Source organism: Barbatula barbatula (genome assembly GCF_947034865.1).
Source record: "Barbatula barbatula genome assembly, chromosome: 20".
Lineage (NCBI taxonomy): Eukaryota > Metazoa > Chordata > Actinopteri > Cypriniformes > Nemacheilidae > Barbatula > Barbatula barbatula.
The window spans coordinates 20,659,446-20,731,534 of NC_136783.1; the positions used below are offsets into that span (position 1 = coordinate 20,659,446).

A 72,089-nucleotide genomic window follows, 5' to 3' on the forward strand; every position below is an offset into this window, starting at 1 on the left:
GGGTTGTAACAAAGTTTATTGAGAGCTCAAAATAATGTATTTTGGTCATGTTTGTGTGGGTTGGCTTTAGAAGTCACTTCATACTGAAGGTCTGGGAACTGTCGCTGATTTCTTTGGCCAAGGCCCTGTGACTGACAGGTAACGCAACCAATCACGTTTCTTTGGTGACGAGGCGTAGAAATGTCACCGCAGTTACGGTTTGTGAGCGTGACATCTGAGGCTGAGACTCACAAAGCACAAACTTGGAGATTTATCAGAAAAACTAAGTCAGTTTAATTACCATTGTGATGACAAAGTGTTATATAGGCTTCCTAAAGTCACATTTAAAGTACTAAAAAAATCCATGTCTCCTAGTTTACATTAACAAATGCTCATCTCATGTTTATTATTTTATGCATAATTATTAGCACAACGAAACACATTTAATAAGGTTTTGTATAAGAGAATAGGAATGTCAAAGAAATGAGAATATTTCTTATATATGCAAAGGCGGCTTGTCACCAGGTCGTATTCTTAACATAACGGGTTATAAGTCAACATTCATTCATTTTTATTCACAATTTTAATTCTTACGATCAACATCTTAACAATTCAAAATGTTATTATAGGCGAATCAATTATGTGATCATTGATCCTTTCATAACATGAAATGTGTGTCAATAGCTGTGTTTTGGTTTATACGCAAGTAATGTTTGTCACATGTTGTTTGTTGTTAAGTTTTTATCTGTTTAGATAGTATTGTCTACATTGTTTTTGCCCAGGGACCACAGATGTAAATCAGCTGTACAGCTAACTCTGGTTCAGGACTTGAACTGTGCACGGTCCCTGTCAAATAAACTAATAAAATAAATAAATAAAATAAGTTGAAAAGTCCTTTTCGTGCTTGTAAATGCAGTATTACGGTTACAAGAGCCACCGTGTGTCAAGACATTCATGTCTGCTATTACAATCATTTCTAAAAGCATCTAACAAGAGGTTGAAATGCTCATATAAAATAAAAACGTTGTAGTGAGGCATAAATCAAGGCCACAGATTCTTGATGTGAATGAAATCTTCACATATTTCATGCAATAAAACACTGCTTTCCGCATTTCATTGTGACATTGATGAGTGACGTAGTAAATGAAAAGAAACATAACACGGGAATCAGACACGACACTCCTCGACCCTGATGCACTTCTACAGCATTTCAGAGCCAATGCCACAGTAGAACCCTTTCATGTGCCCCGTCACTACATCACAACCTCCTTTAGTCGGTCTCAAGACAATCACAGGAGCTCTTATTACATTATATCATTCAGAAGAACTGAGCTACAAAACTGTCCAGCCGATCGTTCAAAACAACTACAGGGAGAATCTGTGCAGTATTTATTATAATCCTGATCACTTTCGTTAACAAATTACAACTGTATTCATTTAGTTCTATGCATGAAATCCATGTTCTAGGCCACACACCTGATTTTGGACAGCTGTTTAAACTCAAGGCCGGCACAGGTGACTTGTCCGTCCGTCATCTGCACGCGAAGCAATCTCGGTGCCGCCTGAGACTCCTCGTGATCTTTAGGAGCTGAAACATTACGAATCTTCTGCACCTGAAGAACACAGGGACCCTCCACCTGGGACAGAGAGACAGTTACCAGTCCGTCTGACTCCAAGGAGCAATATTTTGCTTTATGGACGAATAAAAGTGATGAAACTGCTTTCTTGGCACATATATGAGCAGAAGAATGTGGACAGACCCTTCTTACGAGTGGTTTGGCTATTCTTATCTCACATTGAATGTGGGATTTGTGCAGAACACATGGGTGTGCACATGGACATTCTCATGGTTAAACAGACATGAGTTCCTCCCCATACCGTTAAATAAAAAGCACGCAGCGCTCTTAAATGTCACTGTTGGGCGTAGCATTCAGATTTGTTCTGACTGACAAGACGCAATAGCCAAACCTGTTCAATAGAGAATATTAGGCAAGGTTTGGTAAATAACACAGATTACTGGTTCATGAACTCGGTGAATAGAATCTCTTTAATACTAGCGTCATCTTGTGGCCGTTAACAGCATGTGCATTCACTGGGTGTATTTATGACCTGCAGTTTGAAGTCTATGTGGTGATGGATTTGTGATAAATACCTTCTCTACCCGACCGCTGTTGATTTCCGCAGGCAGGAAACTCTTTCCTATGGGTCTCAGATCACTCTGTGGATTATATAAAGCGTTATTATCAACACTGTGTTTATCAAGGTGTGTCAGCTTCTGTGTAGAGCCAACACCCATGACACAAAAACGAAAGGTTGACATGAAACTGGGAACGTTCTGGGTTCTGATAAACAAACATGGTTACACAGCATGAATTTAATGTGATGGGGTGTAAACACAAAAAGTCTAAAATATCATGAGATATAACATGTGTGATTAAAATATTTATTTTGTGTGATGTGAATAAGTAAAGAGACATCAACTACCATAGACTTTAGTGCCTAAACAAACAACAGACCCAGTGCAGATGAATGAACTTGTGTTTTTACATTTCTGCTTTTAAAGTCTCCAGAATGCAAATGTTGTACGACAGACCCCTGAACATTCAAAGACAAACTTACATTAAGTGCTACTTGAATGATACGAGCGGGTGATGCTTTCTCACTGTCTGAAGAACTTTTACACTCCTCGATTCCTTCATCTGTCAGGTACCTGAGAAAACATTTGACCGGCGCTTTAATGCAAAGTGATTTACAAACAAATCGTCATATTTAATCCCATCATTTCTGAGTCACGTGCCACTGCCAGACCAGAGTTTGTCCACATGGCAAAATATCATACAGGTTCCATTCATTGTACATTGCTATTTAATGCAACCAAACACTTTTTATCAACATTAAGTCTTTTGGGTTTAAGGCTTATGAAGAAAAGTGTATATTTGAGCAAGGGGTTATTGTACTGTAAATATTTCAGCACACATTGTACGTTTGACAAATGTCATTCATCGTTTTTCATGCTATTTATCTGACATCAAATAACCCACAATAATAGAACAAATGATGTATAAAAGTTTAAAAGAAGAGATCAGCTTTCATAGCTAAAATACTTCATCAAACTACATGACATTACTAACTTTATAACTCTAAACAACACTTCATCACAAACTCATTTCAGATGAATTCAGCATGTGCTTTTGTAAACATGGACCCGCTAAACTGCGAGAAACTTGAACAGCTGATGTAGAAAAAAGAATTATAACACAAACAACAACACTACAATAAACTTTATTACTATTATTATTATTATTATTATTAATAATAAAGTGTGTGCGTTTCATTTAGCCGCTAACAGCAACCAACACGTTAAAATCCACAACAAGCACAAACTTTTAAAATGACACAAAATAAGCGCGGTTGCTCAAACTGGGGGAATTAATTTAACAAAACTCCACATTTGATTACGTGATGAAGTAAACTGATGTAAACATTAGCTAGCATGACTAGCATGCTAACTGCAGACAGTGCGCGTGAATGACTCACCAGCCCTCATGAACGAGCGCTGAGCGCAGGTCGCACATCTTCACGTGTACTGATGGAGGATCATATAAATCACCGTGTCAGATATCGCATCGTGTATCGTTCACGCTTTATTCCCGCACGGTTAGCCGATACCGCTTCTGCTACCGCTGACACAAAGATCGATGACGTGACGCGCAAACTTCTGACACGTCATCGGTCTGACGTAAATCACAATTCACTTCTTTCTAGCGAGTTTTTGCCAAATTAATTCTTCTACATAATACACAATGAACCATAATGTGTCTATAAGGACACACAGCACGTGGGTGTCATCTTAGTAAGAATTCCCCTGAACATTTGCCAGCTTTCCTTCAAAACACAGACCAAAATACCCTTAATCCACACAAATTTAACATTGTGCCACGGCCACAAATGGGCATTTACATGAAGACACTCTCAACAGTGAGCAGAATATCTTTAAAGCCTCAAATATATGTTATGATCTGTTCTACTGCTTGTAATATGTCATATAAAGCTTCATTGTTAAATACATCTTCATTATATATCATGAATTTCTTTGAATTTGACTTCCTGCAACTTCCTGTTGGTAATTTTGTTTATTTTGTTTATTTTGTTTATTTAAAAGGATCCCCATTAGCTGACGCCGAAACGACAGCTAGTCTTCCTGGGGTCCAAACAATACATACAAAACCCAGTAATTACAGTCACAATTACTGATAAAAATATCATGTATAATTACACATAAAAAAACAAAATGAAGTAACAATACAAGAAGTACTGATTAAAATAAAAATAATGCAAAACAACATAGCACATAATACAGCCTCATATAACCAATCCAGACGATGTTATTTTGTTAAAACAAATACGTTCTTAGTCTTTTTTTGAAAGCAGTTTTTCCCTTAATTTCCCGAACCCCAACTGGAAGATTGTTCCAAAACACAATTGACCTATAAAACACGGTCCTCTTCATAGAGTCAGATTTTGGTAGGGGTAAAGAAATCTGTCGACTATTCGCCCCTCTTGTGTAATGAGAATGCATATCTGAATAGTAAATTAAATTGTCATAAAAAAAATTAGGAATCCGAGTGTTAATAATTCTATGAAAATATACTAACATATTAGCGGATAGTCTGTGCTTGACCAGCGGCCAAGCCAGACTTTCATGCATCTCAGCGACACTAGTTCTCGGAGAACAACCAAGAACCAGTCTTGCAGCCTTATTTTGAGCCACTTGTAATTTTTTTAAATGACTGCTTGATGCAGCAGACCATACAACAGAACAGTAATCTAAATGACACAAAACCAATGTACCAACAACACGACTAAACAACCGTGAATTTAGAAATTGTGCACATTTCCGAGTTACTGCAACCGCTCTGCCCATTTTAGCAACAACTTTGTTGATGTGGTCAGACCATGACCATGTAGAATCAAGCCAAAGTCCAAGACGCTTCACCTTTTTTACTTGCTGTACATTTTGACCATTTACTTGTATATTCATTTTAGGATTATCAGATAATCTATACTTAGAACCAAATATTATACTAGTAGTTTTTAAAATATTAAGGACAAGTTTATTTGTTTTAATCCAGTTATGCAATTTGCTAATCTCACAAGACAGAACCTGATTAAGCTCTGAACATGTAGAGGCTGCATAATAAAGAGTAGTATCATCCGCAAACATAGTCAATTTAGCCTTACTGAGTAAATACGGCATATCATTAGTGAAAATTGAAAATAACAAAGGTCCGAGGCAACTTCCTTGAAAAACGCCACAATCCAGGGACTTGCTAGAAGATAATGCACCGTTAAAATAAACTCTTTGCGACCTCTCCGACAAATAGCTCTTAAACCACTTGATAGATGAGGAAGTAAAACCATAACTAATAAGTTTGGAAATCAAAATTTCATGGTCAATCACATCAAAGGCAGCGCTGAAGTCTAGTAGTAGTGTACCCACTAGCATTGAGTTATCAATCGATGTTAGCCAGCTATCCGACATTTGTGTCATTGCAGTGCAGGTGGAATGACCATTCCTATAAGCATGCTGAGAATTTGTAGTCAAATCATTGTTAGCAAAGTAACCTTGTACTTGCTCAGATACCATCTTTTCTAGTAATTTACTTAGAATAGGTAAAATGCTAATAGGCCTACTATTTGGACCACAGAAAGTTGATTTTGTGTCTTTGGGTAAGGGGATTATCTTACTCTCCTTCCAAAGTTTTGGACACACACCACTAATCAGACATCTGTTAAAAATGTGACAAATTGGTTTAGAAATATGTCCAGCTGATAACTTCAACAGCCGACTATCCAAGTTGTCTGTACCAGCAGACCCACCAACAGTCAAAGATCTCAGCAACTTTTCCACCTGCACAACATTAACCTGATGAAATACAAAACTACACAGTTTATCTTTCATAATACATCGTTCAATTAGCTCATTTGAGTTGGAATCAACAGTGCATTTGATTGTCTCTCTAAGTTTAGAAACCTTATTAACAAAATAGTCATTAAAATAATTTGCAATCTGTATTGGCTTAGTCAAATAAACTCCATTCAATTCAACAAAAGAAGTACAAGTAGATTTTTTCCCCATGATTTCATTGAGTACGTTCCACATTCTCTTGCTATCTGTACCACTGTCGTCAATTCTCTTCTGAAAATATTTTTTCTTTTTCGCTCTGTTCTCCAATAAAATTTTCTGTCCTCAAAGGAGTCAGAAAGAACCGCAACCTTTTTAGCCTCTTCCCTTTGAGCCATTAAGCTCCTTAACTCAGTATCAACCCAAGGAGCACTTTTGGCTTTAACTGTGAATTTCTTTAGTGGGGCATGATAGTTAACAACTCGCATAAAACAATCCATAAATAAATTAAGGGATACATCCACATCATCAATGTCACTTATCAAATTCCATTTAATCTTATCCAAGTCATTTAGAAAACACTCCTCATTAAATACCCTATAAGATCTATTCATAATAATTTTAGGACAGGCTCTAGGTAGCTTAGTTCTCCTGGAGACAGCAATACAGTTGTGATCACTAAAGCCAACTGTTACAGAAATAGGCGTTGAGCACATATCAGGATTATTAGTGTAAATGTGATCAATACATTTTGATGTTAAAGATCCTGTATTATTACTAGAAACTCTTGTTGGTTGATCTATTAATTGAGATAAACCACAGGTGTCTGTCATGGTTTTAATCTTATTCTTCAGAGGACAAGTATCAGACAGCCAATCAATATTTAGATCACCCAGCCAGTATAACTCTCTGTTTTCTTCAGTCACCTTATCTAGCATATTACATAAACCATTTACATACTCTATCCTGGCACTAGGTGGCCTATAACAACACCCAAGAATAATTGGTTTTAGATGTGGAAGATGTACCTGTAACCATAACACTTCAACATCAACAACCATTAAGTCATTTTAACAGGGAAATGATCCCGTATATAAATGGCAACACCACCTCCAAACCTGTTTCGATCATTTCTATAAATAGAAAACCCCCCTATATCAACATCTGAATTGTCTATGAAGTGATCCAGATGAGTTTCGGAAATCATTAGTATGTCTATTTTGTTTAGTTGCAAAAATAAAGACAAGTCTTGAATTTTGTTCCTTAGACTACATATATTAATATGTGCGAGTATTAAACCTTTAGGTAGTTTATTTATACTGGTCATCTTAGTTGAAAGTAAATAAGTCCTATATTATAATCTGGTTGAATATCTTGTACCCTAGGTTAGTTTATCTACATCAAATAGGCTACGTACATATACGTCCTGCACACAAACACACACACATGTAAACAACCATATTTAAAATTGAGCTTTAAGCTCATTAGGCCGATAACTGACTTTGTCCGTTCCTTGGGGTAATGATCAGTTTATCATACTTCAAACTCGCTTTATCCCCTCTCTCTCTGGCAGCTTTCACCTTCGGCCACAACTCTTTCCTCCTCAGTTGCACAGCTTCCGAGAAATCTTCGTTAATGTATATCTTAGTGCCCTTTAATTTCTTGGCAGAAGAAAGAATCAGCTCTCTATCTTTAATGCGAAGAAGTTTAACAACGATTTTCCTTGGCCATTCCCTCTCCTGAAACTGACCAAGTCTCTGGGCACGCTCAATGTCCATATTTATTCCATCTAAGCCCAAGTTTTTTGAAAACATTTCTCGCACCTTTTTCTCTGATTCACACCAATTCTCTCCTTTCTCGTCAGCAATGCCATCGATTACAATATTTGTTCTCCTGCTCTGGTTTTCAATGTACTCAAGCTTGTTAAACATTGCATCCAATTCCTGCTTGGAGGTAGTGATGTTTGTCTCAAACGCCCTTATCTTTGACTCGATCTCCTTGCATCCCATCTTCTCTTCTTCAAACTTTGATTGGGTAAATTCCAAGCTGGTCTTCAGCTCCTGTACTTCTCTGATAACACCATCCAATCTTTTGTTAGTTCCATCCATGATCAGCTGAATGAAACATTTGAAGTTCTCTTGCTGCTGCAATAACATATCTTTACAGATCCCTCTCTGCTGCTCCATTAACTGAGAGAGTACACTCATTGTGACAACAGCATCCTCCTCACTAGGAGATGTTTTAGCATTTTTAGGAGGCATGATGTGTCTTACCAGGATGTACCGGGAGTTGATGAAAGTTGCAAATATTGATGGTGACAGATCTGTTTGTCCAGTCCTGGTAGGCCCAAAAGCCCAACCACTTGGGCTACAGCACAAGCTCAGCAGATAGTGGAAATATTGTCCCCAATTCTGAGACGCAATTTAAATAAAATGCCACTTGTGTCAATTAACCACTGAATTTGAGAATATCAGAAAGGATTCAGTAGATTTTTGTTAGATTCTAAGAGACCAGGTTCTCAGAGAAAACTCATGGCAGCCATCTTGTGAATGCAAATAATCTCAATTCAAATTCAAGAACTGAATTGTAATTTAGCGGTCATTCTCAATTCAATTCTGTACAACAATTTTTAAATTGATGATGATGATGAAAGAAATGCTCAAATCTATATGGAGATGTGTTTCTCAGTGTTTCTCTGTGATCAGAATACAGAAGAGCGTGCATAAATAAAACTTGATTGACCTTGTTCAGTTTCACAGTGGTTATGAAATCACGTTGTGTTTATACAGATATTTTTTTGACTCTCAACGTGACACTACACGGGCATCTGATCAGAAAACGCCTTCAGCTAAAGATGCTCATCGCTGTTGTGTCTCTCTGAAAGCTCTGGAGACAGAGATGAGCCACAGATCCTGAGGTTAAACACTAATGGATGAAACTAATAACAAGATGATGATGCACGGAAATGTACAAACACACAAACCATATGAGTAGTTTTCACAACACTAATAGAGGAGACGGTTTATAGTTCCAGTATCTGCTTTATGATTCTTCATGTTCAGTTGATTGTTTTTTATCAGATTTGATATGATCTTAGGTCAGACGGCTTGGAAATGCTGTGAGTTTAGACGGTGATGAGAGAACACAGTTACTCATTTATCAGTGTTACATTCATTACATTTACATATTGAAAGTAATATTGAAACTTTTTTTCTGTAGAATGTTTGTGACATTATCAAAAGTGTCGTTATCAAAGTGCTTCATAATAAAATACGTCCAATTCCTTGAGACGAGTCGACATCAGTTCAGTATCAGTCTATGATATTCTACAGTATATGATTCAACATCATTCTTTAAGAGCAACGAAACAGAAAGACTATAGAAATAAACGTCTAGTGAAGTAGAAATCTAGAGAAGAGATCGTGTGAAAGTCGAAATACAGATGATAAGATTTTATTAAACACACAAACGTCACAACAGGACAATAGTGTACAATGACATGAATCTGATCACCGCACAATATTTCTTAAAGCCTAAAGTAGAAGAAACAGTTTTGTTCTGCACATGTTGTTGGTTGTTTGTGAAACATGTTGTGATAGATTTTTCAGATTCATCAAACATCTTTGTTGATGTCTTAATGCGTTTTGTTTGATAATTGCTGTTACATGTGCGGTTTCATCTGCACTACACAGATGATGATGTTTAATGCAGATTTGAGGTTTCGTGTCATTAAGTGACTCAATCGCTCTCCATCTGATGTGACGTATGAGTTCATTCAGACTATAAAAGACCCACCAACAGCCCATAAACAACATCTGCATCACAATCTGACTCCGGGTAACATCATCATCACATCTGAACAACATCTGCATCACAATCTGACTCCAGGTAACATCATCACATCTGAACAACATCTGCATCACAATCTGACTCCGGGTAACATCATCATCACATCTGAACAACATCTGCATCACAATCTGACTCCAGGTAACATCATCACATCTGAACAACATCTGAGCAACAATCTGACTCCGGGTAACATCATCACATCTGAACAACATCTGCATCACAATCTGACTCCAGGTAACATCATCACATATGAACAACATCTGTATCACAATCTGACTCCAGGTAACATCATCACATCTGAACAACATCTGCATCACAATCTGACTCCAGGTAACATCATCACATATGAACAACATCTGCATCACAATCTGACTCCAGGTAACATCATCATCTGAACAACATCTGCATCACAATCTGACTCCAGGTAACATCATCATCTGAACAACATCTGCATCACAATCTGACTCCGGGTAACATCATCACATATGAACAACATCTGCATCACAATCTGACTCCAGGTAACATCATCACATATGAACAACATCTGCATCACAATCTGACTCCAGGTAACATCATCATCTGAACAACATCTGTATCACAATCTGACTCCAGGTAACATCATCACATATGAACAACATCTGCATCACAATCTGACTCCAGGTAACATCATCACATCTGAACAACATCTGCATCACAATCTGACTCCGGGTAACATCATCACATCTGAACAACATCTGCATCACAATCTGACTCCAGGTAACATCATCATCTGAACAACATCTGTATCACAATCTGACTCCAGGTAACATCATCACATATGAACAACATCTGTATCACAATCTGACTCCAGGTAACATCATCACATATGAACAACATCTGTATCACAATCTGACTCCAGGTAACATCATCACATCTGAACAACATCTGTATCACAATCTGACTCCAGGTAACATCATCACATATGAACAACATCTGTATCACAATCTGACTCCAGGTAACATCATCACATCTGAACAACATCTGCATCACAATCTGACTCCAGGTAACATCATCACATATGAACAACATCTGCATCACAATCTGACTCCAGGTAACATCATCATCTGAACAACATCTGCATCACAATCTGACTCCAGGTAACATCATCATCTGAACAACATCTGCATCACAATCTGACTCCGGGTAACATCATCACATATGAACAACATCTGCATCACAATCTGACTCCAGGTAACATCATCACATATGAACAACATCTGCATCACAATCTGACTCCAGGTAACATCATCACATATGAACAACATCTGCATCACAATCTGACTCCAGGTAACATCATCACATCTGAACAACATCTGCATCACAATCTGACTCCGGGTAACATCATCACATCTGAACAACATCTGCATCACAATCTGACTCCAGGTAACATCATCATCTGAACAACATCTGCATCACAATCTGACTCCAGGTAACATCATCACATCTGAACAACATCTGCATCACAATCTGACTCCAGGTAACATCATCACATATGAACAACATCTGTATCACAATCTGACTCCAGGTAACATCATCACATATGAACAACATCTGTATCACAATCTGACTCCAGGTAACATCATCATCTGAACAACATCTGCATCACAATCTGACTCCGGGTAACATCATCACATATGAACAACATCTGCATCACAATCTGACTCCAGGTAACATCATCATCTGAACAACATCTGCATCACAATCTGACTCCAGGTAACATCATCATCTGAACAACATCTGCATCACAATCTGACTCCAGGTAACATCATCATCTGAACAACATCTGCATCACAATCTGACTCCAGGTAACATCATCATCTGAACAACATCTGCATCACAATCTGACTCCAGGTAACATCATCATCTGAACAACATCTGCATCACAATCTGACTCCAGGTAACATCATCATCATCATCACATCTGTCTGTCTGTGTTTTAATCTCTAGTGTTTGTCTCTGATAGTTTGTGAATGAAATGCATGTGAAACACGTGATTATAAGTGTTTATAAATGACATGACTGGTGATAATAGTAATCTGATGAAATGTGCAGATGATATGATATTGGTGGGATGTGTGAAGAATGTTCAATGACTAGAAATTAGTTTTAATTTTCTCTTTTTTATTGTTTGGACAAAGGACAACTCCCTGAAAACTTGAACATTTGATCAAAACAGGAAACAGAGCAGGTGAGATCTTTTCAATATTTTGCGTTCATTCTCAATTCATCTTTGATAAATATTCAGATGGGACTCATCAACGCTTTTGTTTAATTGCTGAAATTGAGGAGGTCTGATGTTTACGCAAAGAAAGAAGCTTTGATGAAAAACACCATACAGAAAAAAGACTTTTATCCCAACTGCAGTTACCATCTTACAAAGATTTAATGGGGAATCTTTTTTACAGTTTTTGTATATTATATTGTTGTGTTGTTGAACCTCATCCCAAATCTGTAATCAACTACATGATATTGGGCCTCATTCATGAAGCATTCGTAAATATAAGAGTAAACTCTGAGTAATTTGCGAGTAAAACAGACCTTCCTGAACACTTGACCCCAGATTCACAAATACTTCGTAAACGTCAGATGTCGTAGTAAAATGTGTGTATGTTAATGAATTCCAATCATTCGTAAACATTCGTAAAATCACTCGACTGTTGTGTATGATGGTGGTCAATGTAGTGTTTGTCCACTACTCTTCTCCACTGTGATTGGACGGTTTTGTAAAAAAGGACAGTGACGAGTAGCTCTGTGTTTTACCCAAAGTTAAAAAGTAAACAATGATAAAGAACAGGGCAAAAGAACGGGTGAAATATTATTATGATACATAGTGCATCAGAATTCAGTGTCATCAGTTTGTCTAAAAGACAGAACGTTACGTGTGGTTTTACACACAGTTTACACGTGGCATCCCAGATAGCACAATCCATCTATCTTATGTCTATTTGACGTCTGCATTTACATCTGGAAGACATCTGCAATACATAGTTTGCTCGTCTGCAATACGTCTGCTAAAGATCTGGAGATCTGGAAACATCTGCTGCATAAAAACTTCTGCTAAACATGTTAGAAAGAGCTCTTGTTCAACCATTCTACATCATAAACATCTTACAGACATCTTCTGGAGGTCTATATGACGGCAGACAGCATCTCCAAGAAGCTTTGCAGACGAGCAAACTATGTACTGTAGATGTCTTGCAGATGTAAATGTAGACGTCAAATCGACATAAGCCAGATGTATGTGTTCTATCATTTTTTTTCATGAATACGAAAATTTACGTCAAAACGACTTTACAAGCGATTTAAACAAAAAATCCTGTTTCATGAATAAGGTCCATTGATTCATGTGCAACTGATGTTTCTTCTCAGAGTCAAACTCACAACAGGTTTGTTATTATTTCAGTGTCGACTCCCAACAGTTTACAGCATGACAGACTACAACATCACCAACAACCAATCAGAACGGTCATATGTTTCACCTTTGTCAAAGTATGTTAGAGATTTTGAATTATATATGGATTTTCTGGAAAAACAGCCATCCGCTCGTTCAGTGTTTATCTGGACTCTTTCAGTGGTTGAGATTCCGATCATGCTCTTAACTCTGTGTGCGTTGTGTTTTCTCATCAAGTCTCGTCGAGCTGCTTCAGTTTTTGTGATTCATTTGATTCTTTCAGATCTCATACAGTTGATTTGTCTCATATTATTTACATGGAAACATAACTTTATGTTGTGGGATGCACATAAATATTCTCTGATTGTGGGTGTGTATTTTATGACATGTATCGCGGTTGACAGATATCTTTTGGTTGCTCATCCTATCTGGCACAAAACTCACCAGACACTGAAATCCTCCTGTTTGATTTCTCTCATCATCTGGTTTGTGCCTCTGATCTTTACAGAAATAATCCCACATCGTCTGTATATTCCTCCTTTGAAAGAATCTATAGCTTATTTTCTCCCCTATCCAGTGATCATTCTGTGTTTTGTTGGTACATGGAGGGGTCTTTCTCACTCAATATCACTGACGTCTCAGAAACGCAGAATGATTTTAGGCACTTTGTTCCTCGTGCTGTTGAGTTACACGTTTATCATCCTCCCGCACTCAATTATGCGTTTTTATCATTTATTCACTAAACATGTGTTTTGGGAGAATTTGTCATATGACAAATTCTCAAGATTTTTTGAATGTCTGCTGTTTCTGAATCCTCTCGCTGACTGTTTACTGTATTTGTTCATGAGGACTGATGCTGCTGATTTATTGTCGTCTCTTCACTGCTGTCGTAGATCAGACACACCTCAGATCGCAGTACATTACACAACCAGAACAACACAACCGTCATCATAATGTACAGTAGACTCACAGCTGTGTGACTCTCAGACACTTGTGTGTATCTTCATGTCTATTTGTGTATACTTGACTGACTTTTGTGTATTTATCTGTAGTAGTAAGTGTAGATGCATGATTAAAATACTGTATTCAGCATCTCTATAAGAACACATCATGAGATTAGTAGTTTGATGGGTTCAACTGTGAACACACAGTTATTTAACACAGATACACTGAAGGATTTCTACATGACTGTCTTTAATCTAAACACATGTACAATAAAACACAATAGTCTTCATGTCATGTCGTGTATGTGTTGTTAACCACTGATGTGACCCTGTCAGGAGCTCCAGGACTTTGTCAATGTTTGGACTTTAACAGCTTTGTGATGACGTAACTGAATGTCTCATTGGCGGCTACCAGATGAGTTCTGATGTGTTGTGCCGGTGAATTGTGATGACTGTAACTATCAAAGATCTTGATATATCAGAGAGATGGACACACAGTCTGAGGGCATTTGCAGAGGCTCTTTTCATTAGTTCTTTCTCTCAGAAACATTTGAATAGGACTTTTTCACATTTCCTGGGTTTTGACTTCTGCATCGTTCAACGCAGGCTAAACAATCTTCCCTTTACTGAAGTCTAACAAGAGTGAATGGATTAAATGGCTTTGAAAAAATGATGTAAGCAGCTTGAATACCTTATTACCACCCTTCATTTAAAAACACCCCTCTAGTGCTGCTGTTTTTGTCAAGTCAAGTCAAGCTTTATTTCTATAGCGCTTTTTACAATTTTCATTGTTACAAAGCAGCTGTACAAGTAAACATTGACTATAAGCAAAACATAGAAGGTTATGGAAGTCAAAACACAGGTCAAATATCAGACAGACTATTAATTCCTATATGCAGTGTTCATTAAATTAAACTATTAAATTCTAGCAGCCCCTCCGGCCAGGCAAACAGTGCAGAACAGTATGTAAACGGTGGCGAGGAACCCAAAACTCCATTGGAGGAGAAAAAAACCTCAGAGGGAAACCAGGCCTGACCAGGGGATTCCAGATCCTCTCTAACAAAAGCTGCAGCCTCTGCACAAGCTCGACAGTGCTTACACAACAAGACAAAATAAAGAAAGCCTTAAACCTAATTTAAGGTTTATACTGTTTACGGGACAGCAACCTGAGGCAGGTACTTGCTGATTTGAACTATTGAACTACATATAATAAATCCAGTGATTGGTTTGGATGTTCTCTGTCTAATTTTATTCTTTATGTCTCTCTGGTTGTGTCCTGCATTATATTGAAAAAATAAGTTACAGTAAAAAAGTTACCAGTCTTAAAGAAACAAACAGATGATTAACTTCTAAGACTAGTCCAAGCAGTTTATGACTTCTGTACAATACACAAACAGAACAACACAACCATCATCATGATTTAAATGTAAAGGCAGCGCGTTGTGCTGGAACAACATCACCCAAACCTTCCCGTTCTTCTGTTGTCTGTTCTCGCTAGTGCTCCTGATATTATCAAAAATGTTTAATAATGTAAAATATATTATATCAGACGTTTTCCTCGCAGGTGCATTGGTTCACTGCCATGCATTAGCCTATGTATGCGTGTTTTATTAGGTCGACTCTGTGTTACTGTGATAGGGAAGTGAATAATTGTTTAAGTTTACAGTATATTAAAATAAACCGAAGATTATGATTATTCAGGAACATTAGCATCTTATTGAAAGTGACCCATTAAAAGATTGGAGAAGGACAACACAGCTGTTAATGGTAAGCATTTCAGAATAAGCTCTCATTTATTGACATTAGTTAGAGCGCAATATAATGTGTATTCTTATCCGTGGTTGATTTGAAAGTTCTACATTTATTACATTTTCCCAAATTTAAGTTTTAACATTTTATATTTAGTATTAATGAACAAAGAATCTTATTTTATTAACAATAAAAACGAACCTTACCTTAACAGGTCATCTTATTTACTAACACATTTTAATAAGTTACACTCTATGTTAACAGTGTACCAATATTTTAAAGACATTTGTGACGCGACAACGTCTGAATAACACGCAAGCTAGAGCGTATAAACTCAAAACACTTTATATTAGCGGCCTGAGTGCATAAAACAGATAAATGCACAGATATACATTTTTATATTTAATATATATTAAACTCGCAAAAAAAAGATAATACAGAAAAACGAAAGTAGCTTTAAATTACTCGAACACATTCTATTACAATAACTGTATGGGAAGTTGCTTTACCCTGCCGTGACGTAGTTTCAGAAATCTGTGAAAAAGGCCTATTGATGCACTGAAAAATGTGGCCATAAGTTTCTGTATAGGTACTCAAGATTAATAGAGATTGTGTTTCCTCATCTTTAAAGTGTCTAAATGACTCAATTCATAGTGTGCTTTCTGATATTTGGCCACCTTAAGCAAAACTCCAATAGCCCAAATGTATTCAATGACAGCTTTTTTTGTAATTAACAATCTTAATTGATTTGATATAAATGTCTGTTTTCTTGATTTGACCCTGCTTTCTAAAAAAGTTCATGTTTAGGCCCCAGCGAGAATTGAACTCGCGACCCCTGGTTTACAAGACCAGTGCTCTAACCACTGAGCTATGGAGCCTAACCCAACAGATACCGATAAGTCAGTCATATAAAGGATTATGAACACACCTACATGATTGACAGATGGTGTCATAGCTGGTTCAGTGGTGTGACACAGTGAGGAGGAATGTCCCAGCTTCACAAACATAGATATTTAAACAACCTTATGGGACAGTGGTTTTATTATGAAAAATACATCAAAATGTGTTGATTCGAGAGTTTTATAATTGAATAAATGAATACTATCTTTCACTTTTTCATTTAACTTTTCCATGAAACCACTGTGCACTTCAACATCACACAACAGTTATAATCTAAAGATCATTTTAGTGTAAAAATAACCTTATTCTACCACAATATATGAATAGTGATATATGTCAACATCCTTAATATAACAGTATTAAGCAGGCTCTGAAAATATCCCTCTGCCATCAGACACACACTGATCTGACAGCAGGCGTTTAGGGATCGTGTTGTTTCCTGGCACAGCAAAAACAATAAAGGAGCAGATCATGGTCTGAAAAACAAAACACAAAACATCTCAAATGCTTTCATCCTGCACTTATTCATTATTTATCAGAAAATTCAGTAAAAAATGTAAAAGAAATATTTCAAATACACTTACAGGACAGGACAAGGTTATTTTAGTTTTACTCAAATTAAAACTTTGAAAGCGTTTCTATTTATTAAAATCAAATCGAAAATTGGCCCTATTTTGGGGGGGAAGTAAACTAAACTAAACATGTAGATGTTGCCTCAGAAATAAACTGAAATAAGTTTAAAGCGTTATAATAATAATAGTAAACTAATTATTTTAGTTATTTTAGTTTTCATTAGAATGTTCCAGAATGTTGTTTCCATACAGACTTTTATTGTAAAATGCAAATGTCGTACGACAGACCCCTGAACATTCAAAGACAAACTTACATTAAGTGCTACTTGAATGATACGAGCGGGTGATGCTTTCTCACTGTCTGAAGAACTTTTACACTCCTCGATTCCTTCATCTGTCAGGTACCTGAGAAAACATTTGACCGGCGCTTTAATGCAAAGTGATTTACAAACAAATCGTCATATTTAATCCCATCATTTCTGAGTCACGTGCCACTGCCAGACCAGAGTTTGTCCACATGGCAAAATATCATACAGGTTCCATTCATTGTACATTGCTATTTAATGCAACCAAACACTTTTTATCAGCATTAAGCCTTTTGGGTTTAAGGCTTATGAAGAAAAGTGTATATTTGAGCCAGGGGTTATTGTACTGTAAATATTTCAGCACACATTGTACGTTTGACAAATGTCATTCATCGTTTTTCATGCTATTTATCTGACATCAAATAACCCACAATAATAGAAATAATAGAACAAATGATGTATAAAAGTTTAAAGGAAGAGATCAGCTTTCCAAGCTAAAATACTTCATCAAAACACATGACATTACTAACTTTATAACTCTAAACAACACTTCATCACAAACTCATTTCAGTTGAATTCAGCATGTGCTTTTGTAAACATGGACCGGTCTTGAACAGCTGATGTAGAAAAAAGGAATTATAACACAAACAACAACACTACAATAAACTTTATTATTATTATTATTATTATTATTAAAGTGTGTGCGTTTCATTTAGCCGCTAACAGCAACCAACACGTTAAAATCCACAACAAGCACAAACTTTTAAAATGACACAAAATGTGCGCGGTTGCTTAAACTGGGGGAATTAATTTAACAAAACTCCACATTTGATTACGTGATGAAGTAAACTGATGTAAACATTAGCTAGCATGACTAGCATGCTAACTGCAGACAGTGCGCGTGAATGACTCACCAGCCCTCATGAACGAGCGCTGAGCGCAGGTCGCACATCTTCACGTGTACTGATGGAGGATCATATAAATCACCGTGTCAGATATCGCATCGTGTATCGTTCACGCTTTATTCCCGCACGGTTAGCCGATACCGCTTCTGCTACCGCTGACACAAAGACCGATGACGTGACGCGCAAACTTCTGACACGTCATCGGTCTGACGTAAATCACAATTCACTTCTTTCTAGCGAGTTTTTGCCAAATTAATTCTTCTACATAATACACAATGAACCATAATGGTCTATAAGGACACACAGCACGTGGGTGTCATCTTAGTAAGAATTCCCCTGAACATTTGCCAGCTTTCCTTCAAAACACAGACCAAAATACCCTTAATCCACACAAATTTAACATTGTGCCACGGCCACAAATGGGCATTTACATGAAGACACTCTCAACAGTGAGCAGAATATCTTTAAAGCCTCAAATCTATGTTATGATCTGTTCTACTGCTTGTAATATGTCATATAAAGCTTCATTGTTAAATACATCTTAATTATATATCATGAATTTATTTGAATTTTACTTCCTGCAACTTCCTGTTGGTAATCTCAATTCAAATTCAAGAACTGAATTGTAATTTATCGGTCATTCTCAATTCAATTCTGTACAACTCTGACGTCTTCACATGTCACATGTCAGTTATTTTTAAATTGATGATGATGATGAAATAAATGCTCAAATCTATATGGAGATGTGTTTCTCAGTGTTTCTCTGTGATCAGAATACAGAAGAGCGTGCATAAATAAAACTTGATTCACCTTGTTCAGTTTCACAGTGGTTATGAAATCGTGTTGTGTTTATACAGTAGCTTTTTTACTTTAAATGATTATAACGTCATGTGTTTTAAAGACCTCAGTATATCTTCAGACGCTTCTCTCAACGTGACACTACACGGGCATCTGATCAGAAAACGCCTTCAGCTAAAGATGCTCATTGCTGTTGTGTCTCTCTGAAAGCTCTGGAGACAGAGATGAGCCACAGATCCTGAGGTTAAACACTAATGGATGAAACTAATAACAAGATGATGATGCACGGAAATGTACAAACACACAAACCATACGAGTAGTTTTCACAACACTAATAGAGGAGACGGTTTATAGTTCCAGTATCTGCTTTATGATTCTTCATCTTCAGTTGATTGTTTTTTATCAGATTTGATATGTTCTTAGGTCAGACGGCTTGGAAATGCTGTGAGTTTAGACGGTGATGAGAGAACACAGTTACTCATTTATCAGTGTTACATTCATTACATTTACATATTGAAAGTAATATTGAAACTTTTTTTCTGTAGAATGTTTGTGACTTATAAAAGTGTCGTTATCAAAGTGCTTCATAATAAAACACGTCCAATTCCTTGAGACGAGTCGACATCAGTTCAGGATCAGTCTATGATATTCTACAGTATATGATTCAACATCATTCTTTAAGAGCAACGAAACAGAAAGACTATAGAAATAAACGTCTAGTGAAGTAGAAATGTAGAGAAGAGATCGTGTGAAAGTCGAAATACAGATGATATGATTTTATTAAACACACAATAGTGTACAATGACATGAATCTGATCACCGCACAATATTTCTTAAAGCCTAAAGTAGAAGAAACAGTTTTGTTCTGCACATGTTGTTAGTTGTTTGTGAAACATGTTGTGATAGATTTTTCAGATTCATCAAACATCTTTGTTGATGTCTTGATGCGTTTTGTTTGATAATTGCTGTTACACGTGCGGTTTCATCTGCACTACACAGATGATGATGTTTAATGCAGATTTGAGGTTTCGTGTCATTAAGTGACTCAATCGCTCTCCATCTGATGTGACGTTTGAGTTCATTCAGACTATAAAAGACCCACCAACAGCCCATAAACAACATCTGCATCACAATCTGACTCCGGGTAACATCATCATCACATCTGAACAACATCTGCATCACAATCTGACTCCAGGTAACATCATCATCATCATCATCATCATCATCATCAACAACATCTAGATCACAATCTGACTCCAGGTAACATCATCATCATCATCACATCTGAACAACATCTGCATCACAATCTGACTCCGGGTAACATCATCATCATCATCACATCTGAACAACATCTGCATCACAATCTGACTCCAGGTAACATCATCATCATCATCACATCTGAACAACATCTGCATCACAATCTGACTCCGGGTAACATCATCATCATCATCACATCTGAACAACATCTGCATCACAATCTGACTCCAGGTAACATCATCATCATCATCACATCTAAACAACATCTGCATCACAATCTGACTCCGGGTAACATCATCACATCTGAACAACATCTGCATCACAATCTGACTCCAGGTAACATCATCACATCTGAACAACATCTGCATCACAATCTGACTCCAGGTAACATCATCATCATCATCACATCTGAACAACATCTGCATCACAATCTGACTCCAGGTAACATCATCATCATCATCACATCTGAACAACATCTGCATCACAATCTGACTCCGGGTAACATCATCACATCTGAACAACATCTGAGCAACAATCTGACTCCAGGTAACATCATCACATCTGAACAACATCTGCATCACAATCTGACTCCAGGTAACATCATCACATCTGAACAACATCTGAGCAACAATCTGACTCCAGGTAACATCATCACATCTGAACAACATCTGCATCACAATCTGACTCCAGGTAACATCATCATCATCACATCTGTCTGTCTGTGTTTTAATCTCTAGTGTTTGTCTCTGATAGTTTGTGAATGAAATGCATGTGAAACACGTGATTATAAGTGTTTATAAATGACATGACTGGTGATAATAGTAATCTGATGAAATGTGCAGATGATATGATATTGGTGGGATGTGTGAAGAATGTTCAATGACTAGAAATTATTTTAATTTTCTCTTTTTTATTGTTTGGACAAAGGAAAACTCCCTGAAAACTTGAACATTTGATCAAAACAGGAGACAGAGCAGGTGAGATCTTTTCAATATTTTGCGTTCATTCTCAATTCATCTTTGATAAATATTCAGATGGGACTCATCAACGCTTTTGTTTAATTGCTGAAATTGAGGAGGTCTGATGTTTACGCAAAGAAAGAAGCTTTGATGAAAAACACCATACAGAAAAAAGACTTTTATCCCAACTGCAGTTACTATCTTACAAAGATTTAATGGGGAATCTTTTTTACAGTTTTTGTATATTATATTGTTGTGTTGTTGAACCTCATCCCAAATCTGTAATCAACTACATGATATTGGGCCTCATTCATGAAGCATTCGTAAATATAAGAGTAAACTCTGAGTAATTTGCGAGTAAAACAGACCTTCCTGAACACTTGACCCCAGATTCACAAATACTTCGTAAACGTCAGATGTCGTAGTAAAATGTGTGTATGTTAATGAATTCCAATCATTCGTAAACATTCGTAAAATCACTCGACTGTTGTGTATGATGGTGGTCAATGTAGTGTTTGTCCACTACTCTTCTCCACTGTGATTGGACGCTTTTGTAAAAAAGGACAGTGAAGAGTAGCTCTGTGTTTTACCCAAAGTTAAAAAGTAAACAATGATAAAGAACAGGGCAAAAGAACGGGTGAAATATTATTATGATACATAGTGCATCAGAATTCAGTGTCATCAGTTTGTCTAAAAGACAGAACGTTACATGTGGTTTTACACACAATTTACACGTGATATCCCGGATAGCACAATCCATCTGGCTTATGTCTATTTGACGTCTGCATTTACATCTGCAAGACATCTGCAATACATAGTTTGCTCGTCTGCAATACGTCTGCTAAAGTTCTGGAGATCTGGAAACATCTGCTGCATGAAAACTTCTGCTAAACATGTTAGAAAGAGCTCTTGTTCAACCATTCTACATCATAAACATCTTACAGACATCTTCTGGAGGTCTATATGACGGCAGACAGCATCTCCAAGAAGCTTTGCAGACGAGCAAACTATGTACTGTAGATGTCTTGCAGATGTAAATGTAGACGTCAAATCGACATAAGCCAGATGTATGTGTTCTATCATTTTTTTTCATGAATACGAAAATTTACGTCAAAACGACTTTACAAGCGATTTAAACAAAAAATCCTGTTTCATGAATAAGGTCCATTGATTCATGTGCAACTGATGTTTCTTCACAGAGTCAAACTCACAACAGGTTTGTTATTATTTCAGTGTCGACTCCCAACAGTTTTACAGCATGACAGACTACAACATCACCAACAACCAATCAGAACGGTCATATGGTTCACCTTTGTCAAAGAAACCATATTGGTTAAATAGAGATAAAGAGTTAAAATTACATTATCGTTTTCTGGAAAAACAGCCATTCGCTCATTCAGTGTTTATCGGGATTCTTTCAGTGGTTGAGATTCCGATCATGCTCTTAACTCTGTGTGCGTTGTGTTTTCTCATCAAGTCTCATCGAGCTGCTTCAGTTTTTGTGATTCATTTGATTCTTTCAGATCTCATACAGTTGATTTGTCTCATATTAATGACATGGAAACCAGCGTATATGTTGTGGGCTGCACATAAATATTCTCTGATTGTGGGTGTGTATTTTATGACATGTATCGCGGTTGAAAGATATCTTTTGGTTGCTCATCCTATCTGGCACAAAACTCACCAGACACTGAAATCCTCCTGTTTGATTTCTCTCATCATCTGGTTTGTGCCTCTGATCTTTTCAAAAATATACCCACCTCGTCTGTATTTTCCTCTTTTGAAAGTATCTATAGCTTATTTTCTCCCCTATCCAGTGATCATTCTGTGTTTTGTTGGTACATGGAGGGGTCTTTCTCACTCAATATCACTGACGTCTCAGAAACGCAGAATGATTTTAGGCACTTTGTTCCTCGTGCTGTTGAGTTACACGTTTATCATCCTCCCGTACCCAGTGTTTAATCTTTATTATCATTTCACTGATCGTTGGTCTTTTTCATTTGTAAAATTCTCAAGATTTTTTGAATGTCTGATGTATCTGAATCCTCTTGCTGACTGTTTATTGTATTTGTTCATGAGGACTGATGCTGCTGATTTATTGTCGTCTCTTCACTGCTGTCGTAGATCAGACACACATCAGATCGCAGTACATTACACAACCAGAACAACACAACCGTCATCATAATGTACAGTAGACTCACAGCTGTGTGACTCTCATACACTTGTGTGTATCTTCATGTCTATTTGTGTATGCTTGACTGACTTTTGTGTATTTATCTGTAGTAGTAAGTGTAGATGCATGATTAAAATGCTGTATTCAGCATCTCTATAAGAACACATCATGAGATTAGTAGTTTGATGGGTTCAACTGTGAACACACAGTTATTTAACACAGATACACTGAAGGATTTCTACATGACTGTCTTTAATCTAAACACATGTACAATAAAACACAATAGTCTTCATGTCATGTCGTGTATGTGTTGTTAGCCACTGATGTGATCCTGTCAGGAGCTCCAGGACTTTGTCAGTGTTTGGACTTTAACAGCTTTGTGATGACGTAACTGAATGTCTCATTGGCGGCTATCAGATGAGTTCTGATGTGTTGTGCCGGTGACTGTAACTATCAAAGATCTTGATATATCAGAGAGATGGACACACAGTCTGAGGTCATTTGCAGAGGCTCTTTTCATTAGTTCTTTCTCTCAGAAACATTTGAAAAGGACTTTTTCACATTTCCTAGGTTTTGACTTCTGCATCGTTCAACGCAGGGTAAACAATCTTTTCCCTTTACAGAAGTCTAACAAGAGTGAATGGATTAAATGGCTTTGAAAAAATGATGTAAGCGAGTTGAATACCTTATTACCACCTGTTTATAGTTAAGATCTTCATTTAAAAATACCCCTCTAGTGCTGCTGTTTTTGTCTTAATTTAAGTCAAGTCAAGTCAGCTTTATTTATATAGTGCTTTTGACAATTTTCATTGTTACAAAGCAGCTGTACGAGAAAACATATTGACTATAAGCAAAACATAGAAGGTTATGGAAGTCAAAACACAGGGCAAATATCAGACAGACTTTTAATTCCTATGCGCAGTGTTCATTAAATTAAACTATTAAATTCTAGCGGCCCCTCCGGCCAGGCAAACAGTGCAGAACAGTATGTAAACGGTGGCGAGGAACCCAAAACTCCATTGGAGGAGAAAAAAACCTCAGAGGGAAATCAGGCCTGACCAGGAGATTCCAGATCCTCTCTGACAAAAACTGCAGCCTCTGCACAAGCTCGACAGTGCTTAGACACAAAAAAAACTAAATAAAAGAAGCCTTAAACCTAATTTAAGGTTTGTACTGTTTACGGGACAGCAACCTGAGGCAGGTACTTGCTGATTTGCTGATTTGAACTATTGAACTACATATAATAAATCCAGTGATTGGTTTGGATGTTCTCGGTCTAATTTTATTCTTTATGTCTCTCTGGTTGTGTCCTGCATTATATTGAAAAAATAAGTTACAGTAAAAAAGTTACCAGTCTTAAAGAAACAAACAGATGATTAACTTCTAAGACTAGTCTAAGCAGTTTATGCAACCAGCCCCAGACTTCTGTACAATACACAAACAGAACAACACAACCATCATCATGATTTAAATGTAAAGGCAGCACGTTGTGCTGGAACAACATCACCCAAACCTTCCCGTTCTTCTGTTGTCTGTTCTCGCTAGTGCTCCTGATATCATCAAAAATGTTTAATAATGTAAAATATATTATATCAGACGTTTTCCTCGCCGGTGCATTGGTTCACTGCCATGCATTAGCCTATGTATGCGTGTTTTATTAGGTCGACTCTGTGTTACTGTGATAGGGAAGTGAATAATTGTTTAAGTTTACAGTATATTAAAATAAACCGAAGATTATGATTATTCAGGAACATTAGCATCTTATTGAAAGTGACCCATTAAAAGATTGGAGAAGGACAACACAGCTGTTAATGGTAAGCATTTCAGAATAAGCTCTCATTTATTGACATTAGTTAGAGCGCAATATAATGTGTATTCTTATCCGTGGTTGATTTGAAAGTTCTACATTTATTACATTTTCCCAAATTTAAGTTTTAACATTTTATATTTAGTATTAATGAACAAAGAATCTTATTTTATTAACAATAAAAACGAACCTTACCTTAACAGGTCATCTTATTTACTAACACATTTTAATAAGTTACACTCTATGTTAACAGTGTACCAATATTTTAAAGACATTTGTGACGCGACAACGCCTGAATAACACGCAAGCTAGAGCGTATAAACTCAAAACACTTTATATTAGCGGCCTGAGTGCATAAAACAGATAAATGCACAGATATACATTTTTATATTTAATATATATTAAACTCGCAAAAAAAAGATAATACAGAAAAACGAAAGTAGCTTTAAATTACTCGAACACATTCTATTACAATAACTGTATGGGAAGTTGCTTTACCCTGCCGTGACGTAGTTTCAGAAATCTGTGAAAAAGGCCTATTGATGCACTGAAAAATGTGGCCATAAGTTTCTGTATAGGTACTCAAGATTAATAGAGATTGTGTTTCCTCATCTTTAAAGTGTCTAAATGACTCTATTCACAGTGTGCTTTCTGATATTTGGCCACCTTAAGCAAAACTCCAATAGCCCAAATGTATTCAATGACAGCTTTTTTTGTAATTAACAATCTTAATTGATTTGATATAAATGTCTGTTTTCTTGATTTGACTCTGCTTTCTAAAAAAAGTTCATTTTTAGGCCCCAGCGAGAATTGAACTCGCGACCCCTGGTTTACAAGACCAGTGCTCTAACCACTGAGCTATGGAGCCTAACCCAACAGACACCTGATAAATTAGTCAAATAAAGGACACAAGTCACACCTACATGATTGACAGATGGTGTCATAGCTGGTTCAGTGGTGTGACACAGTGAGGAGGAATGTACCAGCTTCACAAACATAGATATTTAAACAACCTGATGGGACAGTGGTTTTATTATGAAAATACATCAAAATGTGTTGATTCGAGAGTTTTATAATTGAATAAATGAATACTATCTTTCACTTTTTCATTTCACTTTTCCATGAAACCACTGTGCACTTCAACATCACACAACACTTATAATCTAAAGATCATTTTAGTGTAAAAATAACCTTATTCTACCACAATATATGAATAGTGATATATGTCAACATCCTTAATATAACAGTATTAAGCAGGCTCTGAAAATATCCCTCTGCCATCAGACACACACTGATCTGACAGCAGGCGTTTAGGGATCGTGTTGTTTCCTGGCACAGCAAAAACAACAAAGGAGCAGATCATGGTCTGAAAAACAAAACACAAAACATCAGAAATGCCTTCAACCTGCACTTATTCATTATTTATCAGAAAATTCAGTAAAAAATGGTAAAAATGTCAAAGAAATATTTCAAATACACTTACAGGACAGGACAAGGTTATTTTAGTTTTACTCAATTTAAAACTTTGAAAGCGTTTCTATTTATTAAAATCAAATCAAAAATTGGCCCTATTTTGGGGGGGAAGTAAACTAAACTAAACATGTAGATGTTGCCTCAGAAATAAACTGAAATAAGTTTAAAGCGTTATAATAATAATAGTAAACTAATTATTTTAGTTATTTTAGTTTTTATTAACAAAAATAAAAATGCAGTAACCTTGTATAGCAACATAAAAAATTAACAAATACATAATAAAATGAGAAATGCATATAATAAAGTTGCTAAATATGTAACAACAAATGTTAAACTATTAATAAAAACTAAATTAAATCACAACTATAATAACTCTGGACACATATTTTCTACATTCATATAAACATTTTATATTGGAAAAAAGAAATTAGGGGCGTACCTTGCATTCTTACATTCAAATAGATTTTAGATTTTAACTAAATGAAATTACAGCAACTCTTGAATATATTTAGCTTGAGCCGACTATAAATATAATAGATGTTGAATTGTACACGTCATGTCTCACCTGAGCATCAGACCGCAGAGGACAATCCTGCAGATTCACATCCGCCTGATTCCTGCAGACCGTCTGAGCCGTTTCCACCTCTAGTGTGTACTTCACTCGTGCCGGAGGGAAGATCTGACGTTAACACACACACATTGTTAGATGGTGAATATATCAGAGATGTCTTACATCACACTGTCTACACTTCACTTACCTGAGCTGAATCTGAGATGATCTTCACCACTTTAAAGGCATACGGGTAGTTATTCATGCGGTTATGAAAGTCGATGGCAAAGTTGGCCACACTGACAACATTTGGGTTCTGTGTGGATCTGTCTCCCATCACAAAACAAGCAGCTGCGAGGAGGCTCAGAATGCAGAGCATCTTGGCAGGACGAAGGTCTGTGAGAATGAAAGCAAAGTCATGATGTGACCTTTAAGTGTCAAGAATGTGATAATGGAAACGTGCTCACCTGCAGAAACCTGAAGAAACATTTCAGACACACGTCTGGTCCTGTGGATGGATGTGATTCTGATGCACCATCAGGTTTCAAACGGCGTCAGTGTTGAGTTTCCAATGATCTTATTTCAGCATTTTGCTGATGGAGGTCATTCATACACTCGCTGATTCATGTTTAACACGTGTCTGCATTCACAAACACAAACCTGAGACTCTACGGCTGAACCTCCGTCATGTGTTTGTTTACAATCCTGATCACATGACCAGACTACTGTAGGCTTCAGGACCCCGGACTGTGCAGTCCCAAATATCTCCTGTTTAAAATGAGATGTTTACGAACACAAATGTGCCACATGAACAGCTTCCATAATCTGACAATGTTTGGACACAAATGCTTGAATGCTTTTACTTTATTTGATATTTTATTGTATTGTAACAGCAGGGAAGTGTTCATAATATTTTACAAGAATGAACTCGTGACCCTGTGATCTTTGGACAGAAGTCTTCATTTTATGCCAAGTTAAAGGTGCATAAGATTATAACCAAACAACAGCAGTGTTCCTGGATTGTATTGTGAACGTCTGCTACGCCCCTCATGACAACTTCCTTGTTTTCTTTCCTCTTGACTTCTGGAGCTTCATGTTTTCTTCTGTGCGAGACAGAATGGTCATTCTAGGGAGAGAGGAACTCAAAGAAGCGGAGAGCGTTTTAAAACAGCTTTTCCCTGAATCCATCAAGGTGTGCAAGAAAGGTTTCAGAAAGGATTTATTTTCTGTGTCCCGCTACAGGTTTATTTTGTCTAATGCGCTTGTGTTTTACAGGTGTATGGTTGCATATTCAACATTAACCGAGGAAAACCTCACAATCTGGAGATCATTGCAGACAAATGGCCAGATTTCAGTGTCATTATTTGCAAACCAAAGGTTAAGGTAACATGACAGCAAGACATCAGCGTTTCTCATCTTACTTGGGTTTTACTACACATTTTACAGGAGGGGTAAATCAGACTATGACGGAAAATGTTTTATCTTTTTAAGGGCGATAAAGATCGAGAGGGAGAATATAACATTTACAGCATCTATTCCAAGAGGAAAGACGCTTTGAAAGACCTGCTGAAAACACCTGGTGTGGTCGACACGGATGCATTCACGTTGTTAGCAGGTAGAAAACACAAGTTTATTTCATTTCCATATCAATTTTAAACTAAAATGCACCTGTTGAATGTACAGGTGTGGACATCAGACATTTAGCAGCGGTTCAGGAGTTTGCGGACGAACGTGGAATTCCCTGGAAAGTACAATGTGTGATGAATGCGTTAATGCTGCAGGACACCAGCCGACTGTATTTTAAAGAGAGGTATGCACATTTAAAGGCATATTTCTGTCCAAAATGTCAATTCTGTCATCATTTGCTTGCCCTCAGATAGATAGTCTGAAGATATTTGGAAGAATGTCAGTAACCAAACCGATTTCTCTCGGCTTACTGCCATAGGAAAAATAAATACCATCGGAGACAATGGGGAGGAGATCTGTTTGCTTACTGACATTCTTCCAAATATCTTCCATTGTGTTCCTTCAACGATTTCATGGTTTAAGATTTAAAGAGACAGATCACACGAAAACTCATTCATCCTCATGTCACGTCAAACCACAAGAAGATATTTTGAAGAACGCTGATAACCAACCAACACTGAACCCCATTGAATTATATTGTATGAACACAATTTCTCAAAATATCTTCTTTCTGTTTTACGTTTAACCATTTCTTCTTCAATAGCCTTATTAGAAATGCATCTCTATATCTAATTCAAGAGATTGTGTAAATTGTTCAAAGTGTTTTTCTTTGTCAGTTATGCCGGACTGAGGTTTCCAGCGGTCAGTACAGCTCATGCTCACCTGGTGAACAGCACATGGAAATACGGAAGAGACGCCAACAGCTACAACTCTGTGCTGAACTACATTACCCACAATCCCTCTCTGTGCATCGTTGAGGAGGGCGGATGTGAGCCAGTCTCGTGGCTGCTTCTTTATCAACACTGTGCTCTTGGGTTACTCTATACTCAACCACAGCACAGACGGAAAGGTTACGCCAAATTACTGGTGTCCATCTTGTCTCAAAACCTCCTGGAGTGGGGATACCCCGTGTACTGTTTCGTGGAGGAGGAGAACAAGCCTTCCTACAAACTTTTCACATCACTGGGGTTTAATCATTCATCAGACTACAGGTCTGTGTGGTTTGAGCTGAATAAACGACAGTAAATATGATTCAAACTGTCACTTGATTTCAGAGAACACTGCACATTCAGTACTAAACTAATGTAATGTTTATAATAACCTATTCCCTTGTGAATATTAATATATGATCACACTTATATTTGTTGATGTTATTGTTTAAACATGATTTGATATAGAGACCTACATATTATTATAAAAACTTGAAATTGTGCATTAGAAATGAAAATATCTTGAAAATAAAGAAAAACTAAATTAAAAAGAAATTGAATCTATATAGCGATATAAAAAATACAAACACAACATTTAAGTCAATGAACATGTAAACTAAAGTCTATTTAAAGGTTTCAATTATTAATAAATATAATTTGCCCTAAAATATAAATATAAAATTTATACTGTTTTTAATGAACTATTTATTAATTGTAATTTTTTTCTATAACATTCATTCTGACTGTACTTAAAGGCACGTCGATGGCATAAAATAAAGCTGATCTATTTACTTTAATACAATTAATAAATGACAGCAAATTAAAGATGAACAAATACTGTATAGCTTCATTTGTAATAGCTGCTTAATGCATACCGTGCACTGTAAATACGACATACTTCAGTGGCATAGAGTTTACAGTAATAACCAGTTTTAGATGTAGTATGCTACACTGTCATCACATCAATGTGTTAATGGAGGTAAAGTCAAGTGCACTGCATTGAGATACAATATATCTGAGATGATGTCAAGTAAACCTTCCATAATAACTCAAAACAAGTATGAATAAATCATGGTTTATTACCTTTAGTATGTCCTACATTAAAGTACTATAAAACAGTACAAAGTTATATGTAGAAATCACTTCTAATGTTCTAAAAAAACAATGTACAAAACCCGGATAAGACGAAGTACACAGATTCACAACAAATGATCAAAATAACATGTTTCAGTTATAATCTCGGTCATAAACAAACGTTCCGTTAAAGTACGCTAAAGTCTGTCGTGTGCTGCTGTACAATTTTTCAAGATGAAACCAATAAGTCTAACATTGAGTTTGACCTTAAAACAGCAAATCTACACGTCTGGAGTCTGCACCGACTTTCCATCGCATTTCCTCTTATCGCTGGCAACTGAAGCAAATTAATACAATAAATAAAAGTGAATTTACATTTAAAAGGAGCACAGGTTCTGTAAACCAGATGCGAATAAGATCAGTCCGTCTGATGATGTGATTACAATCACATTGTTTGTTTTATGGGCACATACACAGCTGTGTTGCTCACGCAAGGAACAATGCTGCTTAGAAATTCCACAACGTCCCCGCTCTCCCGTTCAATCCCTTCAGACCCAGTCTGCTGAAGACATTCCCTGATGAACATCCAAGAGATTGGTCTGGATGTGATGAGAATCGGTGGTAAGTTTTACAATTAAAGTGGCAATGCAAGTTCAGATAAAGGCCACTAGGGGGAGGCAGTGAGTCCTGAACTCCGTATGTGGTGATGAAGTTCTGCTTTGCATATCGTGGCACCTGCACAATGAAGGGAAGGAGGCTCCTCATCACCTTTAAACAAAAAACAAACATGGATGTACAAAAGGTCTCATCGTGTCAGATCATTTGACTTTCAACAACGCAAAGAAAAGTGCTACTAATTAACATGCAATTTTGTGCGCAGTTCTCACCGAGTCCTGAGGATGATGACACGCTGTCGGCCAGTGAGCAGCTGTCGGCGTGGTCCGGCGACAGACCCTCCATCAAAGGGATGGAAAGTTCTGAAGATGGCACAGATGAGTCATAAATTCCAGAGTCTCTGGGCATCTCCGGAGGACTGGCAGATCCGTCCATATGCAGAACCGGCCTCAACGAACCCAGCAGTTCCTGACTCGATGGACCTTCCCCCACGTCCCCCAGCAGCGAGGGGCCCGACAGAGAGAGCACCGCCGTCTTCGGCACAGTGGGCAGGATGAGGACGTTACTCCTGACCGGACAGTCGCTCTCTGACGGATGATTCAATCTCACTTCATTAAGCACCAAGCCAGAGTCCATCTTCTCAGGCGGGGGTTCGACGCGATTGCTGGGCGCCGGGGGCGGCATGAGCTGCCTCTCGAACCAGTCGGGCTCCTGCTCGATGTGCTGGTGCATGGTGCAGATGGCCACGTACAGCGACCTGCCTGATTTGCTGCGGAAATAATTGCGCTTGCTGACGTTGGGCGGCTGCGGCTCGCGATCGGTCAGGCTGAGGTGGCGGGAGTGAAGACGGGCGAACAGCTGGGGCAGCTGGTCCATCAGTTTGAACTTGGGCGCCAGGCTGAGCGATGTGGGTACGTCGCTGTCGTGGGAGTAGTCGAAGTAAACGGCCATGAAGCGTGACAGGTCGCAGGATTTCTGATGCGCCTCGCGGAGTCTTTCGGAGATCATGGTGGTGGCCACGATGAAGAGATCTCTGCTGCTGGCGTCTCCGGCGGCCGGTTCTTTGTTTTTCTCCTTCGACGTGGCTTTGCCCTTCCGGTGTTTTTTCTCGACAAAATACTTGAGGCCCTTGGAGCAGACGGTGATGATGAAGTGAGCTTCATTAATGCATCTGCTCAGCCAATCCATCTGACCCTCCTTACAGATCTCCAGATGCTCCCAGAGATCCAACGATACCTGCACATGCAAACACACAACAAATACAGACTTAAGCTGGGAACAATGTGTCTGGAGTAGAGATTCATATGATGCAAAAATATTAGGTAAACTTTACTTAAAGCATATATGTATAATGGATTCTAAAAATAGTTTTAATGCATTGTAATGTCTCATGAATAATTGTTACAACATCTGATACATTATAACACTTATCTGTTACACTTTGCATTTATTATTTGGTTATAATTCTTTACAACGACATTTAATGCATTACAACACACATATATCTATTGTGATATACAATTATAATGCATTATACCCTTTAATAACACTTTATGATGCATTGTACATAACGGTTTTAAGTAAAGTGTCAAATATTTTATATAATTTATAAAAAACACTTCACTTAAAAACTTTAAAATATTTGTAATAATTGTATGCTTACATTGTCACAATAAAGCATGATATTTTAATTAAATAGTTTTTGTTTTTAATTAAGCAAAAATGTTTCAACAAATAGATAGATATAAAACAAATGATGTAATTATAATTTCTGTAACTTGTTAGATCTAATATTTTTGTCTGCAAAATAAAGTGACTTCAGATAGAAAGTCATTTCAGAATTTGGACTTTTACATGTTTATTGAACTATTTGGATTACCAGTGATAAAGAACACTTTTGCCTCTTATTGTCACTAGGGGGCGTCACTCGTTCATTCCTTTCTATGTCATTTCAAACCCCTTCACAAACTCATAAGAAATTCTTTGTTAGACTGTGAACAACTTGAAATGCCTTCATCAAACGTAAGACCACAACACATTTACTTGAGGAATATCAGATGTTATGAATCAAAATCTGATGGTATGTTCACCTCACAGCCGCAGAAGTCCTGCAGGAAGAAAGCAAAGCTCTGGATGACAGCGAGATGTTTGGGACCGTCTTTACTGGAGTAACAGATAAAGATCTTGGGTCTCGGCCAGGGTTTGTCAGCGTTCAGAGCGGTGGTCTGAGAGGACGACTCCGAGCTTTCTTCATCCAGATGGGAGTAAATATTCTCTGCAGAAGAATTCAGGATCAGAGACGTGAATCAAACCCGGATCGAGACATTTGTTGAGATTTGTAGCGTGTACAGTGAAGTGCATTTATTACTTCCATATGATCAGAAGCCAAATGGAAAAACACTGTAGGACGCTTTAGTTTTTATTATAGTAAACAGAGTTTAATTATGGTGTACCGTAGTAGGCCTAGATAATGGTATTCTGTGATATATTAAATATAGTAAACACTTTAGTATACTTTACGATAATATAGGATTTTCCATCAGTTTAGTTTGCATACTATAGTATTTTTTAACCTTACCACGGTAAATATGAAAGTTTACTACAGTAAATGCTCAAGTACACACCAGGGCTTTTTGAATGAAAGAAAAAAAAAACCTTTGTCTATTTTTGTTTAAGTTTTGCCAATAAAAATAAACACAAATCCCATAAACTGCACTGAATGCAGTCACCTAACTCCCACCCTAGCAATTGTAGAAAGTGTCCCCCGAACAGCACCGGTCTACTGTATTATTATAAGAGTTATACTGAAGAACACGCACATGTACGTGTAATGACTTTTGTGCGGTACTAACGGGCTTACAGGAAGATCTTTTGTCTGAAACAAGCAGAGCAGACGCAGAGCGGCACGAACACAATCGCTTGGATTCCATCTCACATTAATCCCCATCAATGCTGTGAGATTACACAGATCACTTTACACATTCTTAACAAAAGCGAGTTAAAGAGGAAACACGAGTCTTAGAGCGGATACACACCTTGCTGTTTCTTACGACACATGACCGTGAAGAGGGTGGCAAAAGCAGACAGGATGACCAGAGGAACGGTGATGGCCATGGCTCGGATCGGACCGGCCCACGGAGAATAAACTAAAAAAGACATCAGCACACGCCACAGAAATTAAATACAAGTTTTGCTGCATTTACACAACTCCAAATCAGGGTTGTTGTAGTTCTCTATTTATTGAATTCAAATCAAATTGTATGTCTCAATATTGTATAATACACTTAAAATCATTTCCGTGTATTGGCCAACATTTCTAATTTTCCATTTAAATTATGTTCAGGCATTAAAATTTAAATAAAAAATACTTAAACTAAACTTAAATATCTGAAAAATACATAAGAATATAACAAATAAATGTTAAAACATAAATAAAACATAAAAAAATCTAATTGAAAATATGAATAAAACTATAATAAAACAATAGATTTTCTTGTGATAATCATGATCGTAAAATCTGCTTTATTTGGAAATGATATACTGATTCAGTTGTATTTAATGATATTTAATACCTTGGCTGACGTGATACTGCGTCTGTTTTCTGGTTGTGTTGTTAATATCACGAAGCTGAGCCATAAAAACAAAATCAATCGGTCACTTTTCCATTCATACGTTTGATTTGGAGCGTCGTACATTTATCAGTCTAAAGATGGACAGGTTTAGATGGACTCACCTCGATTGCGTAAGTTCCTGGAGTGACGTCTTGTAAAACACAAGTAGTCCTGGGGCCATTCTGCTCCTGACGGGAAGATGTCAGACACTATTTAAAGAGTTAACATCACTGGAATTAAAGTTTAATTGAACAAATGACATTTATACTGATTCTTTATGAACTTTATATAAAGTTATAAACCTTTTTAAACGCCCATTCACACTTAAGAGTGGACTTCGATCGGCTGTCAATGTTTTGCTCTTAAAATGATCTCCGCTATTCTCATACACTTAAAAGTCATCGCTCTTGGTGTGAACTGGCTTTTCGTGTTTATAAAACAATACACTGAATTTTCATTACGCCCCTCTTTTCACATTTCTAAAACTACATTCACCGAGCCTTCATTACGTCCCAAAATTATTTTACAGCGCTGTCAATTTCCTTAAAAGAAGCACGGCTAAGAAAATGCTTCACAATGTCACGTTTCATTCCAGCCCGTAACTTCATCTTCAACTCTACGGCCACACCTGAAGGAACATGGATCGGTTCACAGAAATATCTCATTCAGTCCTACGGGATGTTCAATAAAGCTCATCGGAGAGAGTACGAACGGGGCCGGCGATGACATGTATTTATGAAGAGGTGTTATTACTGAAGCTGAGAAACTCAATCTCCATAAAGCATGTGAAGTCAGGAATCCCCCGCTGGTAGCTTCACTCACCTCACCTTTCATCTATTATCGCTACAAACAATGCCGTCAAGCAAAAACACAGATATGACTGCACTGTGACTCTCAGAAGAACCGGCACAATACTTTTACACTTTACAATGAAGAGAACATGTGAGAAATGAGGTCAGAATCACAAAAGTCCCATCGCTAGGGCTTCCCAAATGATATTTCCTGTCTTTTTTTTCCTCGTCATCCCCCATGTTCGTGAGCTCCTACACTTGGCCAAATAGCGAAGAAAAAGCACTTCAATGGTCCAGCAGCACAGTTTCTAAGTGACAAAGTACTGCTGGGAAAGCACTCGGGTCTTTCACTTCACGTTTCCAACACAACCAGAGCGAGGAAAGACGTTTCCCCCGCGGCCCGAGGGCTCTGTGAGACGCCGGACATGAGCGTATATTACAGCAGCTGTCCGTGAACAACATTACACGCTTTAACCCTCAACATCTCACTTCCATCTACAGCAGCTGCGTGTGCAAAAAACACCAGAGACCACCAAATATGCCAAGAATTACAGTTACACAATCACACAAACACGCAAATCATTAACAAACACTGCAGCGAAAAGAGCTCTTAAAGAAACACCGCACCTGAAAACAACAATCGTTGGATCGTTGTCCATCCAAACACACAAAGACTTTTTCTCATGTAACAAAGGTTTTTTTGAAGCTCCAAATGCACTGTACAGAGCCCCGCCCCCGGAGAGCTGAAGGCGGGGCTTCCTTCACTTGAGCAGCCGTACTGACCCATTTAGATTTACTCTCTTATAACTTCACAAGACTTGTAATGCAAACATCTAGATCAAAGAAAGCATAAAGTACTCACAGGTTTGCAGCGTTTGAGTCTGAAGGGAACTTCCTGTCTGAGCTTGTAATACAGGTAGTATTGGCTGAAGCCAAACGTGGAGGGGGCGTGGTCAAACACAACATGCAAATTAGTGCCAAGCTGAGAAACATTCAGCATCTTCGGCTTCCAGACTGTCAAGAAAAAACACAGAGTTCATGTCAGTTTCTGATGAGAGAATAATCAGAGTTTCACACGCTGTACTAATACTGATGAATGAGCTTTGACGTCTTTGTTTTGTGCGAAGAACTCACATGGTTTGCAGACGAGGTTATCTGGACCAAGCAGCCCTTCACAACCTTGAGAACAACACAGACAAATGATGGCTTTATTCTTTTCCATTACAATCATTTTACATAGTAAAAAAGAGCAAATCTGTGTACCAGGCTGTTTTAATGTATTTGCAAAAACAGCTTTAGATTAAGATGCATACTTTATGATGTGTACATAAACACAGATGCGATCTAAAATTTCACCCCGACAAACTTCCAATTTACCATTAGCGACTAACATTTCAGAATATAAATCTGATTACAATCAGAAGAAACCGAGAAGAAGCGTAACTTGACTAAACTTGTCTCTCCAATATTATGAATTTAGACTGCGATACCAAGCTCAACCGCTAGATGTCAGTGTACCGTACGGTTTCTTTAAATGCGACCGAACTACAGGACCCATTCAACAAATTGTTTATTTAATAACATACAACAAAATTCAACAACTTATTATACAGTCAAATAATAATACAAATTGATAATAACATAAATTGATTAAAATATAAATTGTTTTATTATTGACACTAGCCAAACACAAACCGGAAGTTAACTGGGGTCAAGCGGGCGCGTCTGAGGAAACGATCTATAAAATCAATGCATCTTTGCTTGTGTACAGTATTCACTCACTGTTAGTGCGCAGAAAAGACGGAGGGAAGAAACTGTCATTCAAGAACGTGGGAAACGGTACAATTCTGACCAGGTAGTCCGTCTCGAACGCGAGACCCGAGAAGGGTTGAGAGCTCATCCTCTGTACAGAAAAACAAGAAAATTACTTATTTTCTTGATGTGGAGGGTTGTTTATTTTTCAGAAATGCACGCAGTTTGATTATTTTGCGCTGGAAGTTTAAATGGTTTCTTACAAGCTACATGAAATTCATATACTTACAGCGGTTTTGTAGGAGAAATTAAGCTGTCGTGGATCTTTGAGGATTAAATGTTGGCACTGTTTGCCCTCCGGGTTTTTGTCCTCCAGATACACTCTGAACCCTTTGATGTGTTCAATACCTGATGAAAGAAAATGAAGATATGAATGGCCAAAAGTGACTGAAAGATTGATGCCATCGGTCTTATATTCCAAAACATTATTAAAGATGTGTTGTAGAGTTTGTTTGCATGTTGTGTAGTCGATGTCGTCTCTTTAAAACAAAGTAAAGAAAGATGGTTTCAGCAGAAATCTGATGTTTTCTCCAGCACAGATGTGCAAGAACGTCACCTGCCATAAACCTCCAAGAGCTTGAGGTCAAAGCCTGAGTCATTTATCTCTTTTCTTTAATCCTGCTGTTTTTAGCGCTTTACCACATCGACAGAATAAGAGCGTAGCGTTCTTGTGCCCTTTAAAGTGTGCCAACCTTCCTCTCTTTTAATTAGATTTTAGTCTTATCGGTCACAGAGGGAAGAAGGAAAAAAGGTCCCGCACACATTCCGTGTGGTTCCGATTACCGCGGCGGGGAGCGGGCGCGAGGACTCGGTCTTTGTACAGGGGTGTAACTCCACACCTCCACCAGCCTACAGATAACATCACACAACCTTCAAAAAAAAGAACGACTGAAGGTGGAAAATGCGTGTGTGCTTTCTATTACCCCCGTTTCTTTATTCTCAAGTGTCCTGCACGTGGAAACTTTAGGAGGAAATCCAACTCCAAAATACAAATGATTCAGCTATACGACATAGACTTTTTTTTCTTTCAAACACAAAAAGAGAGATTTGTACAAATATATATGGTCTCGCCAGTTTTGGGTAAGATACTCTGAAAAAGTAATGAATTACTAGTTACATATGACATAATGAATAGTGTCATTAGATTAATGCACAAATGAGTCTCTGATAAAAGTATTTCATTACTTATGACTTTCTATATCCTATATGAACTTTGATTGGTTAAGTGATTCAAGGATAGACATGAAACGGCTCTTTTAAATCGTTCAAATAGACAATGCAAAACTACATAAAGTATTATTTTTAACTGACCAAAGTATACAAATGTGAGAATTACACATTAAAGCACGGCTTATAAAGTAAGACTTTCAATTTTGATGTCAATTGCGGTATTGCGCGCACACATATAATACACAGAGTATTTAGTTTCGTTACATCCGAAGTAACTGTAATTAAATTACAGAAAAAAATAAGAGTAATCCCTTACTTAACTTTTCAAGGGGAAAGGAACTGATTACTTAGTAACTAGTTACACCAACACTGGACTCCACAAAAAACACTCGTGTAACCATAATATTTGTAGTACAATTGACTGCACTTTTACTCTGAAAAAACATGGTAAATGTTTATATGCAAAGTACTCCAAACCGTTTTATAGAAAAATGATGGACAAGTCAGCTCTTAGAAAACTTGCTGTGGTTTTACTATAGTAAAGGTCTAGTGACAATGTATTTTTTGGCATTCTGGTTACCAACCGTATTACATGTACAGCGTACTACCACAATTACCATGGCAAACTGCGGTTCTTACGGCGAGAAAGTAAATGTGGGGTTTCTTTGGTTTTACTACAAAAAAAACATGGTTACTATAGTTCAAACGTAAAAGCAAATTAACCTTATGCATTTACATAGTTTAACAATGTTATCTGTAGCACAACATAAAAAAGATTAACACTTTTACTTTAGTAAACCATGATAACTTTTGTAAATGACAGAAGGCTCATATGTTGTGGAAAGAGGATTTTGACATCCACCTGAGCTGTGTCCAGTCCTGCCCCAGTCACAGGGATTAACCTCCAGTGAACAACAGCACACATTGTCCCGTCCGCCAGAAAAAATCTCACATTACCCAGTTCAATGGCGCGCTGTCAGACGGAAGCAAAGGACGCCCCCGTGTTTCTCTCACCACACACGCACACATTCCTTACAGCACAGAAATCTCTCTCTCCGTCTCTTGGACGGATCGGCAGGACTGTCAGGGAGGAGGGAGGCCTTTGATCAGGACGAGGAACTCTCTTTGAAGGCCAAGATTTTTCTCTGACTTCCTCTCCTGTTCCACTCTCTCCAGGCCGGAGATAGACAGAGATAAATCAACCGCGTGCACTTTAAAATGCCTTTGCTTTGTTATGAGTGTGTGGACGCTAATGGAAAGCGCAGACATGGAGTCTGAAGTCTTTGCAGGACTGTTTGGGGACGTCTACTTCTGCCGTCGACCGATCCCACGTGAGATCTTTCCAGTAACCTCTCAACATTCCCAGAAATCCCAGTGTGAAATTTTTCATCCTGATGATGTCCCTCTTAATAGTTATTGACCACGGTAACAGAAATACTGTCAGTTCTTTTTTGAAAGGAACAGCATTTCTCCCCAAAGTTCATGTTCAAAATATTGAAAGAAATTGAGGTGAAGAGAAAAATATGATTATATAATGGAGTACTTTGAAACTTTGAAAGGCATAACCGGGCATGAGCAGAAGAAACCTACCGAGGGGGCTGGCCATCCAGCGGACCACCACGGCCGCCTGGTTGTTGCAGGACAGGTGACTGAAGGTGATGTTCTTCACTTCATGGATGGCATGTTTACCCGACGGATTCCAGTTTAGAGAGCAGTCTAATTGGGATAAGAAAGAAAACGATTTTTTAATTACCATCATGTCATTCCAAAACTGTATGACTTCATTCGGAAGAACACAAAAATATATTTTATATTTAAATAAAGAGTCCTAAACAGGTTTTGAACACAACAGAAGTTTTGTTTTTGGGTGAACTGTCCCTTTAAGAAGAAAATTGGAATCAACGTCAGAAAACACATAACACAAGTCATTTCACCCCAAAATCACATATCTAGTTCATTTATTAACTTAAGGAAAATACGAAAAGTTTCCATATAGAACCACTAATACTTTAAGATGGAGACGTGACTGCATCCAGGTGGATGCTGCACATTGGTGGTGCTTGAGGAGATTCCCCCTTCAATGTAAAGCGCTTTGAGTGCCCAGAAAAGCGCTATAGAAATGTAACAAATTATTATTATTATTATTTACTAATGCTTGAATTTGCCATTTACTTTTTATAAACATTGTTATAAAACTGAGAACTGCCATTGCAAAAAACCCTTATCAAAATGGCTTTGCGTGACAGACATGAAAATTTGGGAGAAAATGTGCATAAAAACAACATAAAAAAAGCCCAAAATGATGAAGTTCCTTTATGCAAAAAAGTTGGTCTGAAATGTGTTTGTGAGTTGCTCCAATGAACTTACACAGGTCCAAAAAGACTTACTGTCGTATCGGAATGTGACTCCGATTTTGCGACCGTTTTCCTCAGAGATGGACGAGTACGTTCCCTAAAGAGAGAGAGAGAACAGAAGCATAAGACGTTAAGACGTCCACTTGGTGTAAATAAAACATCCAAACTTCACTGGAACGGTGTCGAGACTCCAAAACAGAGAAACAACTTGTGTAACAGGAATGTGAGCCGAAGTGTTTAGAAACCACCCGCACTTCATGTGGTGACAGCCGCAGCAAAGCATCCCACAATTATGAGACTCCTGGCACTCAACAACACTGCGATCCGTGCCAAACGCTGAATCTCCTTCACTGACCCAGAATCAGCCGCTTACAAGCACAGGTGAGATAATGACGGCTTACGGCTGACTCAAGAACAGAGATGTGAGGTGTATCAAAAGAAGTCAAAACAAACAAGCGTGCGTGACAGATGCAGACAGACCCGAGCGCTCTGTAATCTGCGTGTCACATCGGGACGGATGTGCAAAGAGAAGATCAATAAAATTGGGGTTATAAAAATTAAGGACAAGAGGGGATTTCCACCACGTATGTCACAGATCTTATCGCACAGCATGTTATCTTGGATAAAGGAAGTTGTTTGACTGGCGGAACGGGAGACAATTCACTCGTCCCAGGAGATGAGCAAAGATTCGGATACTGAGATAACAGGCTAGAAAAACTCTTCCAGAAGGTCTGTCGAAAGCATAGAACCAAAACTACTGCAAAAAGTTCATTTCATTACAGTATTGCCCTGCACTAAAAGATCAAAACATTTCTTCTTTGGGCAGTTTTCATTTAAAACTGAAATGACTGCAAACGTCGGTCTCGTATTTTTCTTACACGATAATAATTTATGCAGCATGTGAAACGCCATGAGACGTCTCCCACATTTAAATTGGTTTAGTTAACAGATCTGTGGACTTCCTCGACTAAACCAATCCCAGAGGCGTTCAAACTAAACTTATTTCTAAAGTGTCTAGTTGAGCATAAGCACTTACCCTTAATACAAAAACATCCCAGTGACCTATCTGCTAACAAACATGCTGTGAGTAAACCACACCAACATACGTCCAAGACAAAACGCTCTTAATGACATCCTCAGCCCCTCATTTCCACAGGATGTGTACTGATGAGGGCGTGACCTCCTGACCCGGCCGTCTCGCTGACCGCGTACCTGCACCAGATGTACAACCGAAGAGAATAGGAGAAAAAAGAGGGACTATATACAGACAGACCACCGTGAATTAGTCTAACGGGACGAAATGTTATGATCTAATCTCTTAAAGAACTTTTTTAGTTTTATTTAATTAACACGGCATATAGGAATTTATAGTCTGTCTGATATTTGATTTATGTTTCCTTGTACAGCTGCTATATAAAGAAAGTTGACTTGACTTGACTTTAGCTGACTTCAAAATAATAAAGTCAACTACTCTAAGTATACAAGCTTACAATTTTAAAACCAAACATTGAAGTAAAAATATGCGAAATAAAAGATTGCATTCAGGTTTAAAATGTCATCGCATTTGCTTTTGTAAAACACACATCCGGGGTTTTTATTAGGAACACTCTTCTGAACGTTTAACATTACAGTTCTCAGAGTTAATGAAGTAAAGGGAATAAAAGCACAAAGTAATTTGTGTCGGAGCCTTCGGCCTCACTTTTAAAATGAGGGACTTTAGGTTGCAAAAGAAAGAAAGAAAACATTTACAGCCCCAGAGAAGAGGGGGGTGAACTCACTAATTCTTCATTTAGCATGAGAATAAAGTGAGAAAGTCAGCAGGCCCAGAGCTGCACTAATGGCCTCTGTCGTCCTGTCCTGTGGTTTTTAACACCGAGAGCCCAGCGGGACCCCTGAGGACCACGGGACAGACCCCTCACACCTGCAGACGATCAACACTAACACCTCTGATGACATCTGCACCGGCTCTAGTCAGACAGAGCATTCAATTATAAACAAATACACATGATGATGATAATAAAACATATAGAATACAAAAAATAAGAGTCTGAATAAGAAACTCAATGTATCTCATAATAATACACAGCCAACATATATCTCTCTGTCTATCGTTCTCTCTCTCCATTTTTACTTTTAAAGGAATTTTATTTATCATGATTGTGTTTATATTGTCAAAGTATTAAACAAACAAGTATTGAAAGAAATAAACAACATCGGAATAACATAGATTTCTCGTTTTTTCAAAATGTAAAATATTTACATTTAATCATTTAGCCGACGCTTTTATCCAAAGCCACTAACAGAGAGTTCAGATATAAAATATAAACAAATTTATTGTCGTGCCAGACAACACAAAACGATCATGACATCATTCCTTTGACTTCTAGCCTAAGGTTCACATTTGAACAAATCCCTAACCCTAAGTTTTTCATTTAGTTTAAATTTGAAATATACTATTTATGAAATCATTTGAGTTACTTTGATTAAATGAAGAATTAAAGAAAGCAGCTCTGGTCTGGCTGGAGATTCATCGATCTGTACGTTTGGGTTCATTAGCTGATGATTTCTAACATCTTTCTTTGTGATGGCAGCTAATGTTCTCTTAAAGTTGTCAAATACGTTCTTGCTGTAACATTAAAAGTGCATTTAAAGGGACAGTTCATCATTGAATGACCCTCAGGTTGTTTCAAACCTGTATAAATGTCTTTGTTCCAATGAACACAAAGATATTTGGAAGAATGTTAGCAGTTCTGGGACATCATTGACTACCATAGTAAGAAAAAATATATAGTATTTTTTGTTCTGTTGAACAAATAATGAGATATTTGGAAGAATTAAAGAAAACAAAGCGTTCTTGGGCACCTTTGACTGCCATTGAATTCTTCCTACTATGGTAGTCAATGATGTCCCGGAAAATGATGAACATTCTTCCAAATATCTTCCTTTGTGTTCATCGGAAAACAAAGTCATTTATACAGGTATGAAATTACATGAGCGCAAGTTTTCCCCACCCATTATTGGGTTAACTATCACTTTAAAACATGCCGCTCTAAAAACGATAATAAAACGCCATTCCTTCATCGTCAGCGACACATTTAAAGCATGCAGCACTAACATTTTATCTGGGAATGTGTTTGCGAGCAAAGAAAAGCAAAAGAAATGCCTCCTAACAAGTCTGTCACTTTCTGTCCAACACCTTTTTACGACCTTCCTCAACAAGCAACACCTCCTCCACCCGTTCCCTTTGTACCTGCGAGCCGCTCGTCCCGCTGAGAGTCGCGTCTTCAAGACTTTCTGCAGCGGTCGGGACGTTTCTGTGCACTTACAGCCGGGCCAGTCATTTGACATAAAACTTCAAATGGACACTTTGGGCCGGGGGAGCTGAGAATAGGGCTCATAAAAGTGCTGCATCCCATGTGACAAATGAGCAGAAATGTTGCCCGTGAGGTAAAACCATGAGGTCAGTACTCGGTCAAACAAGGGTCCCGTGTTTTATTGGGCCTTATTAGGTGACCGTAAAAGGGGAAGGACTGTGTGCCTTTTGTTTAATAACTCACGTCATTAAATGCAGTGAAAATTAAGAGAACACGCGACGAGTCGATGTTGGTTGCAAAACTAGTCAGGGTGTTACGTAAAATATTATTGAAGATCTCAATATGAAACATTTCAAATCAAATTGACTCAAATCCAGATTATTTGACACCTCCATACTCTTCTTGTGCTTCAACAATGACTCTCTTGTTTGCTTCTCTTTTGTTTCTCCAAAGCCAAACATCTAAATGAAACACAACACAGAACTCCATCAAATCTCCTACGAACACTTTAGCAAAAGATGAAAGAGCATCCTCGGAGCAAAAATGTTAATTGTAGCAAAATTAGAAATACATGCATAAAAAGATACTATATTTGAAGTTATATTATGTTTTCATGTTTTAATTGTTAGTTAGCTGTATTTTTTTGTTATTATCACTTAAATCAAAACAATCAACTGCGGTTTCATTGACATTAATTGGAATTCACAATAAAAAAACATGATGTTCGATCTCATTTTGGAACCAAACTCTTCATTCACTGATTTAAAGCAAATAAAACAAGCCTAATCCATTGGCATTACAAGTTAAACTGTATTTTGGTCGATAATGTAGATTTTATTAACTGGTGTCTCAAAAGCGGATCAGTCGCCAGTAACCTTCAAGCTCTTCTGTAAGTCAAGCTTGTAAAGAAAAAATCTGTTCAATTCATAAACAATCTCTCAGTTTAACTGTTGTTTTATTTAAGAATAAGCTCTCATTGAACAAACACACACCTGGAATGGTTTGTACGGTGCCATTATGGTTGACTATTGTGTGGGCTGATGGGATACGAGCGTGTCTGAACACAGTGACAGCAGGTGGGAAATGAAGTGTGCGAGCTCTTCCTGTGGCACACCACAGTCTGATCTAACCAGGTGTTCCTCTCTCTCTCCGAATGCTATAATTATATCTTCTGAATCTTCACAGCAAACTCTCTCGAGTGTTTATTTCCTTTCACAAACACGTCTGGCATCTTTTGATGACCTCAAAGTCAACGCTCAACTCCAATATGTACTACACAAATCGATATTTTCTTGCCTTAATAGCGGTTTAGTGAGAACTGCGTGTCTTTTGTTGGCACGTAACCTCTCACATGCACTTAATTTAATGAGAACTCCGCCAGCTATTACAAGTGTAGATGGATCTTCTGAAGAACCCAATTAGCTCGAACCCATACGGAGACGACGGCGGACAAGCCTGCACAGCCCGGTTTACCCCGGAGGAGATCTGTGCGTTTGATCTTTCAGTCCTCTTCCACCCGACTCGAGGAAACTCATCCTCCTGGGATTTAACCCCTGCGCACGTCGTACACTATCAGTTTCTATTTGCTGAAGGTAAAGTGGGGCATGATGGGATATCTGACCAGAGATCAATCAAAGGGGACAGTGCTGCTATTCTATCGGGATCGGGGGGATAATCTCCTCCTCCTGAAAACAGACGAAATCGCTCGGCAGCGTTTGGTTTCAAGTTTACATGCGAGTCTCTCAGAACATCTTTTCATAAGAGCTATAAATGCATCATCCCAATTTGACAGAAATAGACAAACCGGATCACGTGATGTAAAGTGAAGCCGGATCAGATTTGATGTGTTTGTCTAATAATATTGGACTTTAGATCTGGCTGATGTGAGCATGTTCTGCTCTCGAGGGGCTTGTTCTCCGGCGCTTCGAAAACAAACAAATCCTTCTCGCTGTTTCTCCAACAAACTGCTGAGAAAATAAAAGAAGCAACGACGAAAGAAGTGCAGCGCTGGATTCATTCACAATGACTTGGCGGAGACATTACAAACATTTCATGGTTCATCGAGTTACAAATGTATGAAATCAAACCCTGCCTACATTACAAATGTATGAAATCAAATCCAGATTTGCGGCATTACAGCATTATAGCAGCAGGTATAATCAGCCAAATAAATACATGATTTTTATTTTTGGGTGAACTGTACCTTTAAGGCAACACAGGTCAAGTCACACTTGACAAATTCACCTCTCCTCTTTAGACAAAACCTCTGGAATCAGTTCGATCTCTCCTCCAACATCCAAAACGAACAGAAACGAGCACATTTAAGCATTTGATATTCCCAAACACGACCACAACCCCGCTGAGCAGATTTCAAACACACGTTTCTTATTAACCCCACATGTGTCTCCAATCTCAAAACAGACATTTTCTAGGACCTTCACATTCGCTCGTGTTTGCCGACTTTGTACTGTTCTTCATCATCACATTTGTGCACCGTTCTATAGATATTTACAACCGGTCAGTAAAGATGTAGAGTTAAACTTATAAGAGCAGGCAATTGCTTTTATTTGACACAATGATAGACTTTAAGATGAGTTCAAATAGAAGCACTTTAAAACACATGCTTATTTAAACTGGTTGTTATTATTGTTGCTCACGCATACTAGCGCTCATTCCTACATGATTTTGTACATTCGTGTGAAGCTCGGGAATGTAATTCGTGTGTCTGTGTGTTTTCCTTCATGGCTTCAGGTGATCACGTGACATTAATGAGCAGGTATCAGCTTCTCTCATCTGTGTAATGACAGTGAACGCAGAGCACGTCTGGAACTCGCCAACAAATATCCTGATGATCAGACGCTCATGCAGACATGACAACGAAATCAAGAAAACCAACAATTCAATAGTGACATATGAAGGAACGCTGGGTTTCTGCAGACCCAAGGTTGCTCATTAAACTGCATTATAGCTCAACTAAATATACTCTCAGTAAATGTCTTTGAACATACAGTCAGAAATCTTCATATGCGTTTTTTCGTATTTAGCGCTTTTTGTGTCTCTGAATTGTCAAAACGCCTCTCAAAATGCTTGATACGAATGCAAACCCAGTGCGACATAAACCTAAAAACTACTTCATAGCGAGAATTGAACCTTAAGATAGTCACACGTGTAACTAAAACAACAGATGAGATCACTTTAATATCTTGATTATTTGTTATGGACATCAATGAGGGCAAATAGAAAAGTCTCATGTATCATATATCTCCTGAGAAAAGAGTCAGAAATCGGACAAACTTGTCTGTCATGTGAGTTTAGAAGAGATGTCAACAATGTCTTAGATTTGTCAAATCTGCAATCAAAAGTCAATATTATTGAAGATAGTAATCTCATCAAATTCCAGATTATTTGACCTCTACAATCTACATTCATTTTACGCCTCGACACTCTTCATCTGTCTACACAATTGTTTTTTCTTTCATTTCTTATAATCCTTTTATGAGTAGAAACGTAAATCAAACAACTGAGAACTTTATCAAATATGAGAAAGTAAGATCTAAGCAATAACAATGTCCTCTGGGTTTGAGGATACAAGACACCTTAATAATTAAATTCGGATAAACTCAATCAATTGCAGGAAATCTCAATATTTCAAATATTCCACAATGATTTGGTGTTGGCCGATCTTCCGACTTCGCTTCTGAAACCCACAGTCATGTCTGAAGGCCAGGAGAGGCCGGATGAGCAGGTCGGAGGGGAAACGTCTAATGAAGGTCTCCGTGGCATTCGGTCAAATGCTGGAGGGGGCACAAAAGGTGAAGTCCGTTTCCCATCATGCCTTTCCTGTCTTCCCAAGACCCTTCTGTGGCTAAAACGCCACATTCTCCCCCTGATGATGTTAACCACCTCATTTTGGTAAACACAGCCCGTTGAAGTGCACTCTTGATCTCAAACACACGTTCTTAAGAGCGCACGTCTGCCGCATACACGACATGTAAATCAATGAGCTCCTGCCATCCGGGAGAAGTGAAGAACGCTCTCTAGTGTGACGAACGCATGCACATCACCGTCATGTGTTTAACAGACAGCCCTGATGGGTTTTCCAGCCCCTTCTGGGTAAAGCGTGCATCTCTGCACTGATCCAAAACCAGACATCCCTGACCAAAGTTTCACAGAGAAGTCACGAAAATGATCCGAGATCAGTAAGACAGGAACACGTTCTGGGATGAACTGACCTCTGAACCGTCGTAAATTGATTTCTGATCTTCTGCACATTTGACCTTCACAGTCACACAACACGTGTCTCTCTGACAAACTAAACAGCTGCTGTATTCATCATCATGATCAAAACTAAACACCGGAAATTGATTTTATTTCACAAACAGAAGATGAATCCATATGTATTCTACATGATATGGTTGCTATGGTATTCTGGGCGGTTGCTATGATGTTGGAAAGCGGTTACAAAGGCCCTATTAAAAAAATACTCCGTATTTACTGAAGTAAACTCAACTATGTTGCAGTACAGTATTTACAGCAGTTTATTATTTCACTATAGTTAATACTACAGTATTTACTACAGTAAACTGGTACTAAGTATACTACAATATTTTCAGGTTGGCAATAACAATCTTGTCGTCTCAAACCGAAAACAATACTTTAATACACTTCAGTATTTGCTATAGCAAACTGTAGTCAACATTTTAGATACTAAAGTGTTCTTGAACCTTACCGTGGTAAATATTAAAGGGAGAGTTCAACCCAAAATGAACATTCTGTCAGAGTTTTCATTTGTGGGTGAACTGTCCCTTTAAAGTGTACAAACGTATTAACTACAGTTGACTTAAGTTAATACCAGAGAATACCACATTAACGTTAAAGTATAAACATTTCTAAATGTGTTTAATGTTTTAAATGTGTCGGTTTACAAAGATAAGCTTTTAATTTAAGCATAAAATGTTTCATTTACTTGAAATGTTACTCATGTTGGAAATATATTAATTTACCGACTGAAAAAGACTTGAACAAATGTCGCACTTAATCTTTTCATGGGGATTTTATTTTCTTAGTTAGGCAGATATCGTGATGTATCGTTATAGAATTGCCAACCAATATTATCATAGTATCGTCACATCATGATATTAACGGTATCGTGAGCCATGTTTCGTGATCCGTACCCCGTGAGTCCCACCCCTAGTAAATAATAAAGTACATTTAAAGCATACAGTTTTTACTTCAATTCATTTAAGTTAAAACTAATTGTAGTAGTATACATTAACAAAGAGTAGCAATTATTATTACACAATAAAGTATACTACAATACTAAAGTTTACTATGGTAGATACTATTACACTTTTCAGGCGTTTTGTAGGCGGTGGTTGATAGACAAGTTGTTATTGTGTACGCGTTATACTGTAGTATACTTTAGTTTTTACAAAAAATCCTAGATACTATAGTGTTTTTTAATCTATTATTAATCTATATTAAAGGAAACTACAGTATCTACAACAGATCATTGATTCAAGACCGTTAATAATACAGAACGTAATTGTGCAAAAATGAGCAAGTGATAGAGAAGCTTGTCTTAAACCAGACATCCTGTTTCAGTTTAAGTACATGGCTCCAAGTTTGGAAAGCAAGGATTCACCTGAAATACAGGTCGAACCTGAGCGCATCACAAACACAAAAACACCGACTTACATCCGTTACGCTTCCATCAGACCTGTAAAGATCTTTTGTTTCTCGGATGCTTTCAACATTGTGTCGCATCTTGTTTTGGCTATTGTTGAAAACTCACGTTACTTTAAAAAGGATGTAAACACAGCAGGAAAATACTTCCAGAGACAAGCCCGGTCACGCTCGCAATACAAGAGACGATACTCAACACAGCCCTTTATTTTTCACTTCTATAGACCTGGATTAATAAAGCGATGTGATAACAGACATTGTGTGCACTGTGAGAAGAAACCAAGAGATGTGACACAAACACATCACGGCGACGCCTGTCAGGAGTGAAGCGCCGACAAACAATGAACGTCCTCACCGGGAGAACGGAGGGCTTGCAGGATTTGGAGTTTTGTGTTTCACATTTGAAGAACGAAGTGCTGCCCAGGGGCTTCCAAAAACCTGTGACCGTGAAGAGCAAAAGGCGAAGGTAGATCATCTCTCTCTAATGGAAAACACAGGGACCGTGCCAGACGAGCAAAAGGGAGGAAAACACAGGCTGAAGCTGCTGAATCTCACCAGATATCATGTTTAAGACCTCTAATCTTTACTACGTAAACACAAACATGACTTTCTTCTGCAGAACACAAGGGAAGATATTCTGAAGAACATTGATAACCAAACAAAACATTGATTGTATTAACACAAAACCACAGAGACATCTCAAATGATCCTATTTTCCCAACAAAGAGTCACAGTCACGTACAGATTTATAATGACACGAGAGAGTGATAAATAATGTGTATTTGAACTATCAGTTTAAAAAATAAGTTTATGCTAATACTATAATGCCTCAACTCTAACAAAGCAATTCCTCACTTTATGACGAAGGCCTATTTGCATCGCAATGGTTTTGTGTTCCAGCCCCAGGAAACACACATTGTAATAAACGTGTAGCTTGGATAACAGCATCCGACAAAATGGACTTAAATCTAACAGTTCCACTAACTTGCCTTGATTCACTTCAACATGAACTGGAAGATGCTCTGGACTTCATTACAGCTAAAAGAAGAACAGAGATAACACGACGTTGTGGTTTCAATCTAGGCGCTCACAAACCGAAGACATAAAAAGATGCATCCTCCCCAGAGCTCAAAGCAAAAGCCCGCTGCAAACTTCTGTACAGACTCTGTATAATCTCAAATCATTGCCTGAAATCTACAGACAGGAAGTTACTCAGCACCAGATCCTTGATTAGAGCAAAGAGCAGCTAATTGATTATAATGACTTCAGTATGTGTGTCGGCCGAGCGAGAGAGCGAGCGAGAGAGAGAGAGAGAGAGAGAGAGAGAGGAAGGACTGGAGCGACCAGCTCTCTGCACAACACAAACTCACTCGAGTTTCAGCCCTGAGGGTCGTTCAATGATCAGAAACAGCACTAGGTTAAGAATCAAGCTCAAATAAATGTTCAAATTTGTTTCGCATCGAGTTTTACAGACATTTTATATCCATCATACAATCGTTTCGCTTCGTCAAGGTTCATTTTCAACATTTAATTACTTTCATGGTTGTAAGCAGGTAAGACGTTATATACAGTGATGATAGAAATTCTGCTTTACCTCATGAAATTTGTGAACATTAGTCGACCCCTGTGTCATTCCTAACCCCATATGGCTTTCTTTTGACGTGTGGTTAAAATACGGATGTACCCAACCATTGAGTATAAATAACACGTGTTGGGTTGTTTCAATCCAAGGTTGGGCCAAATTAATTTAAACCAACCATTGGGTTTCTCTATATTTAACTCAACCATGAGTTAGTCAAGGGTCTTCTAAGGGTGAAAAAGATCACTGACCAATCGCAAGCACCCAACCGAGGCAAACAGAGCGTCCCGATGTTTAATTCACTTTTAACATAGCTAAGTTTACCAGTGAGATCCTTTCATTCAGGAGGAACGGCAGGAGCACTCGTCCGCTCTAAAGAAGAGTTGTTAGTGAAAGACCGTCCCACAATTCAAAGCGCTTCACCACACCAGCCGATTCAGAACTAGCCAACCAGAGATTTTCCCACCGCACAACACAAGACATGGCCTCCGCGCTGATGCTTGGATGGTTTTCAATGCACCCTTACTATGGCACAGAAACAAGTCAACCCCCCCTATTCTCTCTACGCACCGTGAAACACCCCCATCCCCATCATTCATCCCCAACCAGATGTTTCCAGAGCGAGGAAACCTAAATGTGTGAGGGTCCTTTACAGAAATACACACGGAAGATGTCGGCCCGTACATTCACACGTGCACCGGCGTTTGTGTGTGTTTTGGTACAACGCATGCCTTTGAGCGTTTGTATTACTCGACCTAGAATAGAATTCTCATTTTGAGATTCTTCTCAACCGCCTCCGTGTGAGATTTTGAGAAAGCACTGAAACTAAAGACCACAACTACACGAGCATCATCAACTAGTTAACTCAACGCAAAAAAAGAACTCTGTCTCGTACGTGTCTAAAAATGGATTTGCACATGTTTCAGTGGCTTTAACTTTTAAGATCAAATGATTGAAAGAATAGTTCAGCAAAAATCTGAATTTACTCATCTTTATGTTGTTTTCGGTGGACACACTAGAAGTCCTTAAAACATTATACAATGCACAATTCAGACAGCTCAAATAACGGTTTTCTTTTCCTGTATGAAGTTCAGATATTCTGCACAACATCTTACAGGATCTGAATGAATAACCGACGGCAGACGTTTCATTTCTTACTGAATTATTTTGAAGCATCTTTAATAAAGACATTCTAAATGTTTTTATTTAGTTTCTAATGTCAGTTATATTTACGAAAAGCATGGGCCATCGGCTCATCCCCTCGAGGTGTTCCTGAAGCTCTGTTTCTCGCTGGAAACCATCATGAGATGCTAATGTTTGTGAGCTTTGGCACATTCAGAGACCATAACTTAACCAGACCGAGAGGGAAGTTTGTTAAACCGATTACACAGCTGGTAATATCCTTCCAATGCTGAAGTCCTTCATTGCTTTCACAGAGATATGGAGGAGGAAAGGAAAGTACGGCTCGTTTCTGACACTAGGAATTATCTGGCAGCTGGATTTCTCAGAGCTCGGCGGAAAGTCAGAACGCTATTGAGCCGAGAGGCCTGGGAGTTCCGGACAGAACAAGCACTTTAATCCGAGTCCAGCGGACCCCCGTCTGAGCTCCAATTGAGCCCCCCGTCCCCCCAGCTGGAGCCAAGCAAAGAGCCATTTAAATAACTACCGTTGTTTTTCTCACACTTGAGTCGAGTTGTGTGACGGCCTGGCAGTCAAGGAGAAAAGGTTCAGCCATATCCAACGCTAAACATTTACGTTTCTTTAAAGAGAAAGTTCAACCAAAATGAATGTCACAACATTGGACGCAACAACAACTTCTTAAAATATCTTCTTATGTGTTCCACTAAGGTTTGGGAAGATCAATAATGGCATTTTTGGGGGGGTGAACTATCCCTTTAAGAATTCAACTGTGCTTTAAAATGCATTTCCACACATTTCCCCAAAAATGTCACTGGCAATATTGATCTCTGCAAATATTGACCGGCACCCGACCTTGAAAGTTTAATATTAACCGTGAGCTGTTCCCGTTTCAAGCCAATTTGAAGTGTAGGCAATACGGTTTCAAGAACTAAACCATTCATTTACACCTGAAGTGTTTCTCTGGACGGGACGGCCGTTTGATGTTTCAGTGGAGGGAGGGGAGCTGTGTTTCCTTAAAGGAAATGCCAGAGCATTTTAATAGAGCAAACACTTTCCTGCCTTCCTGTAGGAAATGACTTCAAAGCAGCTGAAAGACAATGAGATGAGGGCCAATCTGTCCATCAATAGCCTGTGTGTCAACAACACACTATCAGACACACATCAACAGGAAGACAAACACAACACAGAGGTGTGTAAAGAGGCTTTTAGAAACAAGCAAAAAAGTGCTCTCAATCATTTCTAGTTTTAACATGATACCGATTATAGCATCTATAATAACCACAAACTAATTCATGTGAGCCCAAAAGAGTTTTTAAACACACCTGCATACCTCAATTAATTTAAATATTCATAAAAACAGCCCTAAAATGTCTTTTCTTTCGGTAATAATACTCTCCCTCGATATCACAGGCAAGTCTTTTCTTGCGTTTATTTTGATCTGAACATGTTTCACCTTGGACTCGCACAGCAGATTTAATTGAACTCATACAAAAGGAATAAAAAGACTTGAAGTGTGCTGAATGGAAACATCTCTAAAGCCTCTTTTAATTTCCATCTTCCCGTCATGGCCCCAAATGTACAACCATTCAGCTCCCAGGACAAAAGCATCAAACAGGCAGGTCAACTCCAGCTAATCTCCAGCAAAATTCATGAACAATAGATTCCTGAAGTCGCCCATCCAAACATCTGACCTTCTGAAAGGCCATTTCACAAACCTGACACAAGAGTCAAAAACACACGACCGTATAAAACACGACAGAAATCTGCCGCAGGTATTTTCTTTTCAATGAAGATTCTTCTTTGCATAACTTCTTGTGTTCATGTGTGGATGGAATGCAGTGCAAGTCGCTTCAAATCAAAGCATCTGTCACATGAACGAATGTCAACTTGAACACAGAGCTTAAAAGACGAGAGCAACAAACTGAAGATGTTTTAAAGTTTCTTTGGCGTCAGGTGTTACACTCTTTCTTAAGGAACTTTTGTTTGTAAATTTGAAAAAGCTAACTAACACACACACACCTGCTGCACTCCACCTCGACACACTTTCACACAACACGGTTTGCAAACTTGTAAACACTCCGGTGATATTGAACGCCCGACACAAACGGAAACGAGAGTAACTTTCTGTAACATGACTGAACACGTTCTGTGTTGTTGACACATTGTATCCGGAGCTTTACGCGTTTATGTGAAATATTCAATCCACGCGTGTTTTACCTTGTAGCTGCATTTATCGGCGTTTTCTTTCTTTCCTCCGGTTGCCGCCGCGCTGAAGAACACAAACACGGATAAAACCGTGAAGACATGAACTCGCGTCAGTGATCCGGCCATCACACACCCGCACGTGAAGCTCCGCGGATGAGAAGTGAATGAGAGTCAACGAGAGAGAGAGAGGTGGAGCTCGGTGTGTGTGTGTGTGTGTGTGTGTGTGAGAGAGAGAGAGAGAGAGAGAGAGAGAGAGGTATTGATAATTATATATAGACACTTTAATCTTAATCTGTATTCGTGCAGAATGTTTATATTTAGTTTTCCTGTTCTTTGGCAATTTAAAATGTTCTTTATCATGTTAATAAAGCTTTTCTGAACATAGAGAGACTTTTTACCTCTTTTATTTACATTTACATTTACATAAACATTAATTAAATATTAAAAGAAAAGAGAGGAAAAAAAACTTAAATAGTGGGCCACGCATCAGGAAGAGCAGTTTTACAAACAAAAACAAATTGCAAACAACCGTCATAATCAATTTCACAAATAGGGTTTCACCTTTTGAATCTAGAACTATCAAAGTCATCAAGGGACTTGTAAAAAGCGCATGTTAATACCGGATTTTATCAACCCACTAAAAACCAAAACAACATCTGTTCATCCTGAGCCCAGTACTTTCCTTTTACGTGACAACCAAATAGCAAATTTTGCTTGCCCAAATTTAAAATGAAGTAAAACATGAGCTAGCATCCTGGTCATCTGTATTTAGGTCCGTAGGTGAAAAGGATAGGCGTAAAAACCTCCCCGAGTGTTTGACAGTATCCTTCCGTTTGGTGCAAAAGAAGCTGAAGTCTTAAACAATTAAGACAAAGGTGAAACACTGTCTCTTGCAACCCACAAAAAGGGCACTCCCTCCCCTACCTGTGGATCAAGGTGTGCTCTGTGTCTGTTTGTGGCTATTATACCGTGCACTATCCTCCACTGAAGGTCTCCGGACCGTTTCTCAATGGGAAGTTTATACAGGGTCCTCCAGCAACCTCAAGGGGAAGCACCTCAGCCAAAAATGTCCTGCTACTTGGACGCCCTCGGGTTTTCAAGCATTTGAAAATAAGTCTCTTTCTTCTTTCCCATATCTCCATAAAAGCCCATCTGAGGTGTTGTGAAAGAGAGCAGTCCTCCCTCCATTTCCTGCCATTCTCCCGTATATCAGCTGAAGGGGCAGTTCTGGTAAAGCAGTAGTATCCACCTCCGATGCCTGTAGAGATAGTCTATAGTCCCCTGGTAAGAAATTATTTTATTTGAGTTATCAGTCTCTATGCCACTCGAACTGACCTCATGGCCAATGTTGAGGCTAAGGCCTCAGCCGATATCTATCCACCCTCAGAGATTAAATGTCCAACTATAGTGATCCTTCCTGACAGCAAGGCTTCTCTGAGGGAATCTGATTAAAAAGTGTCCAAGTACAATGAGGGGTTAAAAAACAATGGTTCTTCCCATTGGCATCTCTTTAAAAGTCTAGTAAAAGCTAGAGAGAGAGAGAGAGAGAGAGAGAGAGAGAGAGAGAGAGAGAGAGAGAGAGAGAGAAAGCACGCATCTTTTCCAGACATCCTCATTTGTAAACATGCTTTACAATGACTATTATCGCAAAACCTCTTTTGCATGAGTTGCACCTGCATTCAGGGCTGGGAAGGTTCCATTTAAAATGTGTTTCAATACAGAATACAAAATACTTGCTTTAATGTAATTTGTAAACGTATTTCGGTAGATTACACAAACTCTGTAACTTAATCGAAATACTTTGGAATACTAATAAGGTACATAACACAAAGGGAACACCAAACAGAGGACTTGGTTTTCCTCTGGATATTATTCAGTTTTCCACAATATATAGCAAAAAAACAGACAATCTTTTGTAACATTCTGTTACAATTATTAAAATTTTGCATATTCTGCAAGGGGCATGAAACCTATGAGCAGAACTGTAGTTTACATTGAAATACAATGTTGTATTGTAAAAACATAAGTTACATGTATTTCTTTAACCCCAAGCTCTGTGCATTTATCAATCCAAAGCTATACCTACATTTTAATCAGCCGGCTCGCTGGTAGATCGAACCCTTGACCTAAGCGTTGCTAGCACGGTGGAAATGGGAGATTTAGAAAACTGCAAAAGTGAGTGAAATACGACATGTCAAATGTGAATGAAATATGGATATCGCACAATGCACTTGGCTTGTCCGGTTTATGTGTGTGTGCGTGTCATTTTATTTGACAGTCATTTTGGGTTACCAAACCTGAAAGGCTACACGAGTGAAGGGTGTGAAAACATCCGGTTATGACATGTTCCAATGTGTGACATCCAAAATATGTCAGAAAGGTGTGTGATCATGTGCAATAGTAGATTGTTAAAGCAGTTGTGAATGTCATGAGAGCACTGAGTTATTGATTTCACAGTTTTTGTAGTTAGTGTTACTTTCTAGTTAGTGGAAAACATATTTTATTTGAGTTTAGACGTTTGCTTTCTGAATAAGAATGTTGTCAATGTTGCTTCACGAGGACACTTTTGTGTGGAATACATTAAAGAAATCCATGCATGCGAAAACAGGCAAGTGGAATTTTTTTTGACTGTTTACAGTTTTAAGAAATGTGTCTTGGTTTGCGATTTTGAGCTAATATAATTTTTAATTTTTACAAAAGAAACTGCATTTCGTCCTTTTCAAATGTGTATTACAAATGCGAGATTTTTATGCAGACCTTGTGATTTCGCTGCAAACGTCTCAAACACAGAAAGAGACAGAAAGTTTAGCTCATCTGCTCTGTAGCCCGCAGTCACAATGTGCATCCAACTATTCAGTTTCACTTCAAAGACAAAAAACTGGAGGCTAAAGGAATATGCGGCATTTGAGCCTTCTGTCTGCACAGATACACCCAGATCTTCTTCCTGCTCAGCTTCTGTTACTATTGACACAAACATGAAAGAAGCGTCTTTAAAGATGACCACACCAAAACAGCTTTTATGAGGCTTTCATATTGGAGGGCTGACATAATACTCTATAACATTCAAAAATCACTTATTGTTTGCCTCTCCTCTATTTTGTTTATCTCTATTAACTAATCTATCTATCTGTCTGTCTTTCACCTCCCCTATGAGCACAAGGGACCCCCATATTTACGCACTGACACAAAGCGACATCATTATTTATCTTTGTCCCAAATCCACAGGGAGCTCTTCCAAGATGACATGTTCGTCAAAAGAAGAAAATCAAAGCACGCTCAAGTGCGCCACATGCCGTTTTGTGGAGGAATTTACAGGCGGTGACGTCACTGAGCGACAACGCAGGTAAATGCAGACAATGATAATCTTTTCTTCAAAAATGTTCGTCTGACCCGTCAGTGTAATAATCTGGAGTACATGGGGAATGTTTTTATTTTATTTGCAAAAGGTAATAAAACTCTATAAAACTTCTCCTTCAAAAACAAAAAAACAAATATAAAGACAGAGATGATTCATTGATGAAACTAATGAATGAAAGTGATGGTGTCATTAACTACACACCCACAATCATTTAATGAAAGATGACGGGAAATTAACAACCACAGAAAACATTGTTTGAGTTTTCACACTGTTCATAGCGGAGATGGTTTATAGATTAAAGCACTCGGTAGTGATGATGATGATGATGATGTGTGTGTGTGATGGGTAAAAACACAGATACATGATGAAGATGATGACATGTAATGCATTTCTGAGGTTTATCGGCATTAAGTGACAATCACTTTGAAAGACCCACTTGCATCCCATAAACACCATCTGAGCAACAGTCCGATTCCAGGTCAGATCTGTCTGTCCGTCTGTTTATCTAATTTATAATGTGTTTTATTTCTGCTCCTCATCTGATAGAACGTCTCCTCATCTGAAGTCTTCATGTATTTAGACAGTAGAGCATTTAAGTTATGATGTCCATAAACATCATCATCATCTGCTGAACAACAACTGCATCTGAATACAGGTATCATCATCATCATCATCATCACATCTATCTGGTATTATAATCATAATTTCATGTGTGTATCAAGAACAATCTTCAAGCTTTCCCACACATCTCAAATGTCACAACAACAACAGCTTTCTTCCACCTTCCCAAACGATGACATATTCTATGTGTTGCTGACGCAGAGAAGCTTATTCATGCATTTATGACCTCAAGACTTGACTACTGTAATGTGCTACGTAGTGTTTGTCCTTCATCATCAATAAACAAACTACAGTTAGTTCAGAAAATACCATCACATAACCCCAATGTTATCAACCCTTCACTGGCTACACATTAAGTAGCGTATTGACTTTAAAGTTCTTTTAATCACTTATAACGTTTTGTTTATTTCGCATATATGAGTAAACATCATCTGTAATCTATTCACATGTACAATAAAACACATTACTCTTCATCATGTCATCTGTTATGTGTGCACTATATGTGCTCTCTAAACTAATGTAAACAGTCTGTGTGTTTATTAATGTACTGTTTTTATCTTATATTAATAAACACTTACGGTAATAAACCTAATCGTGTCACTAAATAAAATAAATAAATAAATATGTTCCACCTTTAAACTGCGCTTGTTTACAAACACCTGAAAAAATATTTTGTCATCAATATCATCAAAATACCTGATATAGGAAATGCTGAAAAAAAGAAAATACAAACACAAGGGTTTAAAATAAGTTATACATCGCAATAAATAAATGATAGTGATTGCAAACTGAAATTGCTTTAGTTGCTTTCTTATTTAGAAATGGTATCCATATATTTCTTAAAATATTTTAGGAAGACCAGAAACATTTATGTAGCCTATGTAACAATAAGATGATTTATTTGAGATTAGATTCAACTTTATTGTCATTACACATATACAAGTACAGTGAAACGAAATGTAGTATTTTAAAAATAATAATAATTTACAATAAAATACACAGTATACTGTGAAAATAAAAGGTTATTGGCAGGTTATAATAAGGTTATTGGCGGTATCATCTATAGTCTTCTTGATTCTTGAATAACCCGTATGGAGTCACCATTTCACTGGGACATCAAAGTGCTTTGGGGTTAATGAAGGAAATCAAATGAAAAAAAGGTTGATGTAAGAACAGAAAGAATCCTGGAGAATCACTCTTGTAAAACTTTTGAATGAAAAGGAGATTTTTGGAGATCGTTTTGATGTGTTACAAGAATAATAATAGTCCAAAGTTTGGTTTTTGGCCCCTGCTATGTGAACACACATTTAAAAATCATGCACATGATAAAAGGCTAAACAATATTAAAAACATTCTCAGCAAGCTCAGCTTGAGATTTCAAGGCATTATTTTATTTGATAATAATTGGAGACAAAATCCCCGATAGCACACATACATCAGGCTTACGTCTATTTGACGTCTTACATCTGCTAGACATCTACAGTACATAGTTTGCTCCTCTGCAATACGTCTTGGAGATGTCTGCTCTCTAAACCTCTAGAAGACGTCTCTGAGACGTATTGCAGATGAGTAAACTATGTATTGCAGACGTCTTGTAGATGAACAACAACCTCCTATGACTGTCCCATTAGAGGTGAGTAAAGTCAAACTATATAAATACATACGAAGTGTTTACTATTTATTTGCATGTATACTCTGATATGTCTGAATGTATGGCAGTTTTTGCTATTTTAACAGTTTAATTGATAGAACTACACAGTGTAGACAGCGCTTGTTTTAGCCGAGATGCTAACACATCTCATGATGCTTATTTTTTTATCATTTTCAGTTCTGTTTTATCTTTTGTCCTCAGAAGTTTCAATATTTTCCAGTTGAGTTTGTGGTGATGTGAAGAACCCCAAAAGAACCTTTAATACAGTGTAGAATCCGAATTAAAATATCATAAAATAATATCCTTAAAAGTTATGAGTATGCCTTTCTGGATATTCTCACTGATAAATGTGTTAACATCTTTCCAAACATTTATTACAAAAAAAAATATAACTATGATATCGATACAAGATGCTCATTTTGTAAAGTTGGTACAGAAACTTTCATTTATTTTGGTCCTGTCAATATTTTTATGGCTGTGATAGTGCATAAAGTGCATAAAGCTCACGTGACTGTGAAATGTGTATTTCTTGTGACCCTGCTTAAATATCAGCTGGGGATGATCGACACCTGCTGGTGACACAAGGTCATATTATATATAGATTTCAGGTGCGTTGAAACTTACGAAGTGACATAATGAAAAATGTTTTTGTTTGAGGTTGGTCAACAGGTGGATCTCCATGATCTCAGCAGTGTTTAATGACTTTTGTGTATCGCGACACAAGCTCAAACTCTCTGAACGAGAGAAACATCCTCCAGCCAACCAAAGTCCAAACTGACTGAAGATTTGATATATTCGTGTATTCTTTGGAGAGACTTTTCCTCTTCACTACATCGTCGCTGTCACTGGTACATTTCTGTTTGATTGTTTTCTTCTCTGGCAACAAACACAGTTTCAGTTTGATTGTCCAATGTAAAGTTGAATAAATGTAAGTACTCTGTAAGTTTACGGTCATCATCACTCATCAGAGGTCATCTGACAGTAGCCCGTTATTCAGTGACATCAATCAACATAAAGCTGTTAAACTCCTGACGGAATCCCAGCTGGGTCACATCAGTGAAGTAGCGAGTAAACACAACACACAAACAACAGATGACATGAATGAAGAGTATCGTGTTTTATTTGTGTAAATTACAGACAGTCGTATAGAAATATTACAGTGTCTCATTTGTGACATTAAATGACACAACTGTGTCAATCTCTTTTTATTCTTCATTTCTAAAACTATCAAACTACTTTTCTGATGATTTCTTAATACAGTATTTTAATCGTGCATCTACAACACTTACTACTACAGATAAATACACAAAAGTCAGTCAAGTATACACAAATAGACATGAAGATACACACAAGTGTATGAGAGTCACACAGCTGTGAGTCTACTGTACATTATGATGCCGGTTGTGTTGTTCTGGTTGTGTAATGTACTGCGATCTGATGTGTGTCTGATCTACGACAGCAGTGAAGAGACGACAATAAATCAGCAGCATCAGTCCTCATGAACAAATACAGTAAACAGTCAGCGAGAGGATTCAGATACAGCAGACATTCAACAAATTTTGAGACTTTTGCAACTTGCAACAATAAAACCGGATTTGCCCGAAATGACCAAACCGCATTTGGATTAAGTCCTTCATACAGTTTTGTAATTGAGTGCGGGAGGATGATAAACGTGTAACTCAACAGCACGAGGAACAAAGTGCCTAAAATCATTCTGCGTTTCTGAGACGTCAGTGATATTGAGTGAGAAAGACCCCTCCATGTACCAACAAAACACAGAATGATCACTGGATAGGGGAGAAAATAAGCTATAGATGCTTTCAAACGAGGAAAATACAGACGATGTTGTTTTATTTCTGCAAAGATCAGAGGCACAAACCAGATGATGAGAGAAATCAAACAGGAGGATTTCAGTGTCTGGTGAGTTTTGTGCCAGATAGGATGAGCAACCAAAAGATATCTTTCAACCGCGATACATGTCATAAAATACACACCCACAATCAGAGAATATTTATGTGCATCCCACAACAAAAAGTTATGTTTCCATGTCAATAATATGAGACAAATCAACTGTATGAGATCTGAAAGAATCAAATGAATCACAAAAACTGAAGCAGCTCGATGAGACTTGATGAGAAAACACAACGCATACAGAGTTAAGAGCATGATCGGTATCTCAACCACTGAAAGAGTCCAGATAAACACTGAACGAGCGGATGACTGTTTTGCCATAAAATTCCAATAAATATTCCACTCATACTTATTTGACTGATCTGAGTCCCACTCATCATCACTCAATTCATAGGAGTAATCTGATTGGTTGTTGGTGATGTTGTAGTCTGTCATGACGTGAAACTGTTGAGAATCGACACTGAAATAATAACAAACCTGTCGTGAGTTTTACAAACACAAATACACATTCATGTGTGACTGATGTTTACACACAGGGGCATCATTTCCACTGGGGAAGGGGGGACATGTCCCCTCACTTTTTTAAATCTTGTTTGTGTCCTCCTCACTTTCAAATTAGTTTGTAATTATTTTTTTAACCACACAGCGTCATCGCAACGGAGAAGTAGGCTATAAGACCGAGCAGAACTCTAATCATAATAGTCAATCAGTAAGTAATAAAATTAGAACTAATTATTAAACTATGAGCAAAAGCACAAATAAATGTAATAAAGCAAACACACAAATAAAACAACAGTGCTTTTTACGTGTTTCAGGTTGGACTAACTGTGGTTATTAGACACAGAAACTGAATAAAGGAGTCAAAATTACACTTCATAGTCTTCACAGTATAATAAAATATAGATCAAACCATTTTAAAGTTAATACAGTTGATCAGTGAGGAGCAGTGAGTGTGTTTTGTCTTTGTTTTTTGTTGTTTGATGAGCATTAAAACAGATATTTTATTATGCTGCTGTCGCTTTAAGAGCTAGCGTGCACGAATCACATGCGTTACGTTTCCACGCTGTTTTCATTTACAGCAAACTATAATTGATTTATCAACGTGATACAGAGCCTATTCGCTAAATAATAACATAAAATTGTTGTCAAATAAAAATAAGCCTTCCTCGACGCAACGCTTTAGTTTGTCAACGTTACACTGAAAGCCCAACTTTTAGCGCTACAGCCTTTATTGTGAATGTACATGTAAGATTGGCTGTTTGGTCTCTCTGCTATAGTTAATCTAGTGTGGCCTCCGTGTCTCTGATAGCACGGGTGTAACTTTATTTTAATTTTCTGCAAGTTGCAACATTTCCGTTCCATGCGGTGTAACGGAGGCTTTACGATGAATTAACCGTGATGTTGATAATGAACCTCGGTAATCGCTGCATCCCTAGTGTCGACACTCTTAAAATAGATCACTGAAAGATTGTTTTCAATCACATGGTTTTGAATTTAATAGAAATGAGTTTTTACGTGGTCGTGGTTTGGGTAATCTATGTTTGTGCTTATAATGAACTTCTATGGGGAAGAAACGCGTAACACGTGATATATTACTTTTTTCTTCCCTGGTCGTTGTTTAGGTATGTAAAATCTGTGCTGTAGTTTACGTGATACGCTGTATACCCAAAATATATACGTATACCCACTTAAAAAAGGGCGAGGATACGCAACAATGTCGTTTTGTGTCGGAAACGTGCGACGTACTGATTGTTGGACCATTGGTGCAACCGGGAGATATGAAACAAAAGGAGATCATGAAAGGCAAGCATACAGTATTTGATTGTAAGTAAGCCTGCACATGAAGCTACTGCTGCTTCGGGTGACGCTGCAAGTTCTCGCCTCCTTCCGTCCTTTATTGAACTTTGCTACATTCATTTACTCAACACTGCTTTCTAATCCATCAACGTCTGTTTTTACTTCTGAGAGTTAAACCATCATATGATGTTAAACATGGACACATATTCTCTCAGTGATTGAAAAACAACTGCTAAAATATTAAAACCCATCAATATAACCAATTACAAAGAAGCATTGATGAGTCCCGTCTGAATATTTATCAAAGATGAATTGAGAAGTATTGAAAAGGTCTCACCTGCACAGTCTCCTGTTTTGATCACTTTTTCAGAGAGTTATACTTTGTCCAACTACAAAATAAAAGAGAAAATTCAGATGATTGTCTAGTGGTTGAACATTCTTTACACATCCCACCAATATCCTATCATCTGCACGTTTCTTTACTAACATAACCAGTCATCTAATTTATAAACACTTTCATTTAGTAAAATAAAAACATATGATCATGTGTTTCACATGCATTTCTTTCACAAACTATCAGAGACAAACACTAGACATTAAAAAAACAGACAGACAGATGTGATGATGATGATGATGTTACCTGGAGTCAGATTGTGATGCAGATATTGTTCAGATGTGATGATGATGATGATGATGTTACCCGGAGTCAGATTGTGATGCAGATGTTGTTCAGATGTGATGATGTTACCTGGAGTCAGATTGTGATGCAGATATTGTTCAGATGTGATGATGTTACCCGGAGTCAGATTGTGATGCAGATGTTGTTCAGATGTGATGATGATGATGTTACCTGGAGTCAGATTGTGATGCAGATGTTGTTCAGATGTGATGATGGTGATGATGTTACCTGGAGTCAGATTGTGATGCAGATGTTGTTCAGATGTGATGATGATGATGTTACCTGGAGTCAGATTGTGATGCAGATGTTGTTCAGATGTGATGATGATGTTACCTGGAGTCAGATTGTGATGCAGATGTTGTTCAGATGATGATGATGTTACCTGGAGTCAGATTGTGATGCAGATGTTGTTCAGATGTGATGATGGTGATGATGTTACCCGGAGTCAGATTGTGATGCAGATGTTGTTCAGATGTGATGATGATGTTACATGGAGTCAGATTGTGATGCAGATGTTGTTTATGGGCTGTTGGTGGGTCTTTTATAGTCTGAATGAACTCAAACGTCACATCAGATGGAGAGCGATTGAGTCACTTAATGACACGAAACCTCAAATCTGCATTAAACATCATCATCTGTGTAGTGCAGATGAAACCGCACGTGTAACAGCAATTATCAAACAAAACGCATCAAGACATCAACAAAGATGTTTGATGAATCTGAAAAATCTATCACAACATGTTTCACAAACAACCAACAACATGTGCAGAACAAAACTGTTTCTTCTACTTTAGGCTTTAAGAAATATTGTGCGGTGATCAGATTCATGTCATTGTACACTATTGTGTGTTAAATAAAATTTTTCAACAAACAGTTTTATTGATCTTAAAGAATGATGTTGAATCATATATTGTAGAATATCATACTGACACTGAACTGGTGTGAAATAGAATTGAGAGGAATTGGACTTATTTTATTATGAAACACTTTGATAAAGACACTTTTATGTCACAGTAATTCTTCAGAAAAATAGTTTCAATATGACTTTCGAAGTGTAATAAATCAAATAAAATAAAAAAATAATCAACTGAACATGAAGAATCATAAAGCAGATACTGGAACTATAAACCATCTCCTCTATTAGTGTTGTGAAAACTACTCATATGGTTTGTGTGTTTGTACATTTCCGTGCATCATCATCTTGTTATTAGTTTCATCCATTAGTGTTTAACCTCAGGATCTGTGGCTCATCTCTGTCTCCAGAGCTTTCAGAGAGACACAACAGCGATGAGCATCTTTAGCTGAAGGCGTTTTCTGATCAGATGCCTGTGTAGTGTCACGTTGACAGTCAAAAAAATGTCTGTATAAACACAACATGATTACATAACCACTGTGAAACACTTTTGTCATTTGGTGCTGTTGAAGTGAAGATGAGTTCAACCAAAGTAGCTTTGAGGAAAGTTATCACAATTCTACTGTTAACAATCTAAGTATTTATTGTATTAATCATCATCATCATCATCAATTTGAAAATAACTTACATGTGATATGTGAAGACATCATTGATTTCGAGAACATTTAAAAATCAATTATCTAAACAGGCTGAATGCAAAAGAAATATCCACCTGTTGTGCAGCAGAGATTAAAACTCTATTTAACCGTCAAAAACAAGAAAACAAACACTGTAGACAGAGATGAATCGTTGATCCTGTGGCTAAATACCAAACTAATGGATTAAAGTAATGATGTCATGAACAACACACCTACAATCATTTGATGATAAATGAAAGGAAATGAACAGCCACAGAAAGCACAGATACATGATGAAACACAGATAAATGATGAAGATGATGATGTTTAATGCATTTCTGAGGTTTATCATCATTAAGTGACAAAATCATTCTGACTATAAAAGATCCAACAGCCCATAAACAACATCATCGTCTGAAGAACAACATCTGAGCAACAATCTGATTCCAGGTACCGTCATCATCACATCTGATTTGTAGATTGAATATAAGCGCATTGTATATCATGTATGAAGTAAAGTCAAATGTAATTGTTTATTGTGTGTTTTATTTCAGCTTCTCATCTGACAGAACGACTCTTCATCAAGTCTTCTTTCATTGAATTGAGAAGTCTATTAACAACATCTACTACTGCTGAACAACATCTGCTTCACAATCTGATTCCAGGTTACAACATCTATCAGGTATCATCATCATCTCTTCTATCAGGTATCATCATCACATCTATCAGCTATCATCATCATCATCATCATCATCATCATCACATCTATCAGCTTTCATCATCATCATCATCATCATCATCACATCTATCAGGTCTCATCATCATCATCATCATCATCATCATCATCATCATCATCATCATCATCATCATCATCATCATCATCATCATCACATCTATCAGGTCTCATCATCATCATCATCACATCTATCAGGTCTCATCATCATCATCACATCTATCAGGTCTCATCATCATCATCATCATCACATCTATCAGGTCTCATCATCATCATCATCATCACATCTATCAGGTCTCATCATCATCATCATCATCATCATCACATCTATCAGGTCTCATCATCATCATCATCATCATCATCATCATCATCATCATCATCATCATCATCATCATCATCATCACATCTATCAGGTCTCATCATCATCATCATCACATCTATCAGGTCTCATCATCATCATCACATCTATCAGGTCTCATCATCATCATCATCATCATCATCATCATCATCACATCTATCAGGTCTCATCATCATAATCACATCTATCACGTCTCATCATCATAATCACATCTATCAGGTCTCATCATCATCATCACATCTATCAGGTCTCATCATCATCATCATCATCATCATCACATCTATCAGGTCTCATCATCATCATCATCATAATCACATCTATCACGTCTCATCATCATAATCACATCTACTAGGTCTCATCATCATCATCATCACATCTATAAGGTCTCATCATCATCATCACATCTATCAGGTCTCATCATCATAATCACATCTATCAGGTCTCATCATCATCATCATCATCATCATCATCATCATCATCATCATCATCATCATCATCATCATCATCATCATCATCATCATCATCATCATCACATCTATCAGGTCTCATCATCATCATCATCATCATCATCATCATCATCATCATCATCATCACATCTATCAGGTCTCATCATCATAATCACATCTATCAGGTCTCATCATCATCATCATCATCATCATCTATAAGGTCTCATCATCATAATCACATCTATCAGGTCTCATCATCATCATCATCACATCTATCAGGTCTCATCATCATCATCACATCTATCAGGTCTCATCATCATCATCATCATCACATCTATCAGGTCTCATCATCATCATCATCATCACATCTATCAGGTCTCATCATCATCATCATCATCATCATCACATCTATCAGGTCTCATCATCATCATCATCATCATCATCATCATCATCATCATCATCATCATCATCATCATCATCATCATCATCATCATCATCATCATCATCACATCTATCAGGTCTCATCATCATCATCATCACATCTATCAGGTCTCATCATCATCATCACATCTATCAGGTCTCATCATCATCATCATCATCATCATCATCACATCTATCAGGTCTCATCATCATAATCACATCTATCACGTCTCATCATCATAATCACATCTATCAGGTCTCATCATCATCATCATCACATCTATAAGGTCTCATCATCATCATCATCACATCTATCAGGTCTCATCATCATCATCACATCTATCAGGTCTCATCATCATCATCATCATCATCATCACATCTATCAGGTCTCATCATCATCATCATCATAATCACATCTATCACGTCTCATCATCATAATCACATCTATCAGGTCTCATCATCATCATCATCACATCTATAAGGTCTCATCATCATCATCACATCTATCAGGTCTCATCATCATAATCACATCTATCAGGTCTCATCATCATCATCATCATCATCATCATCATCATCATCATCATCATCATCATCATCATCATCATCATCATCATCATCATCATCATCACATCTATCAGGTCTCATCATCATCATCATCATCATCATCATCATCATCACATCTATCAGGTCTCATCATCATAATCACATCTATCAGGTCTCATCATCATCATCATCATCATCATCATCATCATCATCATCATCATCATCATCACATCTATCAGGTCTCATCATCATCATCACATCTATCAGGTCTCATCATCATCATCACATCTATCAGGTCTCATCATCATAATCACATCTATCAGGTCTCATCATCATCATCATCATCATCATCATCATCATCATCATCATCATCATCATCATCATCATCATCATCATCACATCTATCAGGTCTCATCATCATCATCATCATCATCATCATCATCATCATCATCATCATCATCATCACATCTATCAGGTCTCATCATCATAATCACATCTATCAGGTCTCATCACATCTATTATGTATCATCATCATGTCATGTGTGTGTTCAAATTGTCATGTCATCCATTGCATGTGAAACACGTGATTAAATGTAGTTTTGAATGAAAATGTAAAGTGAAAACTTGATCAGCATTATTAAGACAGATAAAGAGAAACTGATGAAGAAAATCTTCAAGCTTTCTCACATTAATGTGTTTTTGTGTTTGTAAAACTCACGACAGGTTTGTTATTATTTCAGTGTCGACTCTCAACAGTTCACATCATGACAGATGATCACGTCTCATCATCATAATCACATCTATCAGGTCTCATCATCATCATCATCACATCTATAAGGTCTCATCATCATCATCATCACATCTATCAGGTCTCATCATCATCATCACATCTATCAGGTCTCATCATCATCATCATCATCATCATCACATCTATCAAATCGCCACTTCACATCACCAATACTATATATACTCCAACCTTCTCAATAAACCAACATCAATACAAAATACATTATAATGTGTTTGTTTTGATTTAAGCCATAATAACTCAAAAAATACAGCTAACTAACACAATAAAAACATGATTTTATCTCTTTTTGGAAATGAACTCTTCATGCGGTGTGAACGCATCTTATCCGGGATCAGATGAAGAATGAATAGAATGAGCGTATTGTAACAGAATTTCATGAACATTTTTACCCGACTTTCCCGATAGTCTTTCAGTAATTTAAACTATAAAATAAAATGAATCATTTAAGTCACAGTAATAGTTTCATCCGCAGAGTCAAAGCTTTACCACACTGTCCATAAATAATCAGCTTTGTGAGGCGCCTGCCAACAAAATAAGTTTTTCAATATGGCCGCTTCTGGTTACTTTCCAACATAAAAGTCCTAAATAAACAAGTGGACATTCCGGAAAGACAAAATACATACAAAAGTAGTACAACATAAATAAAGCCGATGTTAAATAAACCATGGTCAAGAACACGGTTCTGTTATAAATCAGCAGTTAGAAATGGGTTCAAACTTTTGTTTATATAAGTGCCCAGGTAGCAAACAGACGTTGGCCCAACGTTTGTTGTTGTGTTGGCCCAACGTTGGGTGCTGACGTTGGCCCAACGTAATTTTGTCCGTTGGGCCAACGTTGGGCCAACCATGTTATTGGAAGGCCAGCAAACCTTCTGCCAACTTAAAAACCACTAAAACAACATTGGGCCAACGGACAAAATTACCTTGGGCCAACGTCAGCACCCAACACACCATTTTAAGATTGTGATATGGCCTATTCATTGTTGAATTGCATTAAAACAGAACAACAGACAAACTGAATTGGCTATAAAAATGACAACAGAAGGTTATAAAAATGATAACAGAAAAACAGAAGAAAAAATGCAAAGAAAAGTAAAACAAAGTCGAAGAAATCAACAAGGAACCAAAGTGACAAAAAAGTCGGCAAAGAAAATGCGGAAGAAGGCCAAAAAAACTTTGCAGATTTGAAGCTATTTGATGATGAAGACGGAGCGGAGGAGGAGAAGCAGCAGCATATACTCCTGTAAAAACAACAAACATACAAACAACTTTTTAGAAGATTTAAGATGTGTCGTTCTATTTTAATTACACAACCCAAAAAAGTTTTTTGCAAGAAATTCACCATATTGGGGAAGCAAATGTTTTATACATCTTAATGCAGTGTAAAGATGAAGTGCACCTCTGTTTATAATATTTTAGTCATATCGAATTACTAACAACAAAATGAACATTACATCTGTCAAGAATGCCTAATGTCAACATCTGTCAAGAAAATAAAGACAAATAAAAGATATGAACTACATTAGCTCAGTTGTGTCACAAGCTCAGTCAAACCGCCAGATTACACCAACAGTCAACATTAAAGTTTATAATATTTTAGTCATATCGAATTACTAACAACAAAATGAACATTACTGTGACCGTATTTTAATGAGGTAACCAGGAATTAATGAAAACTGTAGATAAATGATGATATGCAATCTAGTTGCATATAGGCTGTGTGTTAGAAAGCTATGTTCATATGTGGTTCTGGAGTGCCCCCTGGTGGTAATACACATTTTGTATACTGGAGGCACGTGCTGTTAAGTTGCTCCCGTGGTGAGCTAATAAACAAGTTGTTTCTCGGCATCCAAGCGTCTCTATTTCTATAACGAACTACAATACTCTATAACATTCAAACATCACTTATTGTTTGCCTCTCCTCTATTTTGTTT

General features: G+C 37.7%; 4 protein-coding genes and 1 long non-coding RNA gene across 9 annotated transcripts in view; 1 reads left to right on the plus strand and 4 right to left on the minus strand.

Moving 5' to 3' along the window:
* tdrd3 (tudor domain containing 3) overlaps positions 1 to 3,710 on the minus strand; it is a 15,288-nt gene extending 11,578 nt beyond the window's left edge. For 2 of the 3 annotated variants that reach the window (XM_079483236.1, XM_079483238.1), the window contains exons 1-4: positions 3,517 to 3,704; positions 2,599 to 2,689; positions 2,132 to 2,197; positions 1,456 to 1,616 (exon numbers count right to left, since the gene is read on the minus strand). In XM_079483236.1, coding sequence (XP_079339362.1) covers positions 1,456 to 1,616; positions 2,132 to 2,197; positions 2,599 to 2,689; positions 3,517 to 3,554 — 356 coding nt within the window. In that variant the 5' untranslated portion in view covers positions 3,555 to 3,704. Of the gene's footprint in view, positions 1 to 1,455; positions 1,617 to 2,131; positions 2,198 to 2,598; positions 2,690 to 3,516 lie in introns of all 3 variants that reach the window. The other variant, XM_079483237.1, reaches the window with a different exon arrangement.
* A 10,633-nt stretch (positions 3,711 to 14,343) lies between these two features.
* Positions 14,344 to 18,746, minus strand: LOC306909493. The gene is made up of 3 exons (XR_013788083.1): positions 18,548 to 18,746; positions 17,643 to 17,733; positions 14,344 to 17,232 (listed from the first exon to the last, which is right to left on the minus strand). It is a non-coding gene; the product is annotated as an uncharacterized lncRNA (long non-coding RNA).
* Positions 18,747 to 25,535: 6,789 nt separating this feature from the next.
* Positions 25,536 to 28,284, minus strand: LOC306909572 (cystatin-2). Its single transcript, XM_079483424.1, has 4 exons — positions 28,023 to 28,284; positions 27,764 to 27,951; positions 27,571 to 27,684; positions 25,536 to 26,898 (listed from the first exon to the last, which is right to left on the minus strand). Exons 1-4 carry the CDS (start codon positions 28,042 to 28,044, stop codon positions 26,782 to 26,784), a joined length of 441 nt encoding a protein of 146 aa, XP_079339550.1. The 5' UTR covers positions 28,045 to 28,284; the 3' UTR covers positions 25,536 to 26,781.
* A 39-nt stretch (positions 28,285 to 28,323) lies between these two features.
* Positions 28,324 to 30,780, plus strand: LOC306909635 (glycine N-acyltransferase-like protein 3). Its single transcript, XM_079483586.1, has 5 exons — positions 28,324 to 28,747; positions 28,831 to 28,938; positions 29,047 to 29,170; positions 29,239 to 29,365; positions 29,859 to 30,780. The coding sequence occupies exons 1-5, from the start codon at positions 28,649 to 28,651 to the stop codon at positions 30,265 to 30,267; spliced, it is 867 nt and encodes a 288-aa protein (XP_079339712.1). The 5' UTR covers positions 28,324 to 28,648; the 3' UTR covers positions 30,268 to 30,780.
* On the minus strand, positions 30,727 to 55,527 carry il17rd (interleukin 17 receptor D). 3 transcript variants are annotated; one of them, XM_079483584.1, is made up of 13 exons: positions 55,314 to 55,527; positions 41,412 to 41,475; positions 40,615 to 40,740; positions 38,084 to 38,202; positions 37,825 to 37,945; positions 37,177 to 37,221; positions 36,905 to 37,056; positions 35,374 to 35,439; positions 35,213 to 35,267; positions 34,676 to 34,786; positions 33,731 to 33,915; positions 31,913 to 32,876; positions 30,727 to 31,793 (listed from the first exon to the last, which is right to left on the minus strand). In XM_079483584.1, the coding sequence occupies exons 1-13, from the start codon at positions 55,425 to 55,427 to the stop codon at positions 31,693 to 31,695; spliced, it is 2,223 nt and encodes a 740-aa protein (XP_079339710.1). In that variant the 5' UTR covers positions 55,428 to 55,527; the 3' UTR covers positions 30,727 to 31,692. The 3 variants fall into 3 exon arrangements, with proteins under 3 accessions (XP_079339710.1, XP_079339709.1, XP_079339711.1); XM_079483583.1 differs by having other exon boundaries at positions 31,012 to 31,793; positions 35,374 to 35,460; positions 55,314 to 55,508; XM_079483585.1 differs by having other exon boundaries at positions 31,012 to 31,793; positions 35,374 to 35,433; positions 55,314 to 55,457.
* Between the last annotated feature and the right edge of the window lie 16,562 nt (positions 55,528 to 72,089).

What these genes read in the sequence shown, in the direction of transcription:
- LOC306909572 (XM_079483424.1), bottom strand. Translation starts at nt 28,044, where the DNA reads ATGTTTCTTCAGGTTTCTGCAG. An exon ending in TCATCTCAGATTCAGCTCAG is followed by an intron (nt 27,685 to 27,763) that starts GTAAGTGAAGTG and finishes TGTTAACGTCAG; the next exon opens with ATCTTCCCTCCGGCACGAGT. An exon ending in CTCTGCGGTCTGATGCTCAG is followed by an intron (nt 26,899 to 27,570) that starts GTGAGACATGAC and finishes TTTGTTTTTCAG; the next exon opens with ACCATGATCTGCTCCTTTGT.
- il17rd (XM_079483583.1), bottom strand. Translation starts at nt 55,427, where the DNA reads ATGGCCGGATCACTGACGCGAGTTCATGTCTTCACGGTTTTATCCGTG. An exon ending in CCGATAAATGCAGCTACAAG is followed by an intron (nt 41,476 to 55,313) that starts GTAAAACACGCG and finishes CTCTCTCTTTAG; the next exon opens with GGAACGTACTCGTCCATCTC. An exon ending in AGGACTTCTGCGGCTGTGAG is followed by an intron (nt 32,877 to 33,730) that starts GTGAACATACCA and finishes TTGCATGTGCAG; the next exon opens with GTATCGTTGGATCTCTGGGA.
- LOC306909635 (XM_079483586.1), top strand. Translation starts at nt 28,649, where the DNA reads ATGTTTTCTTCTGTGCGAGACAGAATGGTCATTCTAGGGAGAGAGGAA. An exon ending in TTTTCCCTGAATCCATCAAG is followed by an intron (nt 28,748 to 28,830) that starts GTGTGCAAGAAA and finishes TGTGTTTTACAG; the next exon opens with GTGTATGGTTGCATATTCAA. An exon ending in CGACTGTATTTTAAAGAGAG is followed by an intron (nt 29,366 to 29,858) that starts GTATGCACATTT and finishes TTTCTTTGTCAG; the next exon opens with TTATGCCGGACTGAGGTTTC.